Below are 57,685 nucleotides of genomic sequence, written 5' to 3' on the forward strand. Positions count from 1 at the left end.
ACCTGATCAGCCAATTCTCCCATTACTTTTGTTCCCTTTTGAAAGTGGGAGGCACATATACAAACTGTTGTAATTCCTACACCTTTCACCTGATTTGGATGTAAATACCCTCAGATTAAAGCTGAAAGTCTGCAGTTACAGCACATCTTGTTTGTTTCATTTCAAATCCATTGTATTGATGTATAGAGCCAAAAAGATTAGAAGTGTGTCAATGTCCCAATATCTATGGACCTGACTGTACATGATTTACTAGAGGAATTCAGTGAGAGATATGGATGTGGCTTCGATTTTGGAAGAGTTGAGGTGCAGCAGTGGTAAAATCTGGATGAGCAATTAAAGATGGGGGAAGAAGCTGCAGGACAGTAGAAAATGAAGCTGCACTGGGTGTGTTGGCAGCCAAGGGTTACTTAAGCCGCCAAGGTACAAGAAGGGTTACAGATGGAGTGAAAGAGAAAGTGATGATGCATTACAGGAGGAACCAAGGTATGGAAAAGGAGAATGGATCCAGGAAAGGGTAACAGACTGAGCAGAGGCATGGAAATAAGCATGGGCGGAGTTGAGGTTTAAGTAATGGAGGTGCAGGAAAGGCTTATGGATAGAATGAGGATACAGGAAAGAGTTACAGATTGATGGAGTGCGGAGAATGGTTATCGATAGATTAAGGGTTCAAGAAAGAGTTACGGATGTGTTGTGGTGGAGAGGGAGCGAGAGAGAGAGCTAGGGATGGGATGGGAGTGCAGAGGATGGTTAGGGATGGAGTGAAGGTGCGGGAAAGGGTTACAAATGAGGTGGAGGTGTGGGAGTTACGATTGGAGCGGAGTTTCGGGAAAGAATATTGGATGCAGTGGGGGTGATAGAAAGAGTTATGGATGGGGGGGGGCAGGGTGCAGGAGAAACTTAAGGGTGCAGCAAAGAACCTGTGCAAGAAAAGGTTGGGGATGAAGTAGGGGGGGTGCAGCAAAGGACTATGTAGTAGTGCAGGAAAGGGTTACAGACTGAGGGGCTGTGGGTGCAGGAAAGGGTTACAAATAGGATGTGCAGGAAAGAGCTATTGGTGGAGCTAGGGTGTGGAAAAGGGTTATGGATGAAGGGGGGAGGGTGCAGGAGAAACTTAAGGATGGAGCAAGGAACCTGTGCAAGTAAGGGTTGGGGTGAAGTAGGGGGTGCAGCAAAGGACTATGAAGTAGTGCAGGAAAGGGCTACAGACTGAGGGGCTGTGGGTGCAGGAAAGGGTTACAAATAGAAGGATGTGGGGGAAAGGGCTATTGGTGGACCTAGGGTGTGGAAAAGGGTTATGGATGAAGGGGGGCAGGGTGCAGGAGAAACTTAACGATGGAGCAAGGAACCTGTGCAAGAAAGGGTTGGGGGTGCAGCAAAGGACTATAGATGAAGTGGTGCCGGAAAGGGTTACAGACTGAGGGGCTGTGGGTGCAGGAAAGGGTTACACATAGAAGGATGTGTGGGAAAGCGCTATTGGTGGAGCTAGGGTGTGGAAAAGGGTTATGGATGAAGTAGGAAGCCCTTTTGCAGAAAAAGGTTGCAGTTGGCAGTGGATAGTTCAAAAAAGGGTTCTGGATGGAGAGGGGGTGTTAGAAAGGGTTATGGGTAGAGTGGGGGTGTGGGAAGGGTTATAGGTGGAGAGGGTGTGGGAAAAGGTTACAAGCAGAGGATGTGGGGAGGGGGGTGGAAACATGTTATAGACAAGTATGGAGGCTGTGCAAGAATAGGTTATGGATGGAAGGAAGTGTTAACGGAAGGGTTAAAAAGTTATGGAGTGTAGGGAGCCTGTGCAGATGATTTGGGGGGGTGAAAGGATTATCACTGGAACAGGGTGCCTTTGCAGGAATGGGTTACATATGGGGGGGGGGGGGGGGTAAAGGATTTTCGCTAGAGTAGGGTGCCTGTGCAGGAGTAGATTACATGTGGAGTGGGGTTTTGGAACAGGTCATTGATGGAGGGGGGGGGGTGGGTAAGGATTATGGATGGAAACAGGTGGGGGAAAGGTTTCTAGATGGTAGTTGGGGGGCCTTTACAGTAAAGGGTTACAGGTGGAAGGGGTTGTGGGAAAGGGGTATGGATAGAGTAAAGAGCCTGTGCAGGAGTGGGTTACATGTGGAGTGGGGTTTTGGAACAGGTTATTGATGGAGGGGGGGGGGAGTAAGGGAAAGGGGTATGGATGAAGAGGGGTGTAGGAAAGGGTTATGGATAGAGTAGGGATCCTGTGCAGGAAAGGGTTACAGGTGGAAGGGGTTGTGGGAAAAGGGTATGGATAGAGTAGGGATCCTGTGCAGGAAAGGGTTACAGGTGGAAGGGGTTGTGGGAAAGGGGTATGGATAGAGTAGGGATCCTGTGCAGGAGTGGGTTTTTGGAACAATTTATTGATGAAGGGGGGTATATGAAAGTATTATGGATGGAGGGGGGGGTGAGGGAACAGGTTATAAATGGAGTGGGGGGGGGGTTAGGGGAGAGTTGCAAATGGAGGGGGTGAGGGAAAGGGTTAATGGAGTAGGGAACCTCTACAGGAAAGGGTTATGGAGGGAGGGAGGGTGGTGAGGGAAAGGGAACCTGTGCAGGAAAGGGTTCTGGATGGAGTAGGGAGCAATTCCAAGAAAGGGTTTCTGGTGGAAAGGGTTCTGGATGGAGTAGGGAGTGTTTGCAGGAAAGGTTTACGGGTGGAAAGGGTTCTAGATGGGAGTAGGGAGCGTTTGCAGGAAAGGGTTCTGGATGGAGTAGGGAGCGTTTGCAGCAAAGGGTTACGGGTGGAAAGGGTTCTGGATGGAGTAGGGAGTGTTTGCAGGAAAGGGTTACCAGTGGAAAGGGTTCTGGATGGAGTAGGGAGCGTTTGCAGGAAAGGGTTATGGGTGGAAAGGGTTCTGGATGGAGTAGGGAGCATTTGCAGGAAAGGGTTACGGGTGGAAAGGGTTCTGGATGGAGTAGGGAGCAATTTCAGGAAAGTGTTCTGGATTGAGTAGGGAGCGTTTGCAGGAAAGGGTTACGGGAGGAGCGGGGAGCTGTAATGTGAGTATTTCCCTCTCACTCTTGGCTTCACTTTGTGAGGATTTAATGGACAGGAGATGTGATCTGGGGCCTCCCCAGGGCCTCATTTTATTTATTTCTAATGCAGGAGAGACACCCGCAGCCAGAAAGACGGTCCGACAATCCAGCTGTCAGCTCCCAAGCTTCACAACTCGGAGTTCCTGTTTAATATCTTATGGTTTTCATAGGGCAAAGCATGCTGGGACTTGTAGTTCACCGGTATAACTTTCTGGTCCTGCATCTGACTAATTTTACCAGCCTGTGACACTAAGGGGGGGATTTACTAAATCTGGTGCAGCTGTGCACGGTAGCCAATCAGCTTCTAATTTCAGCTTGTTCAGTTAAGCTTTGATAATAAAACCTGGAAGCTGATTGGTTTCTATGCAGAGCTGCACCAGATTTTGCACTCTCCAGCTTTAGTAAATCTCCCCCAATGAGACTCCTCCACCTCTAACAACATCATGGCCAATTATGCGATCGGCTATGGAAACCGCCGGTTCTCCCAACTCTGCGAGGGCCCTTATTCAGCAGCCGTCCGGTCACTCTCATACGTTTAGCACTAGGTGGCGCCGTATTCTGTTGCATAATTCTGTTTCCTGTACATGTGCTGGAGACTCGTAGTCAATGTCTGCGCTGTGTATCCGCTTGTATTTTATTAATATTTAAGAAGATTTCATCACAAGTGGCTCAATGCAAAAGAGGAGGAAAAATCTTTCCGCCATCTATATGGGAACATTCAACGAATCTCAGGTGCAGGCTGGAGCTCTGGGCATGCGCCAAAAAATGAGGGGTGGAGCCTTGTGTACAGAGCGGAGGATGGATGAGTGCCGGGATTGCAAGGCTCATTGGAACATCTGTCCTGTTGGGCTCCAGTGCACATTTTCTGCAGATTTTATGGAGAAATACCTCAAATGTTATGTTTCTTGGGATATATCCAGTGCTGTATTAATATGATAAAAATTAGAAATCACTTAGATCTGCGGTCTACAAACTGCAGCAATTTGCCTGCCTTTATCTGGCCCTTGGGCCATCCATTCCTCCCACTGATATGAGGCACTATGCTCCCGCTAATACCAACAATGGGCCACTATCCCTCCCACTGACACCAACAATGGGGCATTATCCCTCCCACTGATACCAGTGATGGGCCACTATCCCTCCCAGTGACGCCAGTGATGGGCCACTATCCCTCCCACTGACACCAGTGATGAGTCACTATCCCTCCCACTGACACCAGTGATGGGCCACTTACCCTCCCACTGACAACAATGATGGGGCACTATCCCTCCCACTGACACCAGTGATGGGGCACTATCCCCTCCCACTGACACCAGTGATGGGGAACTATCCCCTCCCACTGACACCAGTGATGGGGCACTATCCCCTCCCACTGACACCAATGATGAGGCACTATCCTCCCACTGACACCAGTGATGGGGCACTATTCCTCCCACTGACACCAGTGATGGGGCACTGTCCCTCCCACTGACACCAGTGATGGGGCACTATTCCTCCCACTGACATCAGTGATGGGCCACTTACCCTCCCACTGACACCAGTGATAGGCCACTATCACTCCCACTGACATCAGTGATGGGGCACTATCCCTCCCACTGACACCAGTGATGGGGCACTATCCCCTCCCACTGACACCAATGATGAGGCACTATCCTCCCACTGACACCAGTGATGGGACACTATTCCTCCCACTGACACCAGTGAATGGGGCACTGTCCCTCCCACTGACACCAGTGATGGGGCACTATTCCTCCCACTGACACCAGTGATGGGGCACTATTCCTCCCACTGACACCAGTGATGGGGCACTATTCCTCCCACTGACATCAGTGATGGGCCACTTACCCTCCCACTGACACCAGTGATAGGCCACTTACCCTCCCACTGACACCAGTGATGGGCCACTATCACTCCCACTGACACCAGTGATGGGGCACTATCCCCTCCCACTGACACCAGTGATGGGGCACTATCCCCTCCCACTGACACCAATGATGAGGCACTATCCTCCCACTCACACCAGTGATGGGACACTATTCCTCCCACTGACACCAGTGAATGGGGCACTGTCCCTCCCACTGACACCAGTGATGGGGCACTATTCCTCCCACTGACACCAGTGATGGGGCACTATTCCTCCCACTGACACCAGTGATGGGGCACTATTCCTCCCACTGACACCAGTGATGGGGCACTATTCCTCCCACTGACATCAGTGATGGGCCACTTACCCTCCCACTGACACCAGTGATAGGCCACTTACCCTCCCACTGACACCAGTGATGGGCCACTATCACTCCCACTGACATCAGTGATGGGGCACTATCCCCTCCCACTGACACTAGCGATGGGGCACTATCCCCTCCCACTGACACCAATGATGAGGCACTATCCTCCCACTGACACCAGTGCATTTTTTACTCTCACTGGCCATAGTCTGGCCCCCCTAAAGTCTGAAGGACCGCAAACTTGTCCTTTGTTGGCTTAGAGTATTATATATTCTTATCAATGAAGTGCATTGGGTTGGCGGATGCTGCCATGGGGCCAATCCCTGCATAGTATTAGGGAGGTGGGAGAACGGAGTCTGTACATTTTAATGGGTTTGGGGAGTATGTGGGCTTCCTAGAGCTGAACTCTTGACAAATGTATTTTAAAAAAAAAATGCAGCTAATATAAGTACCTGTATCTATCCTAGTATCCGCCTCCTATAACCATTCAGGCTGGAAGATGGGACGGTACCAGGAGCCAATCAGTCCTTGCTGCAAAGCACTTATGCTGACAGGAGAAGACAGCAGAGTAGTGACCTTATCAGCTGCTGCTCCTTTATTGTCCAGCCAGCAGGCTGAGGGTGTGTACTGAACCCGGATGTGCTGTCTGGCAGGTATTTCACCTAAAATAAACTCAGGTTCTCTGGAAAATGTTTGTACATAATTTGGGGTGCAGGCCAGGAATTTCCTCAACTCCACCCTAAAATGCCTCAACAACCCAGGGAGCTATGGACACCGGCGGGATGACGTCACGGCCACAGTGGACTCAGCACTATTGCCAACCCTCAACCTTACAGAGAAGCGCCGGAGCGTCGCGGTCACGCGAGCACATAATAAAAGGAGCAAAAAAACGGTATTTATGAAGCGATTTGTTACAAAATGTGCACAGAAAGGATTGGAGCAAAGGGGAAACGTCTTCTACAGGTAAGTTATTGGGTAGCCTTTCCTTCTACTTTGCTGGCTGTTGCAAGTGTCTTGACCTTTATTATTGGGAACCCCCCAATATCCAGCTCTACCAAACTCCTTCTAGATATCTCCGCTACCGCAGCAGGTCGTCATCATCCCACGGCTAATTCTGATATGTGCCATTGATGGTTGTATAATGTGTATGAGGAATATAATCTGAAATGTGATTGTCTGCATTCTCCTACATTTCCTCTGTTTACTTCCTCAGGATCCAGCGAGCCACCGGCGTATTATTGGCGGATCCTTGCTTCCAACTGCGCTCCATCCAGTACTTGCTGGGGCAGATAGAGCCCAATACCCTGGGAGCTGCAGCGCCCCCTGCTGATAAAAAGCATTTCTCCCTGCAGGCCTGTAAGTACCAACATCTCTGGGCGCATACGGCCTCTGTGTGATATACTTACATGTATATAGAGACCCCCTCATATACTGATCTGTACATAGAGAAACCGCCCCTTTATATAGTGATATGTACGTGAATACACCCCAATATACTGATATGTACATAGAGACACCTCTTATATGGTGATATGTACATGGATACACCGCAATATAGTGATCTGCACATAGATGCACCCCAATATAGTGATATGTACATAGATACACCCCAATATACTGATATGTACATAGAGACACCCTGGTATAGTGATCTGTACATAGATACACCCCAATATACTGATATGTACATAGAGACACCCCAATATACTGATATGTACATAGAGACACCCTGGTATAGTGATATGCACATAGATACACCCCAATATAGTGATATGCACATAGAGACACCCCAATATAGTGATATGTACATAGAGACACCCCTGGTATAGTGATCTGCACATAGATACACCCCAATATAGTGATCTGTACATAGATACACCCCAATATAGTGATCTGTACATAGAGACACCCCAATATAGTGATCTGTACATAGACACCCCAATATACTGATATGTACATAGAGACACCCTGGTATAGTGATCTGTACATAGATACACCCCAATATACTGATATGTACATAGAGACACCCCAATATAGTGATATGTACATAGAGACACCCCAATATAGTGATATGTACATAGAGACACCCCAATATAGTGATATGTACATAGAGATTCCCCCCGAAGTACTGATATATACATAGTGATCCTACCCCCCTGATGTACTGATATGTACATAGAGATCCCGATCCCCTTCCCATTGTACTGATATGTACATAGAGATCCCCCCCGACATACTGATATGTACATAGAGATCCCCCCCGACATACTGATATGTACATAGAGATCCCCCCCGACATACTGATATGTACATAGAACCACCCCCTGCACCCACCCCTCTCTGATATACTCATTTGCACTTAGAGACCCCCCCCCCTGATATACCGAAATGTACATAGAGACCCCCTAAGATACTGATATGTACATAGACTACCCCCCAATATACTGAAATCTACAGAGAGACTCCCCGATATACTGATGTATATAAATAGTGACCCCCGAGTAGAAGAAGAAAGGGGGGGCAGTAGCCATCACACGTCTGACATTTTGAGGTTTTCTGCTTTAAAGTGTTTTTTTTTAATTAATAAACACAAAATATGTAACACTAAAGCGAGAAAAGATTAGCGGGACGGAATTTGTTTTCCGATGAGATGAGACGATTAGAGCTGAACTTTAGGCAGAAATTATCCTTTCTCTGACCCCCACCAGTCATTAATCCTCACGGCACCCCCCATCATCCATTCTTTGGGCACCCCCCAATTATCTATCCTCTTCCCTTCTCAATCAGTCCTATGGACACCATGTTCCTCCATCATCCATACCCTGGGCATCCCTCTAATTATCTGTCCTCTGGGCCCCCAATAACTCATCCTCTGAGCCCCCCAATCAACCATTAGGGTAGGGTAACCCCCCCAACACTCATCCATCCAATGTGCTCCATACCTCCTGTTATCCATCCTTTAGGCACCCCTCCAATCATAAATCATTTCAACCCCCCAAATCATCTATTCTCTGGGCACCATGCCTTTTTTGGGGATGTTCAGAGGATGGTTAACCAAAGACGTGTTGCCCAGAGGATAGATGATTTGCGGGGTGCCGAGAGGGGTGATGATTGGGAGGATCCCCTAATGATGAATAACAGGGTGGTGTAGTGCCTATTTGATGGATGATTGGGGGGGGGGGTGCCCAGAGGATGATCAATTGGGGGGCTCAGTGGATGGATTATTGGGGGGCCCAGAGGACAGATGATTGGAGGTTTGCCCTGGGGATGGATAATAGGGAATTGTCGTGTCCAGAGGATGACTGATTGAGAAGAGCCAGAGGATAGATGATTGGAAATTGAGCCAGAGGATAGATGGTTGGAAATTGAGCCAGAGGATAGATGATTGGAAATGGGACCAGAGGATAGATGATTGAGGGGGTGCTCAGAGGATGGTTAGCCAATCATCCATCTTCTAGCCGCCACATTGTCCCTCTCATCCATTTTCTGGCAAGTATAACACCCCTTCAATAAGCCTTTCACTGGCACGGTGCCCCCCCCCCCCCATACCACCTGGCCAACGTGGTACCCTTCCTCCGTCATCCATCGCTCCATTCCCAGTAGCACAGGATGGATCGTGTGAAGAGAACAGGATATTTTATTAATGTGCCGAGTATTTATAGAAAGCTCTATTTCTGGATAGAAAAATGACCTGTGGGAGAGATTGGACACAATTCCCTGGAGGTTGTCATCGCTGCCGTCCTTGTTTGTTCCTCGCTTGTAACCCTTTAACTGCCAACACACCCATAAAATGGAGGAACCAGAACCTCCCACCTCGCCATTCAACTGCCTATGAAAAATACTGGATGGCGGCCATGTTGGGGGGCCTCATGCCGCAGTGAGGCTGAATTGTCATTTGGTTGTTGTAATAATAATAATGTCCTATTCCACAATATTAAAAATACTAAAAAACATCAATTCTATGAAAGTTGTATACTATATTTGCATACTCTTCAAATTTTGGCAGAAGCTGCACCCATAATTGATTTCTCTGTTTGGGATGGCTGACTCCTGACATTCAGCACTGTCAGGGATCCTTTTCCGGGAGATCTCTCCCCTTCTTTTATTGAGTGACTGAACATCTGACTTTTTCAGCAGAACTGCTTTTAGCACCGGCCTCGGTTCTCCATCTCTTCCTATGAAGAGTCCATTAGAGGCAGCGAGAATACAATACCTGGCGCCCTCTGAGGGACTCTACAGGAATATATGGAGAGGTCAGGAAAGTGGATGTAGTAAGCCATCATTTCTTTCATTCTTCGACGGACACAGCGCTCCAAATCATAACTAGGCGGTTATATTGCCTCCTCCAGGAGTAGGACTAGGCCGAACAAAAAACACCTGGCTACACCCATGGGCCGTCTTCAGCTTGATATATAACCCCCCTCTCTGCTCTAGGTAATCAGTTTTAATTTGTCTAGTCAGGAGTAAGGACCTAGGTTCCCGGCTGGGTCCTAGCAGTTCTTTTCTCCTTCCTTACATCTTTTTTGTTTTATTCTCTCGGGAGATCTACAATTAACTACCGGGCAGGGCGACAGGCTGGATAAACTATAGCCAATGGTCCGCCCAGCCAGTGAGCACATGCAGATCGCAGCTACGCGTTAGGTCGGCCGCGACATAGCCTCACGGAGAGAGGCTGGCCCATGAGTTAAACGTCTCTCAGGGTCACATACGACCAGGTGTGGGTCTGAGTCACAGCGGTCCCTTGGCCGACAGCTCCCCTACTTCGGTCGCAAAGATTCTTTCTGGAGCATTACCCACACCATGGAAGGGCAAGTAGAGTCCCCCCCTCTCCCCTTTTGACATTTTTTTGGGGTGGACGCGGGTAACCTCCAGGGTCCACTATGGTGAAGGCGAAGAAGTCCTCTTCCAGCAAGATATACCATTGTATGTCGAGAGTGTACATTTCTTGGTGTGAGTCGATTGGTGCTCATCCTCAATCCTTTCCTGTGGCTCGGTTCCTTAACCTTTCTTCAACAGGGTGTTGATCAGAAGTTGGTCTTGAGTACCATCAGGGGCCAGATGTCTGCCCTGGCAATCTTCTTTCAACAACCCCTAGCCATGCACTCTTTTTAGTTCGTACCTTCATTCAGGGGGTTCAACATGTGGCTCCACCTCCTTTGCCGCCATGGGATTTAAGTTTTAGTACTTTCAGTTCTCCAGAAATCTCCATTTGAGAAAATTTTCAAGAGATTCCCTTGTCTACGTTATCCCAGAAGGTGACATTCTTGGTGGATATTACCTTGGCCCAAAGGGTATGGGAATTGGCGGCATTATCCTATGGCAGTCCCTATTTAGTGGTCTATAGGAATAAAGTGGTTCTTTGTCCCTGTACATCATTCCTGCCCAAAGTTGTCTCTGACTTCCATTTGATAGAGGACATTGTGTTGCCTTCCTTGTGTCCCAAGCTTGCTTATCCCAGGGAATTTGCTTTGCATACCTTGGATGTGGTTTCATGCGATTCAGGTGTATCCGGCAGCTACCGAGTCCTTTCGGAGGGCAGACTCTCTTTTTGTGGTTACAGGCGGACCAAGGAAAGGGCTGGCCGCCTCTTCGGCTACCATCTCCAGATGGATCAGGCAGACGGTGACTCAGGCCTATTCCATTAAAGGTCAGGTTCCACCTTTCCCTGTCATGGCGCATTTTACTCGGGCACCGAGTACTTCTTGGGCCTTCCGACGTCGGGCACAAATATGGTAAGTTTGCAAGTTGGCCACTTGGTCGTCCGTGCATACCTTCACAAAATTCTATAAGGTAGATACTTTGGCATCTGCGGATGCTTTATTTGGCCGCAGAGTTTTAGAGCTGTTTAAGAGGGGCTGGTCCCTCTTGACAGTGTTTTTATTTACTCATTTTTCAGACTGGGCTCCTGTGACCAAGTTAAGGCTCCTGTGTCCTGGTTAAAGGCTCTTATATTTAGCCTTGGGTTATTTTTCCCACCCCTCATTTTTCTTTTGGCACTGCTTTTGGACGTTCCAGTAGTTATGATTTATGGAGTGCTGGGTCCGTTGATAAACGAAAGTGAAAATTGGATTTTTGTACTTACCGTAAAATCCATTTCTCTGAGTTAATCGGCGGACACAGCCCCCACCCCTCTATGGCCTTCTGATACTTCTAATACTGCGTGCTACTAAACTGATTACCTAGAGCAGAGAGGGGGGTTATATACCAGCTGAGGGCGGCCCATGGGCGTAGCCAGGTGTTTTTTGTTCTGCCTAGTCCCACTCCTGGAAGAGGCGATATAACCCAGTGGTTATGATTTATGGAGCGCTGTGTCCATTGATGAACTCAGAGAAATGGATTTTACGGTAAGTACAAAAATCCAATTTTTCCAAGGGGTGAAGGAAATCACCATTCAGAATCCACTACAGCCATAAATTGCTGTTGCTTGCTCCACCCACAATGGGAGAAATGTGATCTAGAGGGAGCGGATCAATCAGAAGCAACTCATTTAGTGAGAGTTTAAGAAAAAAAAGTTGCAATTCTTGCCAATTAATAAGCTGCAGATTTTTTAGCACATTTGTGTTAATCGGCTTTGTTTAAATCCATCATCTCACGGCTTCTCCTGTCTCTGAGCGTTTGTTGAATTTTTGTACGTTGCCTGGAATTAGGAATTGTAATGTCATTTTTGTCTCGATGCAGACACAGATTACATCACTGCCGAGGAGCTGAGTAAGGTGAGCCGGATGTTGGTGCATCTGAGTGAGGAGTCCAAACAAGCAGCGGCCACCACTCAGGTAAGTGTCATCTCAGCCTTGTATGGGGTCTGTGTAGGTCCCAGATCGCAGCCCTGATAGAGGGTGTTGTGTGTTGGCTGATGGTGGGATGTGGTGCAGTGGGTGACGATGGGGTGTCACGTGGTGGATGGATGATGACAGAGTGTCATACAGTGGCAGGATGTAGTGCAGTAGCAGGGTGTGGTAAGATGGCTGATGCCGGCATGCCGTTGTTGACAACGATGTCAGGCTGTAGCTCATGGTGGGTTGTTTTGCAGTGTCTGATGATGAGGTGTTGTATCATAGCTGGTGGTGGGTGGGGTATGATGCAGTGGCTGATGCTGGGATTTAGTGTGTTGGCTGGTGGTAGGGGGTCATGACTTAGCTGATGGCAGGGGGGTAGTACCGCAGGTTATGACCAGGTGTGGTTCAGTGGCTGCTGGAGGGGTAGTGTGCCAGGGCTGATGCTGGAATTTGGTCTGATTGCAGGGTGTTGACATAGCTGATGGTGGGATGTGGTACAGTGGCGGATGACGGGCTGTCACGTGGTGGCTGTTGGCGGAGTGACATGCAGTGGCAGGATGTGGTGCTGTAGCTGATGGCAGCATGTGGTGTGGTGGCTGATGCCAGCGTGCCATTGCTGATGGCAGGGTGTCATGTTGTAGCTGGTGGTGGTGTGGTGTGGCAGGTGATGATGGAATGTTTTGCAGTGGCTAATGATGGGGTGTAGTGCGGTGGCTAATTCTGGGTTTGGTGTGTTCGCTGATGGCAGAGTATCATGTCTTAGCTAATGGCTGGGGTAGTACACTAGGAGATTACAAGGTGTGGTGCAGTGGCCGATGGTGGGGTGGTGTCCCTTGGCTGAAGTTGGAGTTTGGTGTGATGGCTGATGGCAGGGTGTTGTGACATAGCTGATGGCAGACAGGGTTTGGTGTGGTTGCTGATGGTGGGGTGTCATGTCTTAGCTAATGGGGGGAGGTAGTATGGCAGGTGATGACGATGTGTGGCGCAGTGGCTAATGGTGGTGTGTCATAGATGATGGAAGACGGGGTTTGGTGTGGTGGCTGATGGCAGGTTATCCTGTCTTAGCTAATGGGGGGAGGTAGTACAGAAGATGATGGTGAGGTGTGGTGCAGTGGCTGATGGCGGTGTGTCATAGCTGATGGCGGTGTGTCATGGTGGACGGGGTTTGGTGTGGTTGCTGATGGTGGGGTGTCTTGTCTTAGCTAATGGCGAGAGGTAGTACGGCAGGTGATGACGAGGTGTGGTGCAGAGAATGATAGTGGGTGGTGTGTTATAGCTGGTGATGGCGAGGTGTGGTGCAGTGGCTGATGATGGTGTGTCATAGCTAATGGCGGACGGGGTTTGGTGCGGTGACTGATGGCAGAGTATCCTGTCTTAGCTAATGCCGAGAGGTAGTACGGTAGGTGATGACGAGGTGTGGTGCAGAGAATGATAGTGGGTGGTGTGTTATAGCTGGTGGCGGATGGGGTTTGGTGTGGTGGCTGATGGCAGGGTGTCATGTCTTAGCTAATGGCGGGAGGTAGAAGGGCAGGAGATGGCGAGTTGTGGTTCAGTGGCTGATGATGGTGTCATAGCTGATGGCGGACAGGGTTTGGTGTGGTGACTGATTGCAGGGTATCCTGTCTTAGCTAATGGCGAGAGGTAGTACGGCAGGTGATGACGAGGTGTGGTGGAGAGAATGATAGTGGGTGGTGTGTCATAGCTGGTGGTGGCTGATGGCAGGGTGTCATGTCTTCGCTAAAAGGGAGAGGTAGTATAGCAGGTGATGACGAGGTGTGGTGCAGTGGCTGATGATGGTGTGTCATAGTTGATGGTGGACAGGGTTTGGTGTGGTGGCTGATGGCAGGGTTTTTCTGTCTTCGCTAATCGGGAGAGGTAGTACAGCAGGTGATGATGAGGTGTGGTGCAATGAATGATGGTGGGGTGTCATAATTGATGGTGGACAGGGTTTTTGGTGTGGTGGCTGATGGCGGTGTCATAGCTGATGGCGGACGTGACTGATGGCAGGGTATTCTGTCTTAGCTACAGCTGAGAGGTAGTACTGCAGGTGATGACGAGGTGTGGTGCAGAGAATGATAGTGGGCGGTGTGTCATAGCTGGTGGTGGATGAGGTTTGGTGTGGTGGCTGATGGCAGGGTGACATGTCTTAGCTAAAGGCAGGTGATGGCGAGGTGGGGTGCAGTGGCTGATGGTGGTGCGTCATAGCTGATGGTAGACAGGGTTTGGTGTGGTGGCTGATTATGATGTATCATAGCTGGTGGCTGATGGCAGCGTTTCCTCTCTTAGCTAATGGGGGGAGGTAATACGGCAGGTGATGACGAGGTGTGGTGCAGTGGCTGTTGGTGGAGTGGGGTATCATAGCTGATGTTGGAGATTGGTGTGGTGACTGATGGCAGGATGTTGCCATAGCTGAAGGTTGGAGTGCAGTGGATGATGGTGTGTCATTGTTGATGGCGGACAGGTTTGGTGTGGTGGCTGATGGCAGGATGTTGCCATAGCTGAAGGTTGGGGGTGCAGTGGATGATGGTGGAGTGGGGTGTCATAGTTGATGGCTGATGGCAGGATGTTGCCATAGCTGAAGGTTGGGGTGCAGTGGATGATGGTGTGTCAAATTTGATGGCGGATGGGTTTGGTGTGGTGGCTGATGGCAGGATGTTGCCATAGCTGAAGCTTGGGGTGCAGTGGCTGAGTGTGGTGTTGTGGCGTTGCTAATGGTGGGGTTTTGTGCGGCAGCCGTTCCTCTCTCGGAGACTTGCTGACCTTTCCTGCTGACGAAGTGATCAGTTTACTGCAGATCGGCATAAAAATAGTTTTGTTAGGAGAATGTGATCCTCGCAGGGGAAGTGCAGCTGCCCGAAGCCCTCTGCATTATTAATGCTCCTTCATATCCTGCATCACCTTCCAGCCGCACAGCTCCCCCCCCCCCCCCCCAAACACATACAAAGCCGCTGCAGCGCTGCAAACAGACGTGTCCTAAGTCACCATTTATGATGTGATTTGTGTTTTTTATTCAGCCAACCAGCGAGGAGGACCTGTGCCCCATCTGCTACGCTCACACCATCTCCGCCATATTCCGCCCTTGTTCCCACAAGTCCTGCAAGTGAGTACTGCCGTTCTCTCCTGCCCACATGTTCTTTCCTTCACAGAAACCTGAACTGCCTGTTTGCTGCTGATTGCTCCTTCTAAAATGCTAGTTGCCTGGCTGTCATGCCAATCCAGTGGCTTTAATATTTGGCCTGAAGAAAAAATGCAGGTCAGGGGTAGCTTTGAATTGATAGGATCACTGTGACAGCCAGGCGCCTAGGCATTTTCAGAGAGAACTGTAAGGGACAGGGAAGGGTTGGGGGTTGGTCACTAATATCACAAGGGGGTTGGTGTACTGGAAAGTGCAAAATCAGGGGCAGCTCTGCATAGAAACCAATCAGCTTCCAGGTTTTATTATCAAAGCTTAATTAAACAATCTGAAGTTAGAAGCTGATTGGTTACCGTACACCGCTGCACCAGATTTAGCATTCTCCAGTTTTAGTAAATCACCCCCTGTATGTTCTATGTTCTGCTAAAAATCACATGTGCACATGTGACATTACTGTAGTCAATGGGGCCCATTATAAATGACTAAGTGGACCCACAACACATGCATTTCCCACACCGATTTCCTGGGACTCCGCCCCTTCCTTCCTGGTTTCCGCGCTGCACCTCATTAAAGTATCTGTTCCTGTTTTCCCCCCCCGCAGGGCATGCATCAATCAACATCTGATGAATAACAAGGACTGCTTCTTCTGTAAGGCCACCATCACTGGGGTGGAGGACTACGAGAAGCCGCCGGCCACCTAGTCCCGCCCCTGCGGAGCCTTTCAACATCCCCCCCCCTCCCCAAGCACACAAGGGGGTTAATGAGTTTACAGCTTTATTTTTTAAATGTTATTTAAATGTGCAGTTCCTGCGCTCCCCTGGTTTCTGATTGGACGGGCTGCTCCATGTGGCAGGTTTGGGGGGGGGGGGGGGGGGGAGCAGCGTGTGTCGTGTGTACTTGTATTACCCTTTATGCTGCTGCGCCCGGCCATTCTGCCTCCACGCACCCTCTGCGGGTTGCTTGGCCTGCGGTGGGTAGCTGAGGCCTCCCGGAGCAGCAGAGGATTCTGGGAGATTGTTTTCCTGCAGCAGAGTTTACAAGATGCATTTTTATCATTTATATCTGTGAGTGGTCACAGAGCAGAGTATTAAATTATTTATCCGTCTAAAAATTCTGTGTTCAGACTTTCATTTCCTCTTTGGGGTGCACCCAACGGCTGGGGAAAGTACAGACCTCTGCATAAGTATTCACCCCCTTGGGGTTTTCTGCATTGTGTAATATTACCTTCTCCTGTCAGTCATTGATCAAAATTATGGCTGATATCGTATAGAAGTAAAAAGCAATTTTGTTGCATAAGAATTCACCCCCTATGACTTTACTCTTAGTTGAGGTAAAGCCAAATATGGGCAATAATTTTCCCCAAGCAGTGTATCCAGAGGCTTGCAGGGTTTGATACATAGATAATCAATCAGAATTGTTACATTTAGGCTCCTTTCACACCCGGGTGATTTGAATCGTGGGTGGAATCGCAGTAGCTCTGCACTCAGAATTTGGGAGCTCGCTCATCTGATGGTGGAGTTGAGCAGTAACAGCGCTAGGTGTCCCTCAGTAACATCCAGAAGTTTTCTAGTCAGGCTTCATGAGGTACATACAGGGGCAGACTGGTTTGTACTTGCCCCCCTGGGCCAAAAGTTGCCAGAGGTCCATGGTGCAGCGACTAGGCCCTTCCCCTCTCTCTCCCCTCTCCTCTCTCTCTTCCCCCCTCTCTCCCCCCTCCTCCTCTCTTCCCCCCCCCTCCTCCTCTCTCCCCCCCCCTCCTCTCTTCCCCCCCTCCTCCTCTCTTCCCCCCCTCCTCCTCTCTTCCCCCCCCCTCCTCCTCTCTTCCCCCCCCCTCCTCCTCTCTTCCCCCCCCCTCCTCCTCTCTTCCCCCCCCTCCTCCTCTCTCTCTCTCTCTCTCTCTCTCCCCCCCCTCCTCTCTCTCTCTCTCCCCCCCCTCCTCCTCTCTCTCTCTCCCCCCCTCCTCCTCTCTCTCTCTCTCTCTCTCTCTCTCTCTCTCTCCCCCCCTCCTCCTCTCTCTCTCTCTCTCTCTCCCCCCCTCCTCCTCTCTCTCTCTCTCTCTCTCCCCCCCTCCTCCTCTCTCTCTCTCTCCCCCCCTCCTCCTCTCTCTCTCTCTCCCCCCCTCCTCCTCTCTCTCTCCCCCCCCCTCCTCCTCCTCTCTCTCTCCCCCCCCTCCTCCTCCTCCTCTCTCCCCCCTCCTCCTCCTCTCTCCCCCCCCTCCTCCTCCTCTCTCTCCCCCCCTCCTCCTCCTCTCTCTCCCCCCCCTCCTCTCTCTCTCTCCCCCCCCCTCCTCTCTCTCTCTCCCCCCCCCTCCTCTCTCTCTCTCCCCCCCCTCCTCTCTCTCTCTCTCCCCCCCCTCCTCTCTCTCTCTCTCTCCCCCCCTCCTCCTCTTCTCTCTCTCTCTCTCTCTCCCCACCTCCTCCTCTCTCTCTCTCCCCTCTCTCTCCCTCCTTCCCCCCATTCCGAGCTGAAGCCCTGCTCCGGGTACTCTCTACTCACTGAATCTGGGTTCTCAACCTGGCCAGCAGGGGGCGGTTGGGGGAGCTGGGACAACTCGGTTGGGGCTGGAGGAGAGTCTCCTGTGGGGCATGGAACCGGCCTCTGCTCAGACACAGCTTGGGGTAAGGTCTGCGCTCTGTCCTTGTCTTCATCCCGCACTCAATAGGTCAGCAGTGGGGACTTTTTACTTCTCTTCACCAGGAATCCTTTAGGCATGCCTGTGGCAGAAGCAGTGCAGCCTTTTTAAAGGACGTCAGAGCAGCCCGGGGGGCAATTTTCCCCATGCCCCATGGCCGAGGCCTCCCCTGGGTACATAAGTGGCCTACCCCTACAAGCAAGGGCATCATCCAACTTTAGTCAGAGCTGCACAGTTTATCTACAGACGTCTCTTATCTTCGTAGATCATTTTTTAATAAAGGTGAACAAATATCCATCTGAGCTCCGCCCATTATTGGAGAAAGGATAGAACACTACAGTGAGGCCACCCAACATAACTCGGTGATGGATTTTATCATAGAACCAAACAAGAGGCTAATGGTGACCCTTGAAGGAGCTGCAGCGACTCCCCCAACTGAAGGTGGAGGAGCTATCAATAGACACGGCCCAGAGCCAGGAATTATGGGATATTGAGGGGAAGGAAGCCACTGCTGGGAAACACCCAGATCTCTGGGGAGGGGGAAGGGTTCTTTAGTCTGAAGGTGAACATTTTAGTCTTGATACAGAATACATTGTGTGGTGGAGAGGCAGATCTGCACTACCCTAAGAACACATCTCAACTGTGAAGCATGGTGGTGGAATAAAATTACATAATGTGGGGATGGTTTTCATTGTAAGGATTTAGGGCAAGAAGGGTGGAGCCATAAACAGGGCTGGTTCAGTCTGTGAGAGTCATCTTCCAGCAGGACAGAAACCCTGAACAGAGCCAGAATGTGGGGAGGATGTCCCATCAACATCCAGAGCTCCAACTAAGAGTCTGTGGAAGGATTTCACCTAAACCCCTCCTCTATTCAGCCTGACAAAATGTGCCAAAAAATTCTGGATTAAGATGGACAAAGCGGGCAGGGACTCGCTTTAATAGAACTGTAACTGCAGACAAGATGTGGAACATCCTGGTCAAGAAATCCAATCTGCCTCGCCGGTCAGCAGTGAATGAGGCCTGGGGAGCCCATCACTACTTAGCATCCTCCCCCACCAAAGAAGGCCACACACTGATGACATCACATCATTTATTCAAGCAGACCGATTTGCTGGTGGTCAGTGCCTGTGGCCACACCCAGTTACTGCGTTTTACCCCAAGTGGGTTTTATTGTAGACCCCTAGAAATGGCTTTCTTAGGATGTTCTACCAAGCTGAAGAGGGGGGTGGTGTAGGGGGAAAAAGGGAGGCGGGGGGTGGTGAAGGAGGGGAAAAGGGAGGCGGGGGGTGGTGAAGGAGGGGAAAAGGGAGGCGGGGGGGTGGTGAAGGAGGGAAAAGGGAGGCAGGAGGTGGTGGTGAAGGGGGAAAAGGGAGACAGGGAGTGGTGTAGAGGGGGGGGGGAAGGGAGGCAGGGGGTGGTGTAGAGGGAGGAAAAGGGAGGCAGGAGGTTGTGTAGGGGGGGGAGGGAGGCGAAGGGAGGCAGGGGGTGGTGTAGGGGGGAGAAGGGAGGCAGGGGGTTGTGTAGGGGGGGGAAAGGGAAGCAGGGGGTGGTGTAGGGGGGAGAAGGGAGGCAGGGGGTTGTGTAGGGGGGGAAAGGGAAGCAGGGGGTGGTGCGGGATTACTTATGCAACCACAAGTGTCTGTTCTTTTTGTTCCCCTGAACTTGTGTTGCAGAATAGTTTACATCTTTAATATATGAAAGTATAGTACATTCCTTTACATGAAAAGGCAAACTAACTCTATATATGCAGAGATAAGACACCAGCCGCATAGGGAGAGCATTGTTTTAGTGAGTCAGCTGACTCATAGATACATATGGTGGGGGAGGAGCGGTAAAGTGCAGCCACTGTATAGCAGAAAGCAGGACCTGAGAATGTAAAAAAGGAATAATAACTGCCCCCCCAATACAAATATACAGAAACCACTTAAAAAAAAACACACACATACAATTATTCTTTTCAATGATTGTTTTATACATATAAATATTCCTTTTACATATATTGTAGAAATCAAAAGATAAAAATCCCAAATCGATCCATTTTGAACAAAACACTTTGCGCAATTATAATAATATTGAGGATGTAATTCATCAGTCCAACGCTTAATCCTCCATCTTCCCTCCTGGGCTCTAGCAGCCGATTATCTTACAGACTGATGATAATTTCAGTTTATGAATCCCGATATTATTCCCCATCTTTACATACAGACCAGAAAAGGTGACCGTGAGGCGGGCTGGGACCATCTGTACCACTGACAGGGGTGTACAACCAGAACTAATGGGGCCCCGTGCCACCAGCCTGACAGAGCCTCCTTCTTCAATAAACTTTTCATACATACACCTATATATATATATATATATATATATATATATATATATATATATATATATATATATATGATCCATTCATATAATGTTGCCCCGCTCCTCCCCCCTGGTCCTCCTGCTGCTCTCCTCTTATTAGGCCCTGCTGGACCCCCAGCTGCCACCAATTATGGTGCCTGCTCACTCAGCAGAGCCCATGGCTGTGTGCTCAGGTTTTTAGGTTGCCAGGGTTCCAGCAGACTAGCCTGGAGAAGCTGAAGACATGATACATAGGTGAGAGATGGCAGAGGGTCCTATTGCCCCATTCACACTGACTGCCTGATATTATCTACCCCAAGGGGCAAAGAAAAGGCCACCATTAGAAATCATGTTCATAGATCTAAGCCAGCACTCCGGTGAACTCAAACATTGAAAGTCTTTTTATGGGCTACATAAGTACATCTAGTAAAACAATGCTAACATGTTTTGGCTGCTGTGGCCGAAACGCGTTGGAATTGTTTTAGCGGATTTACTTGTGTAGCCAATATGACTTTCAATGCTTGGAGTAGTTCACTGCTGGCTTATATCTATGAACATGATTTATAATGGTGGCCTTTTCTTTGCCCTTGGGGTAGATAATATCAGGCAGTCAGTGTGAATGGTGCAATAGGACCCTCTGCCATCTCTCACCCATGTAGGACCCATCTCTATCAATGTTAAAAGTACTGAGGGAATGGAAATCCCAGCCATGAGCACCGGTTTTTAGCATTACCAGCAGTAGAGCTTTGGGTATTGCATTCAGTCATTCTATAGTAAATCATGGGGTCCAATGTGATGTTGCACTGCCCGGACCCCCTGCTACCCCCCAATAGGTCCTTGTAAGAAAATGCTGCTGCCTGTGCCCCCCCATCAGTGGTACAAAAGTCACATTTTATATAAGAAATATCCTTAAAATGAACTAAACAATTATCAATATGAAGCTTCACAGGTGTGAGAAGCCTCAGATGGAAGTGGTCGTTCTGGCAGTGTAGGGGCTGCAGATCAGCTTCATTGACATGAGTTGTAGAGCCAACGCAAAGACTTAATCCAACTCAGAACAGTTTTTTTTTTCCACCCCATCCAAGTCAAAGGGAAAGTAGCAGCTTCCAGCTAAAGGCTTCTCACCTGGGTGATATTTGTATTCCTACATCCATTCCCAGCATAGACAAGGGGCAATGATCCCCTTTGCAGTAGTAAACGCCCGGCTGGTCGGCTGTTCTGGGGGAATCTTCTCTGCTGTTTTCCTCCAGGATATTGGGCGCGGCACCCCAACTGATGGAGACGGACGCGGCACCCCCCAACTGATGGAGACGGACGCAGCACCCCAACTAATGGAGACGGACACAGTGACAATTTTAGATAATAAAATACCATTTGGAAGATCTAATCCAGGCAGTTCTTCCAATGAGAGAGCACACAATCCCAGTCTGTAGTATGATTAACCCTCTCTCTGCTGGCAGATCTGGTGAACACTGATTACAGCCATGAATTGGGGCCCCTCCAGGGACCAGTAGTGCATACCTATAAGGAACTGAGGACCCCCCTCCCTCCAGGGATCAGCAGTGCAAACCAGTGAGAAATCCTTCAGTGATTATATACAAGGTGGTGTGAATAGGAAGATCAGGGTGGATTGTCTGCCATTATAACCTTCATTTCCTCTGTTATAAGGCACCTGTGAGACCCCCCACATACTTAGTGCAGGGGGGAGAGACACAATAACCCCACTACTTGAAGGAGAAAGGGAGACCCTGCCCCACCGCATACTGAGAAAGGGAGGCCCCCACCGCATACTGAATACAGGAGAAAAGGAGACCCCACCGCATACTGAATACAGGAGAAAAGGAGACCCCCACCGCATACTGAATACAGGAGAAAGAGAAACCCCAACCGACCACATACTGAGAAAGGGAGACCCCCGCCCCACCGCATACTGAGAAAGGGAGAAAGAGAGACCCCACCGCATACCGAGTGCAGGAGAAAGGGAGACCCCACCCCACCACATACTGAGCGCAGGAGAAAGTATGCTGTGGGGCGGGGTCTCCCTTTCTCCTGCACTCAGTATGCGGTGGGGCGGGGTATTCCTTTTTCCTGTACTCAGTATGAGGTGGGGCGGGGTCTTCCTAAGCACAGAAGAAAGGGAGACCCCCCACCACATACTGAGTACAGGAGAAATAAAAGACCCCCTACTGCATACTGAGTGCGAGCGAGAGATTGCGATCGCACAATTGTGCATACTGAGTGCAGGCAAGAGGGAGACCCTCTCCTTCTGCATACTGAGTGCAGGAGGAACTGGAGATTCCCCAGTTCCCCAACAGCCTACTAACGGCAAGAGAGAGAAACTCCCCTACTTCCACATACCGTACCTACTAAGACATAGAAAGAGAGACCCCCCCCCACATACCAAGAGCAGGAGAGAAAGAGACACCTCGCACATGGAACAGGAGGGAGGAGAGAGACTCCCTCTTCCTACAGAGTGGCAGTCGCTGACCTATCTAGAGAAAGGGAGCCCCTTCCCAAAAAGAGATCCGTACCCCCTCATTATGTAAAGAGAGATTCTCTCCCCCTTCCAACTATACTATGTACAGGACAGACATTACCCTGCTCCCATACTATGTACAGGAGAGAGACCTTTTTCTCCATATTAAATGCTGGTATGGGACACCCAACCCCCCACCCTACAATGCACAGGACAGAGACACCCCACCCTCCATACTATAAACAGTAGCAAGACCCCCCCCCCCCCCCCCCCCCAGTAAGTGCAAGCATTGGACACCACCACCCCAATACTATGTACAGGAAAGAGACCCTCTCTGCCCCATACTTTGTACAGGAGAGGCACCACCCCCCACCCCATACTATGATCAGAAAAGAGATTTCCCCATCCATAGAGAGTGCAGGCAGGGGGCACCCCACCCATACTGAACTCAGGCGAGTTTGGCACTGGTTGCTCAGGACTTCTCAGGGCCTCCAGAGGGTAACAGAACAGTGCTTGTAAACCATAATGTAAAATCTCAGTCTGCAGTTCTAGAGAGTTCCATGGCGTCTCTACATTATAATTCGGGGTTCCGGCACTGACTCGGCGATGCACTTGTGGGGTAAGACATTGGCTCCATTCAGGTAAAGCTCATCATTAACAATAACATCCTCGCCCAGCACGGTCACGTTCTCCATCCGTACCTGAAATACAATAGATGGAAACGTCACACACTCCATGTCTTACATTTACAAATAATGAAGATTTGTGACCCGTAACCATAGCAACCAATCAAATTCTGAACTACACGGTGATACTAATATCACAAATACGTTCAGTATTCAGTAGTATGGACACAATTTAAAATTCGAACAGACAGCATGAGGCCTGGGCAAACAAGAAACGAAGGCTGGCTGTAGATGTTGCTGAATCACAAGCCGTAGGTGGCCTTGCAAGCACCAACCCCCTTGAAAAAAAAATCTACCCATGTATGGCTGGCTTAACACCCATCAACTCACTATCAATTGTGTAGCATTGCCCCCTAGAGGACTGCTGAGAATTACGCTTTCTGGATTCCCCTGGGTTACCCTTAGCAACTGATAGCAAACAGCCTTGAAAGTCCTTGGCTCAGTCAATAATCAATCCAGGGGTTGTTTTGTAGTTTTATTTAGGACTGGGATAGGAGAAGGGATGAGTGGAATACTCCAACTATGAACAATCTTGCGGACAACTAGCTGTAGTGTGCGGCAAGGCCGCTGCTTCACCTTGCCATTGAAGTGAAGATAGTGTTAAAGGTTCCTGTTTCAGTTATTCTCTTCAGGGTTCTGAAACTGGCACCCCCTTTCCTCTCACCACCGGTGTGCTGACACCTGTCCGCTGACTCTAGCTTCTGGAGTGGTCCCCTTCCTGGTAGACCCCTGGGCAAGTTCCTCTGTACTCACGGACACTGTTTTTCCAGAGTCACCATTGCCTCCAAACTCCACTTGTCAGCAGACTGCCTGTGGCCACCTTTCCCAGCTGCAGAAGGAGAAACAGACGTACTCTCCTTCTGGGACCTGGCTTCCCACCCAAAGACACCCTGCCACATGTGTCCTTGGCTTTTGTAACACATCCCAGGATGCACCACTATCTGTGCCAAGCCACTGAGATAGTTAAAAAAGCCTGCGTGTCACTGGCTGGGTTTCCTCCACTGTCCAACAGGCCTCCCTATTGGATACAGTGGGGACACTCCCTCAGCCCAGATGAATCACACATGGACAAATGCAACAGGCCTAACTGTAAATCCTACTCCCTGATAAGCAGGAAGCACATAACTTTAGCCTGTAATTCTGCTGATAAGCAGCCAGAATCAAAACTATGCTTCCTATCTAGCACCTGACTGGGAGGGTTCTACATTTGTAAAAATTAATAGGTGGCCTTCTGCCTACTAAGTTAAGAATTCATTACTCCTAGGTAGGTTGTTGCATTGTATTACCAGTGTCTGTATGCTTGGTGTGCAGGGATCTGTGTGTGTGGTTGTCTAGGAAAGGGGGTTCTTAACCATATTGAGACAAGGGCCCAATAAATTCTTCCAAAACCTTCTATGCCCCAACAGTAAAAAAAAAAAAAAAAAAAAATGGATGAGGGTGGGGGGTCACTGGGGATGGGGGTTCTGGTGGAGATTTAGGGACTCTGCAGCAGACGTAGTGGTTCCAATGAGGATGAAATCTCTGGAGGGGCCTGGGTCTCTTGAGGAGGCTGAGGGCTTTGCAGGGGCTAGGAGGCACTGTGAGAGGTTGGTAGGCACCATGAGACACTGTTGAAGGTTGCTGGCATTTATAAGGTGAAGCTCTGTAGCAGGATAGTTGGCACTGTGGGAGGATGGGGGGTTCTGGATGTGGCTGGGTGTCACAGGGGATGGGGTTCTGGATTGGGCTTGGTGTCACTGGACGTGGCTAGGTGTCACAGTGGATGGGGTTCTGGATTGGGCTTGGTGTCACTGGATGTGGCTGGGTGTCACTGTGGATGGGGGTTCTGGATGTGGCTGGGTGTCACTGTGGATGGGGGTTCTGGATGGGACTGGGTGTCACTGTGGATGGGGGTTCTGGATGGGGCTGGGTGTCACCGTGGATGGGGGTTCTGGATGGGGCTGGGTGTCACCGTGGATGGGGGTTCAGGGACTTAGTGGTCTTGTTGAGGATTAGGTCTCTGGAGGGGACTGGGTTCCTTCAGGAGGCTAATGTCTTTGCAGGGGCAATATAGGAGGACTGGAGAGTTCTACAGGGGCTGAGAGGCACTGCGAGAGGTTGATGGGCACCATGAGACATTGTTGTAGGTTTTGGGCGTTATAGGGGGGCTGGAAGTCTGCAGCAGGCTAAGAGGCACTGTGAGGGTGCGGTTCTGGAAGGGGTTTGGGGAATCTGCAGCATACTTATTGGCTCTGTTGGGGATGAGAAGCCTCTGGCAGCTAGGATGTGCTGTGAAAGAATATGGGCTTGAAGCTCTGTGGCAGGCTAGGGAGCACTGTGGGAAGCTGGGTGGCGCTGTGACCATTACGGGAGGTTGGAGATACTATAGGAGCTTGGAGGCACCGTGGTAGGTTAGTGGATCTGCAGCCAGCTGGAGGTCTAGAAAGAGAAAAGCCACAGCCCAGCAGAGGACCATGGTCTAGTGTTTGAGAATCTCTGGGCTACCAGACCAGTCAGCTGACATACTGCAGGTAGTGGCAGTCTATGCTGAATCCTGTGTCTGGTGCATGTGGGCAGTGGGAAAGGTGAAATTGGACCAGGATTCCAGCTCACATGATAGTTTAATGAATCTTAGAAGTGTGTGGGAATCACATAGCTGCTACATCACCCTTAGGGAGCACCAGATTGTATGCAAGATTTGTATCTGCCTATGTATTCAGCTAGCTAGAATTGGGCAGGTCTTCCTCTAGTGGTGGCTGGTGGTAATGCAGGCTGTGATAGCCATTTCATAGCCTTGTTTTACCTTCCAAGGAATCCTTCCTTTGCCAAAAAAAAAAAAAAGGTACTTGCTGTGGTTAGCAAGTCACCATGGGCCTGATCTTTGACATACACTAATTCATAGCTTTGTAGAGGTCTCTGTGGATTCTCCGCCACCATCCCACCAAAATAGAAGTTGCAATGAGCTTGCCTTGTATGTGCTGCAGTGACAGACAGGACATGACGTTTCAGGTGGAGCTATTCTGTGAACTTCTAGATTCTGTAATACAAGATCTAAAACAGCTTTCAAAATCATAAAATTAATCAAATTCCTGTTTTCTGGGTACCCCATTGTAGCTAGTAATGCCCTTTACAGCACACAGCTGAGCCTTGGTCAAAGGATACCCGGCACACTGGCCTCCACCAATGGGTGGTGATTAGGGGTTGAGTACACTGCAATGTATGTACGGAGGGGTGGAAGTTGGGTCTTTTCAGGGGTAGACGAGACTCACAGGCACCCTTTGCACTCTCTGAAAAGGATTCTATGGTAAAATCCCAGCAAGGTGCACAGAATGGTGGAATCATAAAAAGCAGCAGTCCAGATCACTGCTGTTTTCTAGCCTGATGGTAGAAAAGCCTTGAAGCTCCAACTCACCCATTGTCCAACAGCTGAGCTCCATCCCACTATAGAGGACTCCAGCCAGGCGTGTGAGCGAATACGAGACCCCTTCATGATTGTGCAACGCTTTATCCGCACTCCATCCTCCACCGTCACGCCCGGCCCGATCGTCACATTGGGCCCAATGCAGCAATTTTCCCCAATCTTGGCAGTGGGATCCTACAGAGGAATAGAGAAGTCATGGAGAGGTTTGTATTCAGAATGGAGAGGGATCTACACATCATCACTAAGTGCAAAAGAGATATAGAGAGCCCCCCCATCTGCTATATAGCATATATCAAAACCACCTTCCTAATGATTGAGTTCCAGTGTTTCCAGTGAAGGGTACCATTAAGTTCTCCATCATTCAAGGACATTGTAGACAATTGTGCTCTTCCAAACTTCTGGTAACAGTTTGGTAAAGACCCTTTTCTGACTGTTCCAGCATGACTGTGCCCCTGTGTACAAAGCCAGACCCATAAAGACTGGTTTGGTGTGGAGGAACTCGAGGGTCCTGCACAGAACCCTGACTTCAACCCTACTAAAAACTTTAGGGCAAACCAGAACGCCAATAGGGAGCCAGGGCTTCTCATCCAACATCAGTACCTGACCACACAAATAAGCAGGAATTCCCACAGACACTCTAAAATCTTGTGGGAAGCCTTCTCGGGGTGAAGGATGTTATAGCTGCACAGGGGGGCAACTCCATATTAATGGGCAAGGGGGAACCATTATTTTCAACCATAATTTCCCATATCAAGTTTTTGTAAAAATAAAAGGCAGTGAAATAGAACAAAGTGCAGTGAGAAGAGAAGCAGTGATTTTACTGTCACAAATGAATAATAAATAGGTCCCTAGAAAAGGCAAGGTTTCCTCTGGAATGTAGTTGCTGCTCTCTCCTCATGGTGGCAGCAGAGTACAGCAGTGGAGGTGTATAATGAGTGCGATATGGAGGACAGACATACAGCAGCCTCCATACACATCACTAAGCAGTGTCACCCAATTCCCATCGGCCCCCACAGCCTGTGTACATAATCTTACCACTAAGACATTCCCTGCAAAACCGGACCCGGTGTGGAGCCAGTCGGGGTGTTTGTGTCTCACAGACTGCAGGTACATGCACATGCCGGTCAGGAAGTCTTTGGGTTGCCCGATGTCCATCCAGAACCCTGCGGACAGGAAGACAAATTAGTCACATGATGGCGGTTAGCGCTCTTCACTGGCTGAATTTTGATACTGCAGGTGGCTTCCTTGGCTCCCATACCACTTCCCCCTTTTTTTCCTCTCTTCTCCTTCCTAGGCCACTTTTCTTCCACCTTACCCTTATAACCACCCCCTCAATTTTCTATCCCCTTACTTCTTTTTCTTCCTTACACCCCATCGCCAATTTGCCTGCCCTTCTATCCTGTCCCCTATTCCATCCATGGAGTCCCATATGCAGCCTCCTCCAAGAGGCCTTCCACTTATTATATCATTGTCATAGTGGTGCTCTAAGACCCATTCTATCTCACGGTCCGTTCCGCTGGAGCCCGACACGCCCCACTGTCCCTTCCGCTGGAGACCGACACACCCCACTGTCCCTTCCGCTGGAGACCGACACACCCCACTGTCCCTTCCGCTGGAGACCGACACACCCCACTGTCCCTTCCGCTGGAGACCGACACACCCCACTGTCCCTTCCGCTGGAGACCGACACACCCCACCGTCCCTTCCGCTGGAGACCGACACACCCCACCGTCCCTTCCGCTGGAGACCGACACACCCCACCGTCCCTTCCGCTGGAGACCGACACACCCCACCGTCCCTTCCGCTGGAGACCGACACACCCCACTGTCCCTTCCGCTGGAGACCGACACACCCCACTGTCCCTTCCGCTGGAGCCCGACACACTCCACTGTCCCTTCCGCTGGAGACCGACACACCCCACTGTCCCTTCCGCTGGAGACCGACACACCCCACTGTCCCTTCCGCTGGAGCCTGACACACGCCACTGTCCCTTCCCGCTGGAGCCCGACACACCCCACTGTCCCTTCCCGCTGGAGCCCGACACACCCCACTGTCCCTTCCCGCTGGAGCCCGACACACCCCACTGTCCCCATTAATGTCTAAACCGCTGGCAACAAAAGTGAGTACACCCCTAAGTGACCATGTCCAAATTGGGCCCAATTAGTCATTTTCCCTCCCCAGGGTGATGTGACTTGTTAGGGTTACAAAGGTCTCAGGTGTGAATGGGGAGCAGGTGTGTTAAATTTGGTGTGATCGCTCTCACTCTCTCATACTGGTCACTGGAAGTTCAACATGGCACCTCATGGCAAAGAACTCTCTGGGGATCTGAAAAGAATTGTTGCTCTACATAAATATGGCCTAGGCTATAGGAAGATTGCAAGACCCTGAAACGGAGCTGTAGCACAGTGGCCAAAACCATACACTGGTTTAACAGGACAGGTTACTCCACATAAAGATGGCCTAGGCCAGTGATGGCGAACCTTGGCACCCCAGATGTTTTGGAACTACATTTCCCATGATGCTTGGCTACACCGCAGAGTGCATGAGAATCATAGAAAAAGTAGTTCCAAAACATCTGGGGTGCCAAGGTTTGCCCTTACTGGCCTAGGCTATAAGAAGATTGCCAAGACCCTGAAAATGAGCTACAGTACAGTTGCCAAGACCATACAGCGGTTTAACAGGACAGGTTCCACTCAGAACAGGCCTCGCCATGGTTGACCAAAGAAGGTGAGTGCACTTGATGCACAAGAAACCCCTCAAACAGTTTGCTGAAGACAAGCAGACTGAGGACATGGATTACTGGAACCATGTCCTGTGTTCTGATGAGACCAAGATAAACTCATTTGGTTCAGATGGTGTCAGGCGTGTGTGGTGGCAACCAGGTGAGGAGTACAAAGACAAGTGTGTCTTGCCTACAGTCAAGCATGGTGGTGGGAGTGTCATGGTCTGGGGCTGCATGAGTGCTGCAGACACTGGGGAGCTACAGTTCATTGAGGGAACCATGAATGCCAACATGTACTGTGACATACTAAGTAGAGCATGATCCCCTCCCTTCGGAGACTGGGCCGCAGGGCAGTATTCCAACATGATAACGACCCCAAACTCACCTCCAAGATGACCACTGCCGTGCTAAAGAAGTTGAGGGTAAAGGTGATGGACTGGCCAAGCATGTCTCCAGACCTAAACCCTATTGAGCATCTGTGGGGCATCCTCAAACAGAAGGTGGAGGAGCGCAAGGTCTCCAACATCCACCAGCTCCGTGATTTCGTCATGGAGGAGTGGAAGAGGACTCCAGTGCCAACCTGTGAAGCTCTGGTGAACTCCATGCCCAGGCGGGTTAAGGCAGAGCTGGAAAATAATGGAGGCCACACAAAATATTTACACTTTGGGCCCAATTCGGACATATTCACTTAGGGGTGCACTCACTTTTGTTGCCAGTGGTTTAGACATTAACGGCTGTGTGTTGATTTATTTTGAGGGGACAGCAAATTTACACTGTTATACAAGCTGTACACTCACTACTTTACATTGTAGCAGAGTGTCATTTCTTCAGTGTTGTCACATGAAAAGATACAATAACATTTTCAAAAAAATGTGAGGGGTGTACTTACTTTTGTGAGATACTGTATATATGTATAACCCCTATTGCAATTTTCTGGAATTTTTTTGCTTATATGGTTGACATTTTATGCTATGCACACCTAAAATGAAAGCCCCTGCTATGCATACCAACCAGTGCTCCCGTCCCTCCACAATCTTCCCACTGCCCTATTGCAAGTAAAGCCTTAGCGTTCTTTCCTCCTTATTACAAAAAGCCCCCCCCCCCCGCTTAGTTACAAATGATGCCCTGTTCCCTCCTTCCCATTAAACATTTGACCCTGTTCCCTCCTTCCCATTAAACCTAGGACCCCGTTCCCTCCTTCCGATTAAACCTAGGACCCCGTTCCCTCCTTCCGATTAAACCTAGGACCCCGTTCCCTCCTTCCCATTAAACCTAGGACCCCGTTCCCTCCTTCCCATTAAACCTAGGACCCCGTTCCCTCCTTCCCATTAAACATAGAGCCCTGTTCCCTCCTTCCCATTAAACATAGAGCCCTGTTCCCTCCTTCCCATTAAACATAGAGCCCTGTTCCCTCCTTCCCATTAAACATAGAGCCCTGTTCCCTCCTTCCCATTAAACATAGAGCCCTGTTCCCTCCTTCCCATTAAACATAAGGTCCTGGTCCCTCCACCCCATTATACATAAGGCCCCATTGCCTCCCCCGCTCACCTTGTAGCTCCATTGCAAATAATTGTCCTTCCTCAGCCATGGCAGGGAAAATCTCCTTCTCTATGGACGTCGGGCGCAGCTGCAGAGAGCAGACATTAATAATGTACAGTGACTGCCAAACTAAAATACAGAGTGTAAGGATGAACATAACCCAACAATGCAGCTAATCCGACTTCCATTCAACTCCTCTTCTAGAATGACAATGTGATGGGACTATAGATGTACATTTCAGGAGCCCCTAAATACATCTTTTTTTAACTCAGCTGAGTATAGGTATTTAGTTGAAAGGCGGCGGTAGGAAGGTGATTGGTTGAGGTTCTCAAGCCTTGCCTGGTCCATTATTCCCCCTGAGAACCATTAGGATGGATTGTGATGTAGTGCAAAAGGGGACCCCAGCAAACTATACCAAGCAATACATTGTGCTGCCCTGCCTATGTACACCTTTCCTAGTTCAAAACAGATCAGAATGACTGCTAACTTTGCTCAAATCGCGATGTAGACATGAAATGGTCCCTCAATCTGGTTGCTTGGGGAAATTGTCACTTTGTGTGAATGGCCAGGCTTAGATTGTAATGATGATCCCACCTTCCTAAAAAGACCAGAAGTAGAGTTAAGACAATGTACCTTGTTAGTGTTCTGATGTCCCAGTGGAAAAAAAAAAAAAAAAACACTGCCCAGTATCCCCCCCAGAAGGAACTTTACTAGCCTGGTGTTGGGGGGTCTTCCCCTGCCTCCACCATAGCGCTCAGAACAGGACGATGATAGCTAGAAAAGCTCATTGATGGTTTGCTGAATGGACAATCATTATGCAAGGAGAAATTTGTCTCCAGGATTCAGTTCCTGTTGGTTCTCTCATATCTGCTGATAACATTTCTCCTTCAGGCTGAAAATGCATCAAGGAAGTAAAAATTCCAACTAAAAAACACATCAGGTGAGTGACTGAGTCACCATCACACCCAGTGTAATAAATTCCCTTCCTACGACTGTGTCACGTGACTATAGGGTGTTCCTGTGGACTGGCAGGAGGTACTTCCATAGACCATTATACCCAGTGATATACAACTTCTTCCTATGGCTGCATCACATATGTATGGTAAAGCAGTGATGGCGAACCTTGGCACTCCAGGTGTTTTGGAACTAAAATTTCCATGATGCTCAACTACACTGCAGAGTGCATGAGCATAATGGAATATGTAGTTCCAAAACCTCTGGGGTGCCAAGGTTCGCTATCACTGGTATAGGGTGTTCCTATGGACTGGCAGGGGGTACTTCAATAGACCATTATACCCAATGATATACAATTTTCTTCCTATGGCTGCATCACGTGACTGTGGGGTGTTCCTATGGACTGGAAGGGGTACTTCCATAGACCATTATACCCAGTGATATACAATCCCTTCCTATGGCTGCATCACATGACTGTGGGGTGTTCCTATGGACTGGCAGGGATACTTCTATACACCATTAACCCAATGACATACAATCCCTTCCTATGGCTGCATCACATGACTGTGGGGTGTTCCTATGGACTGGAAGGGGTACTTCCATAGACCATTATACCCAGTGATATACAATCCCTTCCTATGGCTGCATCACATGACTGTGGGGTGTTCCTATAGGCTGGCAGGGATACTTCCATAGACCATTAACCCAATGATATACGATGCCTTCCTATGGCTGCATCACATGACTGTGGGGTGTTCCTATAGGCTGGCAGGGATACTTCCATGGACCATTATATATCTAGTGATAAACAATTACTTGCTATAGCTGCATCACATGACTGCAGGGTGTTCCTATTGGCACCATGGTAGGGGTACTTTCATAGACCATTATATCCAGTGATATACAATTACTTCCTATGGCTGCATCACGTGACTATAGGGTGTTCCTATGGACTGGAAGGGTTACTTCCATAGACCATTATAACCAGTGATATACAATTTCTTCCTATGGCTACATCACATGACTGTGGAGTGTTCCTATGGGCTGGCAGGGATAACTCCATACACCATTAACCCAATGATATACGATGCCTTCCTATGGCTGCATCACATGACTGTGGGGTGTTCCTATGGACTGGAAGGGGTACTTCCATACACCATTATACCCAGTGATATACAATTACTTCCTATGGCTGCATCACATGAATGTGGGGTGTTCCTATGAGCCGGCAGGAGTACTTCAATAGGCCATTACACCTAGTGATATAAATTTCCTTCCTATAGCTGTGTCATAACTGTGGGGTGTTAGTATGGGCTGGAAGGGATACTTCTATACACCATTACACCAAATAATATATAGTCCCGTTTTATGGCTGTGTCACATGACTGCGGCTGTTCCTATGAGCTGGAAGAGATTGTTATAGACCAGGGATCCTCAAACTACGGCCCTCCAGCTGTTGTGGAACTACACATCCCACGAGGCATTGTAATACTCTGACATTCACAGACATGATGGGAATTGTAGTTCCTGAACAACTGGAGGGCCATAGTTTGAAGACCCCTGATATAGACCATCACACCCAGTGATATACTGTAAAGTCCCTTTCCTATCACTGGATGAGATTTACTAAAACTGGAGCACTCAGAATCTCATGCAGCAGTGCATAGTAACTAGTCAGCTTCTAATTTCAGCTTGGTTAGTTAAGCTTTGACAATAAAACCTGGAAGCCGATTGGTTACTATACATTCTGTGTGCTCCAGGTTTAGTAAATCCCCCCATCGTGTCACATGACTGCTGGGTGTTATTATGGGCTGGCAGAGATACTTCTAAAACACAGATGTACTATATGGTTTCATGTGACCCGTACACCCGGTTCACATACTAATCGGTACAGTACAGTGCACAGGTCACTCATGAACCCTGTCTGTGTGGTCTTATTACCTGGATCCGGTTCAGTATAGACGGGCAGAAGATATATAATCCAGAGTTGATCTTGTTGGATACAAAGACTTGCGGTTTCTCGACAAATCGCTGGATTCTGCCCGTCTCTCCCTCATAGACCACCACGCCGTACTTTGAGGGTTCCTCCACCTTTGTAACCTGTGTGGAAAGAAAAATATCTTATATTGGCTTTCAGGTCTTCTACCTCAGCTGTGTCTCTGAACCATGAAGACTCATCGTCCACATCTTGGAGGAGTAAAAGGAATGGCCATTGTATGGTAGAGATTGTACATAACCCATGAGAAAACAATTAGTAAGAATTACCGGTATGGCCTACACACAGCCTTGCTTCTAGGCAATCCCATAATTCTCGGCTTTAAAAAGCTAACTACACCTTTAAGACCATGTTACACCCATATTTAGGGTGTAACATGTAACATAGTGCCAGGCGGACCAATCACCCCCCCACCCCCAAAACTGCCCCTCTCAAAGGGCTCATTACCACATGTAATAATGCCATGTGTTTATGCAGCATTTATTTCCAATTTTTTCAACCACTTCTGGACCGGGCATTTTTCTGACACTTGTTGTTTACAAGTTAAAATCATTTTTTTCTTGCTAGAAAATTACTTGGAACCCCCAAACATTATAAATTTTTTTTTTAGCAGAGACCCTAGAGAATAAAATAGAGATCATTGCAATACTTTTTATCACACTGTAATTGCACAGCGGTCTTATAAACCCAATTTTATTTTTTAGAAAAAATTCACTTTTTTTTTAAATGAAAATGTGAGATCTGCAGTCAAAAAAGACCTCAGATCTCACATCTACACTAAAAAAGGAAAAAAAAAAAAAGATGAAAAAAATGGGCTCCGGTCGTCCAAGGCCATAGAGTCGAGTGAGGGCCATTTTGCCCTCACTCGACTTCCTGCCTGAGGGGACAGCATACTGGATCATTTTTCCCGCTACCGACAGGTCCGGTAAGTGGGGAAAATGACCAGGAAGTGTGTGTGTGTGGGGGGGGCACCTCTTCCTCCACCCATAAGGGTGATCCCATGGCGAATCCGCCGCTGGGACCACCCATATGTTAAGGCGGACCACCCAGCATTTAAAAAATTACCGAGGTTATGGCAGCTATCTGCTGCCATAACCCTGGTATTTAACGTCAAAGTACCAACGTAAATACTCGGTGGGCGGTCCATAAGTGGTTAAAGCGTCATAACTGCCCTTCAACACCTGCCATGAATATTACAATGGCACCACATAGTGCTGTTCACAAAAGGAGAGGTAGTGTGGTCTTAAAAGTTAAGCAGCATGAGGCATCAACGCTCGTCAGCCGTCCCCATTCATTTTAATGGTAATTGCTCTGTAACTGCACCTTACCAGCACCTAGAACACTGATGGCTTGTTAGTCATCTTTACAGTGCAGTGCCTTTTATATCACAGTGCCTCCTTTATATTACAGTTAACCCCTTTACAGAGCAGTCACCTTTATATCACTGTGCCCCCTTTATATCACAGTGCACCCCTTTACAGAGCAGCCCCCTTTATTTCACAGTGCCCCCCCCTTTACATCACAGTGCCCCCTTTACATCACAGCCCCCCTGGATGAGTCGAGGGATGGGAATATTAATGGAGTCGGTCCTCAGTCGCCCTTTCAGCACAGTCCACCCTTTATATCGGTGTCCTCCGTTCCCCTTTACATCACAGCCCCCTTAATTAATGTAACCGAGACCGCACTGTAATGTAAAGGGGGGCTGTGGTGTGAAGGGCAATTGAGGGCACTGATATAAAGGGGGGGGGGGGGGGACTATGCTGAAAAGGGGTGCGGAGGACAGACTCCATGAATAGCCAATCCCCCGACCAATCCACCAGCAAACTCCACCCCCCCCCCCCATCCACCCCCTTCCCCTACTCACTGGGTAAATTGGGTGCCGAGCAGGTACTGCTGCTCTACATCACTTCCCCTTTAAGCACTTCCCATTAGAAAATAATCCATCCATGGGCATTTATTGAGCAATCTTGAAACGTTTTCAACCTTTCACAGACCCAATAAAAACACGTCATAAATGTGACAAAGAGATCTGTGAATGAATAAGCTACAAGTCCCATCTTCCACTGTGGCAGATGGACTGGTAGTTCTTAACAGAACACAAGTGTGCTGATCCCCACACTCAGTCCAGTGACACTTCCTCCAGATCTCTAACTGTAGCTCTGTGCCTTGGCCAGACATAGAGCTAGAGGAAGAGTCTGCAGTAACCTGGCACTGCACCAGTCATTCACCAGTTGCAATGCTTTGCAGTCTCATTTGCAAAAAAAAATTAAAAATATGTACTTTTTTTTCTGCAAATATACGTGCATTTGTCATTTCTTTGCAAAAGGTGGACTTTGCCTTTAAGCCCCCACCAGCCATAAACTGTAGCCAATACAAAGGCAATAAGGAAGGTCCAGCTCACCACAATGGTCCCCTCCTTTCCGTGTTGCCGGTGGAAGCGAACCATCTCTTCAAAGGGGAAGTCACAGATGACGTCACTGTTCAGCACAAAGAAAGGCTCTGCGTTTTCTGTCAGTAAGTCTCTGGCGAGAGCGAGGGGCCCGGCTGTGTGTACATGAGGGGGGGGGGGGGGGGACAAGGGTCACAAATCCAGCCACACAGACCTGACTACAACACCAAAACATCTGTCCATTCAAGCAATGTATGGGGTGTGAGGCTCACCTGTGCCAAGCGGCTCCTTCTCATGGGACATGGAAATTCGGATCCCCAGCTGCGGGAGACATAGGAAACACAGACTGAGAAACGCAAGGACTGCTGGAACCACAGACCGGACACCGAAACACTGACAGGGGTAAATATATCTGCTCTTTGATCTGTGTTTAAGTGAGTACCATTGGTGGTTTGATTTATACTTGGTTGGTTTCCATCTCTTATTTTTTGACCTTCGATGACTTTCACATTATTAGGCTCCCATCCCTTGAGCTCACCATTGATATTTGGGCAGTGTGAGGTCTCCTGGTGGTGTCAAGTGACGCTCAATCTACTGCTGATTTTTTGTAAATTGCAATTATAGATTAACTTTAATTCTAAGTACATTACTCATGGCTATTTATGCTTTTGCGTATTTTTGTTTCTTACAGATGTAAATTTATTTTATAACATGCACTATTTCTGTCCACAAGAACCTTCCTCTGGATCTCAGATGTGCTCAGATATTGGGGAGACTCACCCTCTTCTCTTGCTCCTTCATCTCCTTCTCCAGCAGGTCTGACATGTAACTGACGGCCAGGATCACATGTTTAACTCCCGCCTGTCCAGAAGAGAGAAGACACAGTCATACAGAGGAGGCAGAGGACATGTATACAGAGTACAGGACACACACAGATCTTCTGATCATGTTGAAAGATAGAAGACCTGCCCATCCAAGAAACGACTGCAAGATATTTATTATTCTGACCAAATGTTACTACATGAATGTCCCTGATCAGATTTTTGGATTTTACCATGACAGCAGTTATGGATCCCTGTACATCATATAGGAGGCCGGCTCCATGCGTCCCGTACGAGCTATGAGGCCAGCTCCATGCGTCCCGTACGAGCTATGAGGCCGGCTCCATGCGTCCCGTACGAGCTATGAGGCCGGCTCCATGCGTCCCGTACGAGCTATGAGGCCGGCTCCATGCGTCCCGTACGAGCTATGAGGCCGGCTCCATGCGTCCCGTACGAGCTATGAGGCCGGCTCCATGCGTCCCGTACGAGCTATGAGGCCGGCTCCATGCGTCCCGTACGAGCTATGAGGCCGGCTCCATGCGTCCCGTACGAGCTATGAGGCCGGCTCCATGCGTCCCGTACGAGCTATGAGGCCGGCTCCATGCGTCCCGTACGAGCTATGAGGCCGGCTCCATGCGTCCCGTACGAGCTATGAGGCCGGCTCCATGCGTCCCGTACGAGCTATGAGGCCGGCTCCATGCGTCCCGTACGAGCTATGAGGCCGGCTCCATACGCCCCGTACGCGCTATGAGGCCGGCTCCATACGCCCCGTACGCGCTATGAGGCCGGCTCCATACGTCCCGTACGCGCTATGAGGCCGGCTCCATACGTCCCGTACGCGCTATGAGGCCGGCTCCATACGTCCCGTACGCGCTATGAGGCCGGCTCCATACGTCCCGTACGCGCTATGAGGCCGGCGCCATACGTCCCGTACGCGCTATGAGGCCGGCGCCATACGTCCCGTACGCGCTATGAGGCCGGCGCCATACGTCCCGTACGCGCTATGAGGCCGGCGCCATACGTCCCGTACGCGCTATGAGGCCTGGCGCCATACGTCCCGTACGCGATATGAGGCCTGGCGCCATACGTCCCGTACGCGCTATGAGGCCGGCTCCATACGTCCCGTACGCGCTATGAGGCCGGCTCCATACGCCCCGTACGCGCTATGAGGCCGGCTCCATATGCGCTATGAGGCCGGCTCCATACGTCCCGTACGCGCTATGAGGCCGGCTCCATACTTCCGTACGCGCTATGAGGCCGGCTCCATACGTTCCGTACGCGCTATGAGGCCGGCTCCATACGCGCTATGAGGCCGGCTCCATACGTTCCGTACGCGCTATGAGGCCGGCTCCATACGTTCCGTACGCGCTAAGAGGCCGGCTCCATACGCCCCGTACGCGCTATGAGGCCGGCTCCATACGTCCCGTACGCGCTATGAGGCCGGCTCCATACATCCCGTACGCGCTATGAGGCCGGCTCCATACATCCCGTACGCGCTATGAGGCCGGCTCCATACATCCCGTACGCGCTATGAGGCCGGCTCCATACGTCCCGTACGCGCTATGAGGCCGGCTCCATACGTCCCGTACGCGCTAGGAGGCCGGCTCCATACGTCCCGTACGCGCTAGGAGGCCGGCTCCATACGTCCCTTGTACACAAGGTTGGCTCTAGAGACCCCTGTACACAGTATATGAGGATGGTCCTATAGATCCTGTCCACAGTATTTTTGATGTATCATGACACCAGTACTATAGGTCCTTGTACACAGTGTAGGAGGCTAGCTTTAAAGGTTGGTTGGTCCCTGCACACAGTATATGAGGCCCGCACTATGGGTCCCTGTACAGAGTATAGAATGCTGGCTCCACAGGTCCCTGCACACAGTATATGAGGCCGGCTCTATAGGTCCCTGCACACAGTATATGAGGCCGGCTCTATAGGTCCCTGCACACAGTATATGAGGCCGGCTCTATAGGTCCCTGCACACAGTATATGAGGCCGGCTCTATAGGTCCCCGCACACAGTATATGAGGCCGGCTCTATAGGTCCCCGCACACAGTAAATGAGGCCAGCTCTATAGGTCCCCGCACACAGTAAATGAGGCCAGCTCTATAGGTCCCCGCGCACAGTAAATGAGGCCAGCTCTATAGGTCCCCGCACACAGTATATGAGGCCGGCTCTATAGGTCCCCGCACACAGTAAATGAGGCCGGCTCCATACGTCCCGTACGCGCTATGAGGCCGGCTCCATACATTCCGTACGCGCTATGAAGCCAGCTCCATAGGTCCCTTGTACACAAGGTTGGCTCTAGAGACCCCTGTACACAGTATATGAGGATGGTCCTATAGATCCTGTACACAGTATTTTTGATGTATCATGACACCAGTACTATAGGTCCTTGTACACAGTGTAGGAGGCTAGCTTTAAAGGTTGGTTGGTCCCTGCACACAGTATATGAGGCCCGCACTATGGGTCCCTGTACAGAGTATAGAATGCTGGCTCCACAGGTCCCTGCACACAGTATATGAGGCCGGCTCTATAGGTCCCTGCACACAGTAAATGAGGCCGGCTCTATAGGTTCCCGCACACAGTAAACGAGGCCGGCTCTATAGGTCCCTGCACACAGTATATGAGGCTGGCTCTATGGGTCCCCGCACACAGTATATGAGGCCGGCTCTATAGGTCCCCGCACACAGTAAATGAGGCCAGCTCTATAGGTCCCCGCACACAGTATATGAGGCCGGCTCTATAGGTCCCCGCACACAGTAAACGAGGCAGGCTCTATAGGTCCCCGCACACAGTATATGAGGCCGGCTCTATGGGTCCCCGCACACAGTATATGAGGCCGGCTCTATAGGTCCCCGCACACAGTATATGAGGCCGGCTCTATAGGTCCCCGCACACAGTATATGAGGCCGGCTCTATAGGTCCCCGCACACAGTATATGAGGCCGGCTCTATAGGTCCCCGCACACAGTATATGAGGCCGGCTCTATAGGTCCCTGCACACAGTATATGAGGCCGGCTCTATAGGTCCCCGCACACAGTATATGAGGCCGGCTCTATAGGTCCCCGCACACAGTAAACGAGGCAGGCTCTATAGGTCCCCGCACACAGTATATGAGGCCGGCTCTATGGGTCCCCGCACACAGTATATGAGGCCGGCTCTATAGGTCCCCGCACACAGTATATGAGGCCGGCTCTATAGGTCCCCGCACACAGTATATGAGGCCGGCTCTATAGGTCCCCGCACACAGTATATGAGGCCGGCTCTATAGGTCCCTGCACACAGTATATGAGGCCGGCTCTATAGGTCCCTGCACACAGTAAATGAGACCAGCTCTATATGTCCCTGCACACAGTATATGAGGCCGGCTCCATATGTCCCTGCACACAGTATATGAGGCCGGCTCCATATGTCCCTGCACACAGTATATGAGGCCGGCTCCATATGTCCCTGCACACAGTATATGAGACCAGCTCTATATGTCCCTGCACACAGTATATGAGGCCGGCTCCATATGTCCCTGCACACAGTATATGAGGCCGGCTCAATAGGTCACTGTATACAATACATGAGGCTAGCTCTATAGATTCTGTAAATGGCTGACGCTATAGATCCTGTACACAGTATGGAAGGCAGGCTCTATAAGTGCCTGTATACAATATAGGTCCCTGTACATGGTATACAAGGCTAGCTCTATAGATCCTGTATACAGTATAAAAGGCCGGCTCTAAAGGTAGGTTGGGTGGTTGGTTGTGTGTTTCATGTCCTCACCTTCACCAGAGCCTCCACCTGATGCAGAAGGATTGGCTTATTACAGAAATCCACCAGCGGTTTGGGGACGCTCAGAGTAAGGGGGCGGAGCCGGGTGCCAAAGCCGCCGACCAAGATTAAGGCTTTCATGTTCCTGTGACAGACAGAGATAAGAGACAGATAAACCAGGAGAACCGACCAATATCTATAATGTACAGAGCTGTGCGGGGGAGAGGAACTGGTGGGACGCTCCGATTAGACATCTTGGGGGCCCCATTCTCAGTTCTGAGTGGAGTGAGGGTGTGGCAGGATCAGGTAAACCAAGGATCACAATAAATTACATTATAATGACCCTGAGCCGGAAGAGCGGCTCCACCCGGAAAAAGAAATGGACAGACAGTTATCTCCCGGCCTGTCACCTCACTGGGCAAACCGGTTCTACCACTTCATACACAGGGAGAGACATTCTCCGCCAACTAATCCCCCGCAGACATCACCTACCCACCGGGAGCCACCAAGACTTCCAACATATGGCAGCCAAGGTGAAGGCCAAAACAGGGGACAGCTGGTTGTTATGAGATACCACACATCATCTGGTTGCTATGGGATAAAGAAGTCAAGTGGTTGCTATGGGATACCACACATCATCTGGTTGCTATGGGATAAAGAAGTCAAGTGGTTGTTATGGAATACCACGCATCTGGTTGCTATGGGATACAGAAGACAGGTTGCTGTGATATATCACATATCATCTGGGTGCTATGGAATAAATAAAACAAGTGGTTGCTATGGGATACCGAACATCATCAGGTTTCTATGGGATAAAGAAGCCAAGTGGTTGTTATAGAATACCACGCATCATCTTGTTGCTATGGGATGCAAAAGAAAATTGGTTGCTAAAGGATACCACATGCCATCTGGTTGCTATGGGATACAACACATCATCTGGTTGCTAAGGGATAAAAAGGACAGCTGGTTGCTAATGGATACCACACATCATCTGGTTGCTATGGCATAAAGAAGGCAGGTGGTTGCTATTGGATACCACACATTATGTTGTTGCTATGGCATAAAGAAGCCAAGTGGTTGCTATGTGATACCACACATCATCTGGTTGCTATGGGATAAAGACAAGTGGTTGCTATGGGATACCACACATCAGGTTGCTGTGGGATAAAGAAGCCAAGTGGTTGCTATAGAATACCACGCATCATCTTGTTGCTATGGGATGTAAAAGACAATTGGTTGCTAAAGGATACCACATGCCATCTGGTTGCTATGGGATACAACACATCATCTGGTTGCTAAGGGATACCACACCTAGTTGCTATGGGATACAGGCAAAAGCTGGTTGCTAAAGGATAAAACGCACCGCCTCCACTCTCTGTACTGACCTATGATTGGTCAGGTGCCACTGTGGAGAGCTGCTGTGGAACTACAACCCCCAGCAGTGCTTTAACCCGCTGCGTACAATGCTGGGCCTTGTAGTCCTCTGGAGATCTCTGTAGTTTCTGAATAGATGGATCCAGTGCACTACAAGTCCCAGCATGTTCCCTCCCTCCATAGAGCCCTGATGGGGGATGTTGGGTGTTGTAGTCCTCCAAACTGTACTCCCTTCACAGACTCCCAGCAAGAGATGTTGGCGGTAGTAGTAGTGTCCCTGAGGTACCACAACTTCCAGCATGATCCCCACCTCTATAGAGCCTGAATGGAGGATGCTGGGAGTTATAGTCCTCCAGACTGTACTCTCTCTCTCACACACACTCCCAGCAGGAGATGTTGGGGATTGTAGTAGTACCACAACTCCCAGCATGCCCCCCTCTATAAAGCCCTGAAGGGGGATGCTGGGTGTTGCAGTCCTCCAGGTTGTATTCTCTCACAGTGGACATGTTGGGGGGGGGGGTGTAGTGTCTCTGAGGTACCACAACTCCCAGCATGATGTCCCCCTCTCCAATATACACACACTACTTCCCCCAGGAGAGTTAGTCATGCCATGCTGGGAGTTGTAGTCCCATAAAAGTCTCACCTGCTCCTCTGTCACAGCTTCCAGCTCAGCACCATTCAAACCTGAGGCGTCCACTGAGAAGGGGCGTGGCTATCCGTACACTTCCTGTTCCGGGTCCGCCCCTTACCCCTCCTTCGGGCTCCCACAAGGGCTCAGGTGGCTCTGCTCGCTCTGGGGACCCCGGGGGAGCTCTGTAAGGTCATGCCGCGCTCTGCCGCTCTCATCCCTCAACTCTTTCCGTCTTCGTCAACACTGGGTGGCGGCCTTCAGTCCGACAACGAAACCACCCCTAAACGGGAACTCCACCAATCAGGGAGCGGCACACCTCCCACTACGATTGGATAGTGCTGACCAATCGGAGCTGAGAGAGACCGCTGTCATGGAGACAGTTCCAGCAACGCGGAAGAGTTTTGACAGGAGGAAGTGACGTTGGCTGGAGGAGTCACATGGCTGATAGCGGCCAATCACAGAGAATCCTGCTTGACAGAGGAGCGGAGTCTGCGTTCCCATAGCAACCGATGTCCTTTTTCCCCCACAAATAGAGCTTTCTTTTGGTGGTATTTGATCGCCTCTGCAGTTTTTTTATTTTTTGTGCTATAAACAAAAAAGAGCGAAAATTCTGAAAAAAAAACATTAATTTTCACATTCTGCTATAAAACATTCCCAATAAAAAAATATAAAAATCAAATTTTTTCATCATTTTAGGCCAATTTGTATTCTGCTACATATTTTTGGTAAAAAAAAATCCTAATAAGCGTATTTTGATTGGTTTGCGCAAAAGTTATCGCATCTACAAATAAGGGGAAAGTCATTTTTATTTTATTTTATTTTTTTATTAGTAATGGCGGCGATCAGCGATTTTTAGCAGGACTGCAACATTGCGGCGGACAGATCGGACCCCTAACTGACATTTTTGACACTTTTGGGGGGACCAGTGACATTACTACAGTAATCAGTGCTAAAAATATGCACTGTTACTGTAAAAATGACACTGGCAGGGAAGGGGTTAACCCAGGGGCGATCAAAGATGTGAGCCTAGGGGGTGTTTTCTAACTGTATGGGGGGTGGACTTGTGAAATGAACACAGAGACCTGTGATCCTATATAGGAGGTTATCATTCCAGAGAGAAGAACGGTCAGCTGTGTTTACAATAGTGATCGACTGATATCGGTTTTTCGTTACCGATATTTTATTTTTTATTTTTTGACAGGTACTGTTGTGGAGGGATCTGGGGGGTCTAAAAGACCCCAAACCCCTCCTCTGCACTTTAAAGCATTCAAAACGCCAAGTTTGCTGTTTTGACTGCTGTCATTTTTTTTAATCTGGCGGCAAGTACCCAGAAGTGATGTCATGACATCACTTCCGGGTTTTTACATGGAGACCCGATCAGAGCCGAATGCGGCTTTGATCGGGTCTTCGGCGGCCATGCAGGCTGGTTGCCCGGGTCTGCCAGTGGGACGGGAGACCCGGGCGAGCCGCAGAAGGCGGCAGGGCGTCCCCTCCCGCTCCTTGTAATGACAGCTGAGCGGCTTCTCAGCTGTATTGGTTGTCATTACAAGACAGCCGACCGTCGGCTATGGACGCCGGTACCGGGGTGATGCCTCTAGCTGCAGACATCACTCCGGTACAGCACTTCCCAAAATATCGGTAATCTCCGGGACTGATTCCAATATATCAGGGAAAGTGCATATCGGCCTTCGATATATCGGCTTTGCCGATAATCGGTCGATCCCTAGTTTACAACAGCTGCCTGTCCTTCTCTCTCAGCGGGGAGTGATCGCGGGTGCGGCCGCCAGCCCCGTGGATCAGCTTCCCTGCTTCCTACAGGGGGGGCGGGCACGCGCTCCCAGGGGCGCTTCCACGAACCGACGTACCCATATGTCGGTTCACGCAGCTGAGCCAGCCTGCCGCAGTATAGGCAGTTGGCAAGTGATTAAACGCCTTTACAGGTTACCAGTTTGGAGTGGCACAGGAGGTCTGGTGCTAGAATTATTGCTCTCGCTCTGATGTTTGCGACAATACCTCACATGCGTGCTGCAGTCACCGTTTATATATGCGTGTGGGAGTAACGTTTGCGTTTGCATTTGCGCGTAAGCACAGTGGGACAGGGGGGGGGGGCTTTACATTTTTTTTTTTTATTGTATACAAAAAATTTTTACACTTTAAAAAAAAAAACTTTTTTTTACAAACTTTATTGCTATCACAAGGGATGAACAACATCCCTTCTGATAGCATGGGCTGTGACCAGTCCTCTTTATGGAGAGACCCCAAATCTCTCCTCTGGCCCCCCCATGCAGCCAATCGGAATACTTGTCGCTCCTGGTTTCCAGGGTTACAGAGAGAGGGGAACAATGTCAGTTCCTCTCTCTCTGTCCCAGGTAGCCATCCCCGCCGGCCGCATCGCTCCCGGTCTCCATTATGCGACTCGAGAGCCCAGGAGAGGCGGCGGGAGGGGGGTTTGGCCCCCTTCCGCCACCTGCAAAAGTGATTGAGTGGCTGATTAGCCACTCAGATCACTTTTGCTTTGTAGGCAATCGCCAGCTGAAACGAATGGTAGCGGGATGATGACTGTAGGTGCACCCACCATCCTGGTATAACCACTGAGGCACGTCCTTGCGTGGGGAGTGGTTAAAGCATGTTATACAACGCAGTGCTTGTACTGTGCAATTTGGCCCCTTCTATCACCTAAAATAGCTGGCTGATCCTGCCTGGCTATGTCCTCCCTTCTGTAAACTGACCACGGTATACCATGGCTGCTAAGCCCTGACATTGTGGTCAGTTTACCTGCCTCCGTCATCTGCAGCTCACCTGTCCTCCTCTGTCCTCTCCCTCCCCCTCCCTGTCTGCTCCTGTGCCAGTGCCCACCCCCTCCCCTCCTGCTGCTGTAGTTTCATTTAAAGTTTCATATCCTGTCTACAGTCTGTTTATACCGTCCTGTCTGGTCTGTTTAATAATCCTGTGTGCCTCTGTGTCAGTGTTTTATAAAAATAAGCCGTTCTTTACCAGTTTTCAGAGCGCCGATCGCCGCTCACGTGATCCGCCGCCTCTCTCCTCCCAGCCTCCCCTCCCGACTAACGTCAGATGGGGATAGGAGAGAGCTGGCGGGTCACATGAGCGGCAATCGACGCTATAAAAAAGTGGTAAAGAACGGCTTATTTTTTTTTAATACACAGACACAGGATTATTAAACAGACCAGACAGGATATTAAAGTGGCTTAACAACCCTTAAGGGGCTTACTGTTTGCATTTCATTTGGAAATCAAGGTCCCAGAGTCTGGAGGAAGAGTGGAGAGGCACAGAATCCAAGTTGCATGAGGTCCAGTACCAATACCTGGTCACATGATCATGGTATCACTGCTTGATTGGCCAGAAAATTCGCCTGACCTAAACCCCATAGAGAATCTGTGGGGAATTGTCAAGAGGAAGATGAGAGACACCAGACCCAACAAAGCAGACGAGCTAAAGGCCGCTATCAAAGCAACCTGGGCTTCCATAACACCTCAGCAGTGCCACAGACTGATCGCCCCATGCCACGCCACATTAATGTAGTAATTCATGCAAAAGGAGCCCCGATCGCGTACTGAGTGCATCCTATACTGTACATGGACACACTTTCAGTAAGCCAACATTTCTGTATCAAAAATCCTTTTTTTTTTTTCTTTTTTTTTTATTGGTCTTATGTAATGTTCTAATTTTCTGAGATACTGAAATTTGGGTTGTCACTAGCTGTAAGCCATAATCATCAAAATGAAAAGAAAGAAAATGTTTGAAATACCTGTATATTACTCTGTGTTTAACACATCTATATAAAACGTATGAGTTTCAGTTAACTTTTTGATGATTTTCCAATTTTATGAAATGCACCTGAATATGCTGTGACCTCGCTGCAGGCTCCTCCCACAGGCTCCACTCGTCCTACCCCCCATGGTCTCCTCCTACCCTCAATTATCCCCCTACGGGCTCCTCCCACAGGCCATGATCTCTCTGCAGGCTCCTCCCATAGTTTGTGATCTCCCTGTAGGCTCCTCCCACAGGCCATGATCTCCTTGCATGCTCCTCCTACTCACCATAATCTCCTTGCAGGCTCCTCCCACAGGCCATGATCTTTTGGTGGGCTCCTCATACCTTCCATGATCTCCTTGCGGGCTACTCATACCTTCTATGATCCCCCTGCGGGCTCCTCCCACAGGCTATGATCTCCCCGCAGGCTCCTCCCACAGGCCATGATCTCTCTGCAGGTTCCTCCCACTGGCCAAGATCTCTCTGCAGGCTCCTCCCACAGGTTGTGATCTCCCTGCAGGCTCCTCCCACAGGCCATGATCTCCTTGCATGCTCCTCCTACCCTCCATAATCTCCATGCAGGCTCCTCCCACAGGCCATGATCTTTTGGTGGGCTCCTCATACCTTCCATGATCTCCTTGCAGGCTCCTCATACCTTCCACGATCTCCGTGCGGGCTCCACATACCTTCTATGATCTCCCTGCAGGCTCCTCCCACAGGCTATGATCTCCCTGCATGCTCCTCCCACAGGTTGTAATCCCCTTTAAGGCTCCTCCCACAGGTCATAATCTCCCTGCAGGCTCCTCCTACCTTCCATGATCTCCCTGCAGGCTCCTCCCACAGGTTGTAATCCCCTTTCAGGCTCCTCCCACAGACCATAATCTCCCTGCGGGCTTCTCCTACCCACCATGATCACCCTGCGGGCTCCTCGCACAGACTATGATCTCCCTGCGGGCTCCTCCCATTGGGCATGATCTCCCTGCAGGCTCCTCCCACGGGCAATGATCTCCCTGCGGGCTCCTTCCACAGGCCATAAACTCCCTGTGGACTCCTACCACAGGACATGATCTCCCTGCAGGCTTCTCTTACAGGTTGTGATCTCCCTGCTGGCTCCACCCGCAGGCCATGAACACCCTGTGGCCTCCTCTCACCGGCCATGACCTCCCTGGCCCTGCAGGCTCCTCTCACAGGTTGTGATCTCCCTGCTGGCTCCTCCCACAGGCCATAATCTCCCTGCAGACTCCTCCTACCCACCCTGATCTCCCTGCATGCTCCTCCTACCCTCCATGATCTCCCTGCAGGCTCCACCCACAGGCTATTAACTCCCTGCGGGCTCCTCTCACAGGACATGATCTCCCTGCGGGCTCCTCTCACAGGACATGATCTCCCTGCGGACTCCACCCACAGGCCATGATCTCTGTGCGAGTTCCTCATAGACGCTGTGATTTTCCTGTGGTTTCCTCACACACTAAGCTGTACCTTTTCAGCCAAAGGCGGTATACCCAACCCACTCATCAAGAACCATTGGGTGCTTTCCAAGCAGAACCAGAGTTGCAGTCCCCATGAACTGGTTCAGCCACCCTCTGCCCTTTGGTGAGGTGGATTGGCTTACGGCCCTGGATGAACCTTGGGGCTTTGTCAGCAGGAGCCTTTTCTCCTGGTGGGGACATTACAACCAGCCAGAAGAGTGACATCTTGCTCTTCTCCCCTTGCTGGATTTGTCAACATTCGGGATGAGAGTAAAAAGTCAATTGCTTCCTGGTGGCCCATTAAGCGGATAACTTCTGGGAGGCGGCATGGCTTTTGTATCATGTGACTGCTATACTTGGCTCTCACAGCAGTCACATGCTTATGAGCCTAGCCCGCTGGCTCCCACTGCAAAGCCTTGACCAAGGACTGTGGGTGAAAGCTTGGTAAGGGGGCTAAGGGCATGCTGCAAGCACATTCTAAACACACAACCTTTTGCGCCGAATGTTTACGTGCAGTTATAGCACTAAAGCGCTTGCAACTCCATGTATTAAGAGGTTAAAAAAGATGAATTGTATCTTTCCCTTTTTTAAATGTATTTTGTAGCAACTTCAGAATTTCAAGGAGAAAGTGCTCAACCCTCAGCAGTAGGGTCTAGCTGTGCCTCATACCTCACTTGGGGGATTAAGCTGCCATACCACATCTGCTTTAAAGCTCTACCATAGCACAGTCAGAAGGAAAGAGGGAGCAAGTGCACCTTTGTACAAGAACTGCCACCCTTGGAAAGTTGGAAGAAAAAAGCAGCCGTCGCTCTTGGGGCCATGGTTGGAGTAAGTTGTAACTCTTGGGGTTGGTGTTGGAGAAGTAGCATATTGTTGCTCTTGGGGCCAGGGTTTGGGAGAGGATAGGGGCCATTATAGGAGGAGTGGAGCGTCGGTTTTCGGGGCCAGAGGAGGAGCAAGATGTCCCTCTTGAGGCCATTGTTGGAGGAGGCATAGAGAATTGCTCCTGGGGCTGGGGTCAAAAGAGGATTGGGCCATCCCTCTAGATGCCATTGTTGGAGAAGGGTGAGGTCATTTTTCGGGCTGGAGTTGGAGAATTGGGAAAATCCACTAGGGGTCATTTTTGGCAGACCAGTGGAGCTTTACTCCTTGATAAGAGGTAAGAGGAGGAGCAAGCCATTCTTCTAGGGCAGGGGTCTTCAAACTATGGCCCTCCAGTTGTTGAGGAACTACAATTCCCATCATGCCTAGTCATGTCTGTGAACGTTAGTTTTACAATCCCTCATGGGACGTGTAGTTCCGCAACAGCTGGAGGGCCGTAGTTTGAGGATCCCTGTTCTAGGGGGCATTGTTGAGGAGGAGCAGAGTGTCACTATTGGCGCTGGGGTTGGAGAAGGAGCAAGCCATCCCTTTTGGGGCCATTGTTGGAGGAGAAGCAGAGGGTCACTTTTGTGGCTGGGCTCAGAGGAAGAGCAAGCCAATGCTTTTGGGGCCATTGTTGGAGGAGCAGAGGGTCACTTTTGGTGCTGGGGTCAGAGGAGGGGCAAGCCGTCCCTTTTGGTAAAATTGTTGGAGGAAGAACATGCTCTCCCTCTTGGGGCTGGTAATAGAAAAGGACTTGAGCGTCACTCTTGGGGCCAGGATTGGGCCATCGCTCTTGGGGTCATTATTGGAGCAGAAGCAGAGTGTTGCTCTTGGGACTGAGGTCAGAGGGGGATTAGGCCACCCCTCTTGGGGCCATTGTTGGAGGAGAGGAGCATCACTCTTGGGACTAGGGTCAGAAGAGGAGCAAAATGTTCCATGTTGAGCCATTGTTGAAAGAGCAGCAGAGCGTTACTCTTAGGGCCAGGGTTGACAGCAGATTGAGCCATCACTCTTGGGGCCTTTATTGAAGGAGTGGAGCATTGCTCTTGGGGCCTGGGTCAGAAGAGCAAGATGTCCCTCTTAAGGCCATTGTTAGAGGAGCAGCAGAGTGTTGGCCTTGGGCCTTCCCTCCTGGGGCCATTATTGGAGGAAGAGTGGAGCATTGCTTTTGGGGCCTACATCAGAGGAAGAGCAAGACGTCCCTCTTTAGGCCATTGTTGGAACAGCAGCAGTGTTATTCTTGGGGGCTAGGGTCGGAGAAGGAGCAAGTTGTCCTACTTGGGACCATTGGAGCAGCAGCAGAGCATTATGTTTGGGGGCCAGGGTTGGAGGAGGATTAGGCCATCCCTCTTGGGGTCATTATTGCAGGTGCAGCAGAGCATTGCTCTTGGGACTGAGGTCAGAAGAGGATTGGGCCACCCCTCTTGGCGCCATTGTTGGAAGAGAGGAGTGCCGCTCCTTGGGCCAGCGTTAGAGGAGGATTGGGCCATCCCTCTTGGGGTCATTAATAGAAGAGGAATGGAGCATTGCTCTTGGGGCCTGAGTCAGAGTAGGGGCAAGACGTCCCTCTTGAGGCCATTATTGGAGGAGCAGCAGAGAGTTACTTTTGGGACTGAGGTTAGAAGAGGATTGGGCCATCCCTCTTGGGACCAGTATTGGAGGACCAGCAGAGCATTGGGGGTGGAGGAGAAGCAAGTTGTCTCATTTGGTGCCAGTGTTGGAGAAAGAGCAGATTGTTGATCCTGAAGCCAGTGTCAGCGGAGAAGCAGTCAGTCGCCCTTCGTGCTCCTGTACAATTGGGAGTTTAGATGATACAGGAGGTATGTACTGTAGTTGAGAGCTCAAATATGTTTAGAATTGGGGCCCTACTTTATAGAGGTGACATGATTGTGGCAGTGCAGATTTTCACAAATTTCCAAATCCAGGCATCAAAAAACCTCAATATTTTAGCTCCAAAATCATCACCCCCACTGAGATTTTTTTTCCCTCACTTTCTGTCCCTGTGGCACCTGAATAATTATTTGGGAGGGGGGGGGGCATGTCCCAATGGGGGCACAAGTGACATTAAAACCTACAGGCTCCACCTAAAATGAAACAAGAAGCTTCCTGCTTTAATTTTGGGAGGGGCAAACTGGTCTTACCGTTTCTGGGCAACAATAAGACACAACCTGATCCTAGCCACAGTCTACATTTCCTATCTGTGATTGTAAAGTCTTGTTTTTTTCCCCTATAAAAATAACAAACATACTTACCTGCTCTGTGAAGTTGGTTTTGCACAGAACGACCCTGATCCTCCTCTCCTCGGGTCCCTCTTCTGTGATCCTGGCCCCTAGCTCCTGTTCAGTGCCCAAACAGCTTGCTATGGGGGAACCCAAGGCGAGCCACGGCTACCTCGCCCGATTGGCTAGCTGACTTTGATTGACAGCAGCAGCAACCAATGGCACTGCTGCTGTGTCCCCAGCCATTCAGGAGGGAGAATTTCGGACAGCTGAGAGCCTTGTGGACATCGCTGGACAAAATGGGGCCTCAAGTAAGTATGAGGGGGGCTGCTGCCCACAGTTTTTTTCTATCTTAAAGCATAGAATGCATTTAGTTAAAAAAAAAAACCTTCTGCCTTTACAACCCCTTTAAGAAAATGTTCTCTGTCACCCCCCTCCCCCACACATCCACACCAATCATCCAATGGGATGGCTCAGCAACAGCATGATGAGTAAATTCACACGGGAAAAGCTTATTTTGGATATTGTTTAATTAAAAAAACAAAAACAGAAAAAAAAAAAAAACACACAACAGAAAGCATAACACATAGAAACCGTAGGAACACGATCGGTAACATGGATAATATCACAATATTTGCGGCTGGACACTAATAAGAAGCAATATATGTCTGCTGTCTAACAGCAGGGTATCGGGGGATGGGGGGGTCGGAATCAAGGTAATCATGTACACCTGTGCCCCTCCCCAGGATAGAACATATGGTCCGCTGGTACTAATCTGACTGCAGCCACAGGTAGGTGTCCCTCATTATTACTGCAGTATGTACCACTCACCCACCAAGTGCAAACACTGTGTAAGCTTTCAAAAAAGGAGAACACCGCCTAACTTAATCTTTTGGGTAGAGTGGGGAGGTCTGTGTCCCCCTGCTAGGGATATTTCCCTTATGTCCCCTTTCAGTACCACAATCACTCCCTAAAGCAGTGTGACTAGTCTATGCTGGGAGCTGGGAGATATCACTGCAGACACCAGCAACCCCTTTTCTCTTCTGCCTGTACCACCAATAAGGCCTGGAATCTAGTCCTCCGGGGTCCTGTGATGTCAACCCACCCAGAAATGACAAAGCCTCCCCCCGTCTTCTGGTCAAGCAGTGTGGAACACAAAAGACATGCCCCCTGCAACCACGAGGAACTCCTCGCCACCACATCCTGGCGCCGACACAGCAGCACAGAACATTCAGCCATGCATCGCCAGGTCTGTCGCGGGAGGTCAGTTGCCAACGTGGTTCTGCCGTCATGGCATTCGCTAGGCACTGAAGGCAAAAGGAGCCTCCGGCCACCACTTGCCTGTAAAGAGGAGGGGTCCTGGAAGGGCAAGCAAAGCAACACGGTAAAAACAAGACAGCCCAGAGACAGAAGCTCCACCACTGGTTCCATAGGAAACACATCTCTACAGAGGAAACACCAAAACCAAGAAGAGGGCCTGGAGGACCTCATTTTACCTTTGACCTGGCAATGCATTTCCTATCTTGGTGGGAGCAGCTCTGGGCTGCCTTGGAAGACAACTGGGTGAAGGGTGGTGTGTGTAAAAGCGTAAACTTCCCCAGCAGGAGCACAGATAGGAATACAAGTCTGACAAAGGTTTCAACTTACCCCGATCCATCCAAAAGTATTGTCTTTTGGGGCTCTTCAGGCATCAACAGCCCTCAGTTTACCGTTATCCAGAGAAGGGCTGTGTTCCCATCTGAGCCCTCATCTGAAACCACAGTTGTTGTGGGAAGGCGTAGGTATGTATTCTGTGCTGTATCTACAACACCTTCACCTCCTACAAACCAGTGGTCCTCAACCCTGGCCTACAGGGCCCACTAACAGGCCAGATTTGCAAGATAACTGAAATACATCCCAGGTGATATCATTTGCTGCTAAGTGATTGCAGTACTCTAGTCTGCATCTCTCCAAGGTAATAGATTCCAGGCCTTACCTTGGGGAGATGCAGACTAGAGTACTGCAATCACTGAGCAGCAAATGATATCACTTGGGATGTATTTCAGTTATCTTGCAAATCTGGCCTGTTAGTGGGCCCTGTAGGCCAGGGTTGAGGACCACTGCTATAAACGACCAATCCAGCTCATCTGCTTTCAGATAAGGAGTCAGACCTCACACATCCCTCATTTACTCCTGGAAAACGCTAATAAAGCATCTGGGCTCATTCACAATGGTGGCCGCCCATAGACATCACAATCTCATCACACTGGCATCAGCAATATGGTACTGGGAATCGCCAGGATTGCCTAACATAGGAATAAAAATAATGACAACATCTCACATTGCAGAATAATATGACAATAAGCTGGCTGTGACATACAAGTATTGGATATGGCTTTTCATACGGTGCAGGACTTGCATGGACTGTACCCGCTCCAGGCTCATATAAAATACACAGAACCGATATAAGTGGCATTGAATATCTCCCACCCTCTTATAACGTCTCCATAAAGCAGACCCGTTATTTATTTGTACATAATTTCATACACAGGTATCCATACTGCTCATCCTTATCTGAACACAGCTATACCTGTTGTAATGACACAATATAAATGATGCCTAAAATAATATAAAGAACTTCACCATAATGGAAATGCTAAATATTAGCGCCTGGTGTCTACAATTATCAGCACTGCCCCCTTCAGGTACACAACTAAAAAATACTGCAGGGAGGACAGCGGGATCTCTGCACAAGGCTTGGCAATCCATTACTCTGAAGTACTAAGGAACTACAGCTCCCAGCATGGGTGTAGCACAGCCATTCTCAACCAGGGTTCCTCTAGAGGGGTTACTTGAGGGCTTACATTGGCGGTCAGGGGGAAGAACGCTCCTTCCATTGGCAGGTCAGAGGGAAGAACGCTCTTTCCTTTGGCAAGTCAAGGGGGAAGAACGTTCCTTCCATTGGCGGCCAGGGGGGAAGAACGCTCTTTCCACTGGCGGTCAGGGGGGGGAAGAACGCTCCTTCCATTGGAGGTCAGGGGGGGAAGAACGCTCCTTCCATTGGAGGTCAGGGGGGGAAGAACGCTCCTTCCATTGGAGGTCAGGGGGGGAAGAACGCTCCTTCCATTGGAGGTCAGGGGGGGAAGAACGCTCCTTCCATTAGTGATCAGTGAGAATGCCCCCCTTACCACCAATGTAGGGGTAATTCTTCCCACTGACTACTAAAGTAAGGGGAACATTCTTCCTATCAGTCACCACCATTGTAGGAACACGGTGCCCACCACCTGCAAAGTAGAGGGCATTCTTCCCACTGACTGCCACTATAAAAGGGAATTTTTTAGCATCAAACACCAATCTAAGTTTACATTCTTCCCATTGATCACCAACCGAAACGTAGGGGGCATTCCTCCCCCTGACCACCGATGTAAGGGACATTCTTCCCACTGGCCGAAACGTAAGGGGCATTCTTCCCACTGATCACCAATGTAAAGGGAAATTTTTTTTAGCATCGACAGCCAATGTAAGGGGCATTCTTCCCACGAGCCACTGTATAGTAGCGTTGACCTCAGAACTATGCAGGTGTTCTGCCGAAAACTCAAACGTTATTGCTGGTGAATGTCCACCAGGAATAATTGGAGATTTCTACCACTTGGTGTTTTCACAGAAAAGGAGCGGCCTTTACAGTCCGATAGATGCTATAATTAGTGGAGATAGTTAGTCCGCCCACGAGTTGTCACTGCCCTGGAGGCGGCCATGTTTTTGGTTACTAGCAGGTGGACTAACATCCACTAATTATAGCATCTACCAGAGTGTAAAGGCTGCCCCTGTTCTGTGAAAACACCAACTGGTAGAAATCTCCAATTATTCCGGGTGTACACTCACTGGAAATAGCGTAGTTGCATTTCTCGGCAAGTTGGAGTTTTCAGCAGAACACTGGCGCCATCAGGTTGAAGGTCAACCCACCATTCAGTAAGGGGAACATTTTACCCATCAGTCACCACCATTAAAGAAACACTCTTTCCACCAACTGCCAATGTAAGGGGCATTCTTCCTACCGACCACCATGGTAAGGGGCATATTTTTCATTCATTTGCGATTAGATCTATAATCAGCTGGTCTTGCCAATGCACCATACGCTATAGATTTACATTTTCGCAGGGATTTCCTAAGATGTGAAGATTTCATGGCTTCCTCTGGGGTAAAAAAGGTTGAGAAAGGCTGCTCTAGCGGGTCACGCTGGAACCTGTGATCTCATTGAATTTGGAGGATTGTTCTTTGCCCAGTGCCGACTTCAATGCCCCTAAATCCCAAATACTAAACATACTAGAAAAAAAAAAAAAAGAAGAAGGATGAACGTGATCTCCGATCAGCAGGAAGGAGATGTGTCCGCATTGTGTACAGCACTAAGTGGCGCTGCGACTATGTAACAGTTACTGCTGGCATTAATCCTCAGAGACACGACATCCCCGGAGGAGACACCACAGCACCGGCCGGGGGAATAACAAACCAGAATGCCCAGCAAACCCCCCCCCCAATTCTAGGATGAGACACACAGGCGCCATTTCCCTTTGGTTTGAATGTGAGGAGTTGACCAGTTCCACACATGAAACATTTATTGAACAGAAAATGATTGACGACAATGAGTTCAGGTTGTCTCTTTTCATCCCAGAGCAGTACTGAATTGTTTTTCGTACGCGCCATGGCTTTAAGGGAGCCTGTCACAGAATAAAAATACCTGTGTGAGAAGCCTTGAGATGGAAGCTAACAATTGCCTGGCTCGTTACAAATTTACACGGCCCACAGAGGGGATGGGGGGGCATGGGCCTAAGGAAGTGACATCACTAAGGGTTCTTTCACACAGGCGGACCGTTCAGATCCGCCTGTCCGTTTTTTTGACGGATCTGAACAGTCACCCCATGCATCTTTATGGGGCATCGGATGTCAGTGGAGACATGTCTGCTGACATCCGAGCCGATCCGTCAAATCTGGACGGATGGAAACCCTATTTTCCATCCGTCCAGCATATCGGATGAGAACGGACCGACGGTCCGTTCCCATCCGATTCCCCCATAGAGATGCATGGGGACCTGACAGCTGTGTCTCCGCACACAGCACGGAGAACAGCTGTCATCCTCCTGCTCAGCGGGGGATCGGCGGATAAGAGATAAAGTGAGTCCGTCCGACGGACGGAGTGTGTGAAAGGGGCCTTATGGCTGAGCGTCAGCTTCTTTCTGGGGCTTCTCACACACATATTGCTTTAGGACAGGTCCCCTTTATTAACATGTGAAATACAAGTTTATATGGCCTGAAGCAACAACTACTCTGAAAACAAGTGCAGACGAACGTTCAGGTTTGCTTTGTGGCAGATCCCTTTAACTAACCGGGAGCCAACGTCTTCCTGAGAACACAGGCCGCAGGAGGCGGAGTCAGCAATCTGAGACCAGCCAACCCCTTAACAGGATGCACTTAAAACTGGACGGAGTTACCGGAGCATCAGCTGACCATCATCCCATGCTTCATCTTCCTTAGGAAGAATGCTCTGCAAAAAAAAAGCTCCAATCAACGCGTAGCAGTCCCCCCAGTGGCCGAGCCAAAGTTTTAGCCAATCACAAAGCGTAACGTCGGCGATTAAAAATCCCATGAGGGCGTCCTGGAGGCTGTGTCCGCTTTAAGGCTTCCCATTCTTGCAGCAAAAGTGGTAACATTGTAAAATCAGAAACAACAACACACAACAAAAAAGAAAAAAATCCTTTGCTTTGATTATACAGAACGGGGAGGAACCCACGATACGCGGTGCAGCGCCCCCCTCCTGTCCATAGCAGCAGAACACAAAAACACAGGTTGTGGTTGAAGTGCAGAATTTTGGCTTTTTATAATAATCGTGTGACGCTTGAGACACCTCAGAAATAATATAAAAAAAAAAAAAAAATTAAGATTAAAGCTTATTCATGTCAAGATGCAGACGTAACATCTGGAACATGCATGCTACATTATGTACCTCCACCCACTAGCTACATCATGCGTTCGAGGGCTGCTCAGCAACCACATTTAGCATGAATACACCGAGGGGTGGATGCCAATCATAAGCTCCGCCCTGTGCGCTGTAAACCATAAAGGTGTCTGATGTTGGGAAAAAAAAAAAAAAAAAAGTGTTTAATCCCCATCCATTCTAAAATAGGGAGGGTGGGGGAAATTGCACGCAGACAAGCAGGAATATAGCTCTAATATATAGATTTCATCTGAAGAGATAGATATATATCTATCTGAGTGTCTTTATATATGTATATAGGAATATAAATATATACATTTCTGTCATTGTGGAATGAGGCCACAAATAGAGTCGTCTCTCAGTTAATGTGGGGGGGAGAAATTAATACGCAGCACCCCCCCACCACTCTCTGTGCATCGTCAGAGCTACAACATGTCAGAAGTGATGTCACTTCCTGTCAAGGAACGCCAGCTGCCCACTG

General features: G+C 49.6%; 2 protein-coding genes across 2 annotated transcripts in view; one reads left to right on the forward strand and one right to left on the reverse strand.

Annotated features, from left to right (window-relative positions):
* The window catches only part of RNF123 (ring finger protein 123), a 107,366-nt gene extending 91,070 nt beyond the window's left edge, over positions 1-16,296 (forward strand). Inside the window, exons 35-38 of the mRNA XM_082265764.1 lie at positions 6,496-6,638; positions 11,961-12,055; positions 15,073-15,158; positions 15,793-16,296. Coding sequence (XP_082121890.1) covers positions 6,496-6,638; positions 11,961-12,055; positions 15,073-15,158; positions 15,793-15,892 — 424 coding nt within the window. The 3' untranslated portion in view covers positions 15,893-16,296. The remainder of the gene's footprint in view (positions 1-6,495; positions 6,639-11,960; positions 12,056-15,072; positions 15,159-15,792) is intronic.
* Positions 16,297-23,131: 6,835 nt separating this feature from the next.
* Positions 23,132-43,188, reverse strand: GMPPB (GDP-mannose pyrophosphorylase B). The gene is made up of 10 exons (XM_082265759.1): positions 42,926-43,188; positions 40,921-41,053; positions 37,106-37,186; positions 36,598-36,646; positions 36,338-36,480; positions 33,882-34,040; positions 30,996-31,074; positions 27,761-27,888; positions 26,717-26,899; positions 23,132-23,340 (listed from the first exon to the last, which is right to left on the reverse strand). The coding sequence occupies exons 2-10, from the start codon at positions 41,047-41,049 to the stop codon at positions 23,209-23,211; spliced, it is 1,083 nt and encodes a 360-aa protein (XP_082121885.1). The 5' UTR covers positions 41,050-41,053; positions 42,926-43,188; the 3' UTR covers positions 23,132-23,208.
* Between the last annotated feature and the right edge of the window lie 14,497 nt (positions 43,189-57,685).

Source organism: Pelophylax lessonae (assembly GCF_965119305.1).
Source record: "Pelophylax lessonae genome assembly, chromosome: 8".
Lineage (NCBI taxonomy): Eukaryota > Metazoa > Chordata > Amphibia > Anura > Ranidae > Pelophylax > Pelophylax lessonae.

Bases quoted from the DNA above. Each gene is read 5' to 3' on its own strand.
- GMPPB (XM_082265759.1), bottom strand. From the start codon at position 41,049: ATGAAAGCCTTAATCTTGGTCGGCGGCTTTGGCACCCGGCTCCGCCCC. The intron at 36,647-37,105 runs GTGAGTCTCCCC...TGTCTCCCGCAG, and splicing joins TGAAGGAGCAAGAGAAGAGG to CTGGGGATCCGAATTTCCAT. The intron at 31,075-33,881 runs GTAATAAGACCA...TGCTCTCTGCAG, and splicing joins CTATACTGAACCGGATCCAG to CTGCGCCCGACGTCCATAGA.